The 61,520-nt window shown below is 40.4% G+C and overlaps 3 protein-coding genes across 10 annotated transcripts; 2 read left to right on the top strand and 1 right to left on the bottom strand.

Annotated features, from left to right (window-relative positions):
• Nucleotides 1–4,801: 4,801 nt before the first annotated feature.
• Nucleotides 4,802–13,204, top strand: LOC131229895 (tonoplast dicarboxylate transporter). The gene is made up of 6 exons (XM_058225959.1): nt 4,802–5,352; nt 6,151–6,628; nt 7,144–7,187; nt 7,291–7,386; nt 12,013–12,523; nt 13,054–13,204. The coding sequence occupies exons 1-6, from the start codon at nt 4,891–4,893 to the stop codon at nt 13,086–13,088; spliced, it is 1,626 nt and encodes a 541-aa protein (XP_058081942.1). The 5' UTR covers nt 4,802–4,890; the 3' UTR covers nt 13,089–13,204.
• Nucleotides 13,205–13,679: 475 nt separating this feature from the next.
• On the bottom strand, nt 13,680–46,923 carry LOC131229894 (threonine--tRNA ligase, chloroplastic/mitochondrial 2). Of its 8 annotated transcripts, XR_009163641.1 has the most exons (11): nt 46,470–46,923; nt 38,185–38,331; nt 37,901–38,048; nt 34,471–34,724; nt 26,301–26,678; nt 23,733–24,041; nt 21,909–22,109; nt 19,311–19,617; nt 19,075–19,095; nt 17,236–17,463; nt 13,680–14,321 (listed from the first exon to the last, which is right to left on the bottom strand). XR_009163641.1 is itself a non-coding variant. In XM_058225957.1 (9 exons), exons 1-8 carry the CDS (start codon nt 46,833–46,835, stop codon nt 19,357–19,359), a joined length of 2,064 nt encoding a protein of 687 aa, XP_058081940.1. In that variant the 5' UTR covers nt 46,836–46,923; the 3' UTR covers nt 13,680–14,321; nt 19,311–19,356. The 8 variants fall into 8 exon arrangements, 4 of the variants coding, with proteins under 4 accessions (XP_058081940.1, XP_058081941.1, XP_058081939.1 ...); XR_009163644.1 differs by lacking the exon at nt 17,236–17,463; XR_009163640.1 differs by lacking the exon at nt 19,075–19,095.
• Nucleotides 14,577–15,808, top strand: LOC131229826 (uncharacterized). The gene is made up of 2 exons (XM_058225864.1): nt 14,577–14,655; nt 15,372–15,808. The coding sequence occupies exons 1-2, from the start codon at nt 14,577–14,579 to the stop codon at nt 15,806–15,808; spliced, it is 516 nt and encodes a 171-aa protein (XP_058081847.1).
• Nucleotides 46,924–61,520: the final 14,597 nt, after the last annotated feature.

Raw genomic sequence — 61,520 nt, 5'->3', positions numbered from 1 at the left:
GGACTGGTCATGCAGGCTACAGGACTGGTTGAGCACTGTTCACTCAACTGGTCGAGCCGACCCTCAACTGGTCGAGCACTGTTCACAGAGCTCACTGGACTTTGAGTCGAGTGACCCAGGATTGGTTGAGCACTGTTCACTCGACCAGTCGAGCAGGCTGCAGGACTGGTCGAGCAGCGCGGAAATTTCACTGTTTGTAGCATCCGAACCGCATCCCATCTCCTCTGACTTGAGGAGGAAAACCCCATCATCAATAATGTCATGTAGTGCTTGCATCTGTAAAGAATCGTACCTACAAAGCAATCCTATACATCCCATCCTTGCATTGGAAAATGAAAGGCTATAAAAGAAAGTCCAACTTATAGCTAGATTGAAGAATCGGGTCCAGAGTATTATTTGCCTGCTACCCATGTCTAACCCACTTATAAGTAATCTAATTTGATATGTGATTTAAATTTAAATCAGTAAAAAATTATATATCTAAATTCAATTTTTAATTTATTATCAAATGCAAGCAATTGATTAAATAGATGCTCATTACCATCCACACACACACACATATATATATGGAAATGGTTTTGTCCGTCGAGCTGTGTGGGCCCGGCTGTGATGCGTGTCGAACATCTACCCCATTAGTCAGATGCATCATTCCATGGTGGGCCTTAGGCTTAAAAATAAAGTCAATCCATGACTTGTGCGGGCCACACCACATACAAAAGTTGAGAGGGGTTACCCTCCCATTAAAACATTCATAATTATTCGTTGGGCCCATCAAGATGTGGTTCACAAATCCAGCCCATCCATTATGTGTCCCACTTGGATGAGGGGTCAGATTGAGTTTTAGACACATCCAAATTTTAGGTGGGCCCCACCAAGTACTTTTATATGTTTTATGCATGTCTTCACGTGATTTTAAATGGCATAGCCCACCTGAGTTCCCGCTGATTTTTGGGATATCCCATAATTTAAAGGGGACCCATCAAATGCACGGTGTTGATGTTTAATACGCATTATGGTGGGCATATATATATATATATATATATATATATATATATATATATATATATATATTATGTATATATAAAAACATAATTATTACTTTTTGCACCTTTGCATACGTGTCATAGGAGTCGAATCTGAACAGTCCATAAGATGCAGAATCCCATGAAACCTTGGGGGTGAATTTTCACCCTAATCTAAGATTCTGGTGGGCCATAGCAAAGAGAAATACAAATTAAGGGAAGAAACTGTTTGCATTTTTCATGGCCCACTGAAGTTTTGGTTCAAATTAAAAATTGGTACTAAGGGGTTTAATGAGGCCTTGCTTCATGTGGACCGTTCAGATTTTCGAGACTCATCGCGTATGATGAGTTCTCAAAAAAGTTCGTAGGTAGTCCTTGCGAACTGGTTCGTAGGCGAGCGTTCCGCTATATATATATATATATATAAACTAATTGTACATCCAACTAGTTTGTGTGTGGGGACAATTACAGTGTTTATACGACATCTTGTCTGTCTAGGGAAGTTGTTCCACTATTAATATTGGATGTGCCAAAAATTAAGATAGTGTAACTATGAAAATGTGATGCTCCATGTGCATGTGGAATTTAGGTATTGTTTTGTAGTTTTATATATTGCAAAACACCTAATAGTTAGGTTAACTAGATTTTTGGGGCATCTCATTTTCTTGATGGGATAATCTCAATGGGTGGGCACAAGATGTCTTATAAATGCCATGGTGGGTCCCATGTGCCAACTAGTGTGAGCATTACTCACACACACACACACACACACACACACACACACACACATATATATATATATATATATATATATAGAGAGAGAGAGAGAGAGAGAGAGAGAGAGAGAGAGAGAGAGAGAGAGAGGAATGCTCACATACCTACGCACTCGTTCTCATGGACTCATCTCTCATGATATGATTGCAAAATTTGAACAGTCGATGTAGCACCCCATGACACCTCTTAGGCTGAACTGTCCATGTGATGCAGCACCCCATGACACTCCTTTGGCTGAATTGTTACCCTGATCCAAAACTTTAGTCGGCCATGAAAAAATAAAACAATTTCCTTCCTTGATTTACCTCACACTTTTGCCATGGCCTACCAAGTTTTGGAATGGGATAAAAGTTGGGCCTTGTTGGTTTCAGGGGTGCAGCATCACATGGACAGTTAAGATTTTGCCATTATATTATCGGAGATGAATTCTAAGAAAGTTCTAAGAACCAATGCAATACTGAGCATTCCTTTATATAGGGTAGAGCTCATGGGAACTTCCCATGAAGTGGAGCTGTGTGGGCTCCACCGTGATGCATGTCGAATATCTACCCCATCAGTCAGACAATGGTGGGCCGCGGGCTTAAAAATCAAGTCAATCGATGACTTTCGTGGGCTGCACCACATACAAAAGTTGAGAGGGGTTACCCTCCCATTAAAACATTCACAGTTGGGCCCACCGAGGCGTGGTTCACAAATCCAGCCCATACATTATGTGTGTACCACTTGGATGTGGGGTTAGACCAAGTTTCAGTTGCATCCAAATTTTAGGTGGGCCCCACCAAGTGCTTTTATATGTTTTAGGCATGTCTTCACATGATTTTAGATGGTATGACTCACCTGAGTTCTGTATACGGCTGATTTTTGGGATATCCCATCATTTAAAGGGGACCCATCAAATACATGGTACTATGAGGTCGATCTCATGAGAACTTCCCATGAGGTCGAGCTGTGTGGGCCCCACCATGATGTGTGTCGAACATTAGCATCGTGAGTCAGATGCAGCATTCCAAGGTGGCCCACGTGCTTAAAAATCAAGTCAATCCATGACTTGGGTGGGCCATACCATATACAATAGTTGAGAGGGGTTATCCTCTCATTAAAATATTCATAATCATTTATTGGACCTCCTCCCATTAGAAAATTCATAATCATTTATTGGACCCACCGGGATGTGGTTCACAAATCCAGCCCATCAATTGTGTGTGTCCCATTAGGATGAGGGCTCATAACAAGTTTCAGTCCCATCCAAAAATCATGTGCCAACCTTTTATATATTTTAGCATAGTACCATTACCCATAATATATATATATATATATATATCTGTGTGTGTGTGTGTGTGTGTACACACACACAACAATTTCACCTTATAAATAAATTTTAGGGTTCTATACAAAATGGGGTCAAAAACATTGTCGACCAGAATTCGTCGCGCACGCTTGCCACGAAGTTGGTCTCCTTTGGGCGGCTTATAATGACTCCATCCAAGATGGTGGGCCCCACTTTAGATATAATATGGGCAAGACACTTTCCAGGTTTGCTGATTCTAGGAATCTGATCCGCCGCATCTATTATTTAATATTTTAGTTAAAAATATTATTAGTTGAATAAATTATTAAAATAAATAAAATAAAATATTATTAATTGAATAAATTATGAAAAATGCCCTGGGATAATTGGGTAAACTTTTGAAGGCGGTAAGAAAAAAAAATCTTATATTTGGATTGGACCAGATTATTGGGCAAGCAAATATCCATTATTTTTGGATGGTTTCCCAAAAAATGCTTGATGGACCTGATGGACAGTTCGGATTTATCGATGAGATTGTTCAGATGTTCAGATGCGAAGTACACCACTGACTTTGAAAATAAAAGTAAAACATGTTACATTTCGTGACCGAATTGCATTTGGAATGTGATAAACATGCCTTTAATGTTAAACTAAAAATACATATCATACGATGCTCTGGCAGGGTACGTTGGTTCATGCTCATTCTCGCATCTGGCCCGTCCAAATTCTGGTCCACGTTGTGGATTGGTCTATATAGCCCTCACGACACTGATCGGATATTCCTAACCATTCAAACATTTCCTCATTGAGTTTGAACCGTTTGTCATTTCTCTTACCATTGATTGACTGTTAGATATCATGTGATCAAAGCAACTTCCTAATCAAAGTGGGTCCCATCGTTTTGACCGTCTGGATTAAGTAAGAGAATGCATGGATGAGTATAATCCAAGATACTCTGCAAGAGTATCATATAAGTAACCATTTTACGTGACGGGATTGCATACCGTTACCAGCTTGCTAACCCAACCCTCGATTAATTATAATGGTGAGCCCCACCAAACGAACCGTCTTTTTGACCGTTCAATTGCATTTTTAGGGGCCTCGATGTGGTGATCCATGCCGTTGATCTGATGTGATCCACTGTGGATGGGGGAATACTCCAGAAATATCCTAGATCGGAGTATCCCAACGCTTGAACGGTGGCCAACCAATGGACAGCCAAGAAAAGATCCACCAACGTAGACCAAAGATCCAACCGTTGAAACCTTTCTCTCTGTGAGATTTCCTCACCTGCGGTGGGGCCCATCAGATTAACAATATTCAGGACTCAGAACCGTGGGCCCCACACGTAATAACCTGAAACCAGATCTATCCTCTGAGTGGGGCCCAGGGATCCAGACCGTTGCTACGAAAATATCCTTGATTCACAGAACCCAATTGCCAATCTTAGCCCACTATATTTCTATTATTAAAAACCAAAAACTTAGGATTTTCCTATATAGGATATATTCAAGGAACAGTCCATCCTAATGGAGACCCAATCATCCAATGGTCACGATCAATGAAAAAAATGTCCCAATTGCTAAAAAAAATAAAACCCGAGTACACAAAGTATATACTCGGGTCTAAGATCCAATAATTCAGCTCATACCTTGAATGAAAATGCATGTGTCATCGTCCACGTCAGACAAAAAGAAAAGTTGTATACTCCTTCTATTTCAACATGAATATAAAGGTCCACCTTCAAACCTAACCAGCATTTCATCTCCCATCTCCCAAAGGATTCCAAAACTCCTCCCACACACCATGGGTGATCACAGCCATCCATCCAACCCTTCAAATTCAGATGACCCAAAAAGCCCACTTCTACTACCCATCCAAAGCCCAAGCCCAAGTCTAAGCCCAAGCTCACAAACATCCCTCCATTGTATACTCAAGTCCATCTTCAATATCAACACCCTCTCCATAGCCATGGGCCCACTTGCATGCCTGATCATATGCCTAACCGTCCATCTCGACGGCAACCGGACGGTGGCCGGCAACATGCTGGCCATTCTGACGTGGGTCTTCGTTTGGTGGATCACCGAAGCGGTCCCGATGCCGATCACGTCGATGACCCCTCTCTTTCTCTTCCCCATGTTCGGCATCGCCACCGCCGATGCGGTGGCCAAGACTTACATGGATGACGTTATATCGCTCGTGCTCGGTACCTTCATTCTCGCGCTCGCCGTTGAGCACTACAACATGCATAGGAGGCTGGCATTGAATGTGAGTGTTCATCATTCATTCAATTTCTCTGTCCAAACACCAAATCAAAGAGGAATTCACACCATTGTTCAGTGTATAGAGTGGGCCACAATTCCCTCACCCATTCTTACTGCATGGAAAACTATATACTGAAGAATGGTGTATATACTTCTTACCACCTTAATTCTCTACAATCTCTTCTTTTACATATAGGAGCTGCAACCATGCCTCCAAAACTCGCCCAACTCGGCTTGACTCAGTGAGTTGACTCAGTCAACCCGGACCCTTTAAGAGTATATGCTTATTTTGGGCTGTTTTGTTATTATGGCTGTTGGTATGCAATGTTTGTACAATAAGTTTATTCTACAACGTGGTGCGTGGGGCCCGCCGCGATGTTCATCATATGTTCTCCTAGAACCCAAAATACAGGTGGGCTACTTCATGTAAAATCATGCCCAGAGCTTTTAAAATCACCTGGTATGGCCCACCTGAGTTTTTTGAATGGCTTGATTTTTTTAGGAGCATCCATTCATTCAGGTGTGGCTCTTCTACTTAATTGGTGGTCTCCCTATCACAAATGTTCCTTTGATGTGACCCACATATGTTTGGGTGGGGTTGATTTTTGGGATATAGGATGGACATGAAGAAGCAAACCTTATGGATGGATTGGTGGGGCCCACATAATTCACTATAGGATAATATTGTGACGATGTTATACTATTAAATACCGAGTTGAGTCGAATTGAGTCAAGACTCAGTATGGACATCCGAGTCGAGTCGAGTTTTTATTTTGAAGTATGGTGTGCATTGCCCATGCAGATCACGCTGATCTTCTGCGGTGAGCCGTTGAAGCCTCGAATCCTTCTCCTAGGGATCTGTGCCACGACGACGTTCGTCAGCATGTGGATGCACAACACGGCGGCGGCGATGCTGATGGTCCCGGTGGCGACGGGGATCCTTCAACGGTTCCCGACGTCCACCGGGGAGCAATCAGACGTCACTCGGTTCTGCAAGGCGGTGGTCCTCGGCGTGATCTATTCGGCGGCCATCGGAGGGATGATGACGCTGACCGGGACAGGTGTCAACCTCATATTGGTGGGGATGTGGCAGAGCTACTTCCCACAGGAAGATCCAATAAGCTTCAGTACTTGGTTTTTCTTTGGATTTCCATTAGCTTTGGTGATTTTCTTTGCTTTGTGGGGGATTCTTTGCTTCTTCTATTGTTCCAAAACTTCAGGACAAGCACTTGCTCCTTATTTGGATAGGGCCCACTTGAAAAGAGAGCTTGAAATGCTAGGTAATTTCCTTCTTTCCTATAAAGATATACACCATTCTACGGTGTATAATCGATCATTGATAATGGGCCCCACCTAGTTATTTTGATACAGGAACTCAGTAAATTAAACTGACCAAATTGTGAAACTTACTGTCATTGAGTTAAATCCAAGAGATGGCCATTCTAATGGATGGCCTTGATGGAGAGTTAAATCCAAGAGGTGGTGGCCATTCTAATGGATGGCCTTGATGGAGGTGCACCTTTGTTCATGTGGCAAGACCTATTATATTGAGGGTGTGTTTGGATGGACTCTAATTGATTTGCAATCAGTGTAACAAAGTGGAAATATTGCTTTCACAAAAGAAACATAGTTTGCAATTCAATTCACTTGGGTATCCAAACATGGCATGAATTCCAAACTATATGCATTTGGGTCTGTTTCCTGACAACCCAATTTCATAAAAATGAGAATCTCAAATTTAGTGATTTTTTCTAATTTTCTAATTTTTTTTATTTTTTATTTTTGTATTATGTAGGTCCCATGGCATTTGCTGAAAAGATGGTGTTGGCTGTGTTTACGGTATATAATCTCAAAACCATTAAATATTGCTGAAAATATAGTTTTCCTTGATTATTTTTTTTTAAATTTAAAATTTTTAATTTTTTAATTTTTTGCTGTGCAGACGCTTGTAGTTTTGTGGATGACAAGAAGCATAACGGATGATATTCCTGGATGGGGGACCCTCTTTGATGGACGTGTGGGAGATGGAACCGTTAGTGTAAGTGTCCATGCACATATGGTACCTTTAAATAGTAGCATACACTGGAATTCGGTGTAATCACTCTTATCTTGATTGGATGGTGGGATGGGCCCCATGTATGGACCAAGATATAAGGACTGGGGCCAGGATGGTCTACCCCATTATGAAAGTCCCGGGTTCAAAAAAGATGGGTGGGGCCATCCTCTCAAGCTTTTAGGTGAAATAGGTCCAGGCCTGTCCCCATGATGCGGATTTTGCATTGCCCCACCACATTATGGCGTGATTTGATGGGTTATATCTGACAGTGACGTGCAGCCCAATCAAATCTTGCCACTTCTTAATATAGCCATTATTAATTTCAGTACTCAACCGTTTTGAAATAATTTCAACACTTGGCGGCTCCGAAAAAGCTGTGGAACCTATCATAATGCATGCATTGCATCCACACATTTTATATATTTTCCACCTTATATTAAGGCATGAGCTAAAAAATGAGGCAGATCCAAATCTCAAGTGGACTACACCAGGGGAAAACTAGGGCCATTGAATGCCCACCATTAAGAACTTATTAAGCCTAGTCTAAAGTTCATTGACTGTCCAACCTATTGATTAGGTCACACAAGACCTGAATATGTGAAAACACAAATATCAGCTTGATTCAAAATTTGTGTGCTCCCAAGAAAGTTTTTGATGGTTAATATTCAATCATTACTGTTTCTTATGGTATGGTCCACCTGAGATTTGGATATAGTCCAACTGAGATTGGATCCGCTTCATTTTGGACTCATGCCTTAAAATGATATGAAAAAATGGATGGATGACACGGATAAAACATATATAAATCATGGTGGGCCCACGTAGCTTTTTCATGCAGTAATACGCATCCAATATCATAATAAGATTGAATCAGGGCTTATTTGATTGCGTCGACTGGGCTCCACTCGGTTGGATGGAATTCAAAGAAACTCGGTTCGACCCTAAGATGCGTTTGGCTAGGCCCATTCCCACGGGATTAGATTGTAGTAGGGTGGATTGCATTCAATGATGACTGTGTCAGTGGATTGCAGGCAATCGCATGGGATTGCTAAATCCAGGGAATCTACCACCAAGTATGTTTGGCCCGCCTGGTCAATCCCGGGCTTACTCCGATTGGATCTGCTTCATTTTGGACTCATGCCTTAAAATGATATGAAAAAATTGATGGATGATATGGATAAAACATATATAAATCATGGTGGGCCCACGTAGCTTTTTCATGCAGTAATACGCATCCCATATCATAATAAGATTGAATCAGGGCTTATTTGATTGCGTCGACTGGGCTCCACTCGGTTGGATGGAATTCAAAGAAACTCGGTTCGACCCTAAGATTCCTCAATGATGGTTTGGGATTTTTATATAAACCATCTTTTAAAAACCTGAATTTAGAAAAAAGCCCTTGATCGTTTTGAATTTTCAAAAGGATCTTTTAACCGGAAGCTGATTGCAAGATGACCCTGCGACGTGGAGGGATTTAATTGGGCCAGGCTTTGGGATGGCACACTCAAAGCTGATACTGACTTCATGGGAGAGGCTTTCTTGGAAGGATAGGGAAGCTAGGTGGGGTCCATCTTGATATTTATGATAAATCCACTCCGTCCATCTGTTTTTTCAGCTCATTTTTAAACCAGAGGTAATATATGAGGTGATCCAAAACTCAAGTGGATGATATCAGAGGAAACAGTAAGGATTGAAAAACCACCGTTGGAACATTCATATGGCCACGAAAGTTTTGTATCAAGATAAGCTTTTTATATTTTTAAGTTCATCCAATGTCATTTGAATGACATTGGATCACATATAAACATCAACATGGGCCCCACTTAGCTTAACTTGGTGGGAAAGCTTTTGGCTGGAAATATGAGTCCAGAAAGTTGTTACGTGTGGGGTACATCTACAATGGAAGCGGATTGAATACTGCCCTTGATGGACTAGGTCAAGGCAGGTGCTCCATCGGGCCCACCTTGATGTATGTATTTTATCTACGCTATCCATTCATTTTGCTAGATCATATTAGGCTATGACCGTAAAATCGAGACAGATTTAAAACTTAAGTGGACCACACTATAAAAAGCAATGGTGATGATGATGCCTACCATTGAAAACTTATTAGGTCCACTTAAATGTTTATTTCAGATCTAATTTGTCCATTAGGTCATACAAACTTGGATGAAGGGAACAAATATCAGCTTATTTAAAACTTATGGCACGCACACGAAGTTTTTTTACCTGAGACTTGGGTCTACCTCATTTTTAGGCTCGTATTTTAAAATGATCTGGAAATGGATGGACCGCGTAGTAAAACCTATATACATCATGGTGGGGCTGTAGAGCCCCTTATGCAATCCACTTTCATTTCTGCAGAGTTTATCTCTGATAATGGCACGTGGCCCAATTAAATCCTCGTCACTTCCTAACTAATGCTAGGTCCCACCTAACTTCCTGACGTGGATTTCTAACAAACATTAATTATAGTGGGCCCCACCTAACTTCAGAGGGAGGAAACTTCTGCGCCAGGCTGTGGCAGGAAATCCATGTTCCAGATGTCACAATGTCTACAATGCCCTTCACCTGTGGTGAAGCATTGTCAGCCTACATGGTTTGTGTATGACATCCAGTCCGTCCAAAAGGTGCACAGCACTGTGATGATCAAATGCCCCTAAAAATTAGGTTGATCCAATTATCAGGTGGGCCACATATGGAACTTGAGTTTTTTCTTTTCTTTTCTTTTGGGAGATTTATGTTATTTGCTATGATATGGCTCACTTGATGATTGGGTTCGGCATCATTTTCTTTTTGTTGTACCATAACCATGGTGGGGTCCACCTGTTTGACAGGTTGGATGTCATAAGCAAATCACATGATCCCATTGCTTGGCTCTGACACTTTTCTTTTACAATAATAATGGTGGGGTCCACCTGTTTGGCAAGTTGGATGTGATAAACAACTCACTGATTCCATAATTCTCGGCACTGCCCACTTTTCTTTTCTTTTTCTTTATATATATATATATATATATAAAATAAAAAGCAATGTTTGCCGCAAAATCATCAAAGAAATCTACTATTAAAATTTGAGAGATGAAATTACAAAAATATCCTTATTTCAATTTTTTTTCTTTAGCAAACTAAGAAACTCGAAACTTATTTCTTAGGGATTGGCCCACCTTATAATTGAATCTGTCATTTTTTAAAAAAATTATGTTTGTCTAATAGTAATGTTGGTGTGCATTAGGTGGACAGTTTTATATTGCCGGCTTTATTATAAAGGGAAAGCAAAGGAGGGTAATAATGTATTTTTTTTTCTTAAAATGTACAGTAAAACTCAAATCCTTGATGAATTTTGAGATAAAAATTGTAAGAAAATAAATAAAGATTATTTTTGTCAATTCACTCTCAGTTTAATTTTAAAATAAAGGTTTTTTAGCACAAAATTCCTCAGAAATTTGTGTTTTAAAAAATAATGCCTCGAAGAATAAAAAGTATGGTAGGACTCCTTTTGAGTAATGAAATTATAAAATAGCCCTCATAATTATTTTATTTTATTTTTTAAAAGTGATATAGTTGAAAATTATGGGACTTACAATGTGGCTGTATGGCATCTAACCCATCTAACAAATGAATCCTATCATATAAATCAGGCAAATAAAGGCGAATTGCACCATAAAAATAATATGCACCACTGGAAAACATTTAAAATCATGTGTAGCTTATTTAATGATTTGATTGCCTAAACTTTTTATCAAGTGATTATTATAGTGGGGTGCATATGGCAGACAAGTTAGACTTCATGCACATGCCATGTGGATCCTACGCAATTCCCAACTTTATCACTTTTTAAAGAATATATATATATATATATATATATATATATATATATATATATATATATATATATATATATAATTCTTTTTCCCTACATCACCATCTTGTAAATTCCAAACATAGAGGCATTATTTGGTACAATTGAAAATTTGGAGGAATTTTGCAGTAAACATCTCTTAAGGGGCACTTGGATTGTAAGTTACTTAAAATAAGCTACTTATTCCACAAGTAGCTTATCTTAATTTATAATTATTAAGAAGATAATAATGTTTGGCAACCAGCATACTTTTCTGCTTCTCCTCTCTTTTGTCTCTCTGCAGCAACCAATAAAAAATAATAATAATAAACTTTTTTTAAAAATTAACTAAAATGATTAAATAATTTTAAGTGAAAAGTTACTTATAACTAATCATTAATCAAACTTATATGAAATAAGTTACTTATCTACTGTTGTTAGTAACAAAACTAACTTATTTGGTGGTATCCAAATGGGCCTTTAAAATAATCAATGCATTTTTTCATAAATTTAGTCTTTTGACAACCTTTTTCATAAAAATCAAACATTTTTAGCGTATTAAATATTGCCGAGTGTTGGTGTTCAAGAGGTGGAAAAAAAAAAAACCCGACTCGACTGAGTTGACTCGGAAGACGTTTGAGTCGAGTCGAGTTCACTCCACAGGCCTATCTCAACCCAATTCCAGTTGCAAGAACTTAAAAGAGTGGGCCATCTCTAACAAGAATAAACCAAGTTGAAGTAATCAAACTGCTCTCATTCATGTAGGTGTTGATGGCCACATTGCTATTCATAATCCCCAACAAGAAGAAAGAAGGAGAGAAGCTGATGGATTGGAACAAATGCAAGAAGCTGCCATGGAACATTGTACTGTTACTAGGGGCCGGATTCGCCATCGCCGATGGAGTCCGAACAAGCGGACTCGCCGACATTCTGTCCACGGGCCTCGATTTCCTGGAGGGCGTGCCATACCTTGTGATCGCACCCGCAGTCTGCCTCATCAGCAGCTGCATCACTGAGTTCACCTCCAACAATTCCACCACCACCCTTGTAGTTCCACTCCTCATCCAATTAGCACGCCCCATGCACGTGCATCCTCTCTTCCTCATGGTTCCTGGGGCCATTGGGGCCCAGTTCTCATTCTTACTCCCCACCAGCACCCCTTCCAACGTCGTTGGATTTGCGACCGGACACATCGAAATCAAAGATATGATCAAGACTGGGTTCCCGCTTAAGATCGCCGGGATCATCACGCTCTCCGTTTTGATGCCTACATTAGGTGGGTATTCTAATCCTACAGCTTACATAGACTCTCAACTATTCAGGACATCTTAGCCATGTATCAGGTAGGACACACTCATGACTCGGATCGCCTCGTTCGGCCCTGAGTCGTGACTCGCTTGAGTTGGGAGCTGAAATGGCCTGACCCACCTGAGTCGGGGTATTGAACCATCTGAGATGGGTGAATGTGAGTCGACTCGTCCGAGTTGCACCCAACTCGAACAAGCCTTAAAACCATGAAGACACTGGTTGATCATTGGGGCTAAGACCTTAGGCCGCATATGCATGGAAACGACTGACAGTTTAGACCCATCCATTGCTTCCTTGCATGTGTGGCTCACTGATGGTTGAACAGCCCTTGATTGTGGTCAGATAATGAACAGAGTGGGTTAGACTTGATGCACGGCTGGGATGTCCTACACCTTGTGCATGTGGGGCTGGAAGTGTCTCTTTTCTTAAACAACTCTAGAATTTAGATTTGGGTTTTGAGTTTCAGCTTCTCTTCTAATTGGCTTTCGATACTTGCAGGAGCTGCGGTCTTCGGAACAAATCGACAGATATGACACCTGTCAAATACCCGTTTGATGGGATTTACCATTCTTAAATGTTCTTTTGTCAAAAATATATATTTATATTTATTAAAAAGAAAAAAGAAAAAGAAATCCATTGATTCTCAGCACTGATGGATTCTATCCTCCAGCGTCTTCAAGTGCCAAATGCAAACACGCCTGTGCGTTTTCAGGATGTCACTTTCAATGGGGTAGGCCCCACAAGTGGATGTACCTTAGCCTAAAAATACTGCCGGTCCATTTATCAGCTGAGCCACACATGCATGAAGAAATAGTGCATTTGTAAAAATGATAACCATATGGTTTTTATATGACATCTCACCTGTCCAATAAGGTTGTCCCACCATGAAAATGGGTACCTCAAAAATCAGGTTGATCCAACCATTGATGTGGAATTTTTTTGGATGATTATTGTTCATTGTTTTCTATGGTGTGCTCCACCTGATGGAGTTGGATCAACCTGATATTTGAGGCACCCATTTTCATGGTGGGCCCCACATGCAAACGACTAGTGGGTGAGCAGTTCTCATTTTATATTTATGGCTTTATTATTTATCTATTTACACAGTGATAACCATTTATACATCTATAAAACACAGAAGCTCCAGTGTCTCCACCTTCATTAGGTCCAATATACATTTCATTGGCCACCGTGAAAAAATCACACTAATCCGACAATTATTAACCATTCGATCAAATGACCTTAAACACGGACGGCCAAGATCATATATACAAAAATGAGTCAAAACAACACGTCAATCTATCTATCTGTTAGGAACCATCTTGATTTGCTTAGGATTCTAAAGACCCACTTTCATAACACAATCTTAACCATCCCATCCATGGCTTGGAATAAGGGTGCCTATAGAAAATAAGACCAAATCAAGGAGGGAATTGGATCATCAGATCATTATGTTTTTTGCATGGTAGCCCATGATGTATTCTCAATTTATTGGACGGTTCAGATCGACCAATTGGACTGTCCAAGTCAATCAATGCAGCTAGGAGAATTAGAGCATCTCTCTATAATGTTTTGAATTAAATATCCAATCAAGAAGAGTAAGAAGTAGGCCGGGTCTTCAAGTCAACCAGACGAAGCTGCGTATGGAGCCCGGTTCAGCAGGCTGGGATTTCTCATGACGCTTTCCTGCCCTTAAAAAAGGCGCTTTCCTGCCCTAGAACGGGGGATATCATCACTCAGTTCTGTCAGACCCTAGAAGATTTTTCCTGATGAAATGAAACATTTGATTAATGTAACAGGGGAAAGATTTCCCATTCCTTAGCCAACAATTCACATAGCATCATCAAATGATATGAGTATTGGATAAGAATCTACAATGCACTAGAACGCACTTGTTGATGATCTTTACTCCGACAGCATTTAGGGTTTCTCAATCAATGTGGTATCTCACACCCTGGTTGAGTCTAATTTTTGGGTTTTAAACTATGCTCAAAACCATCATGAAAATTACCAAGCCTAAAATGGAAGAAGCCGAAGCATTGAGCATCAACAAGGACTTTGTCAATGTCATCGTCAGCAATTTCAATGCGTCATCCAAGGGTATGGCATTGCAAGTTTTCGCTCAAAGTGTGATGGTGAATGGGGTCCGTGGAGAAGGGAAATCTGGTGTAAGCAAGGCAACCTGGAATTTGATTCTCTTTCTTCCGTAGATGCTAAGGCATTGGAAAAGGTGATATTGGAGGGCGACATATGTAAAGCAATTCAAGAGTTGGGTGGGGACAAAGTGCCAAATCCGGATGGCTTCCTGATTGCATTCTTTCATATATTTTTGGGGTTTGATTAAAAACAATTTTATAAGATTTGTCAAAGAGTTCTCAGTGTTTAGCAAGCTTCCTTCAGAGTTGAGCACTACATTTATAACTTTGATTCCTAAGAAAGAAGGTGCAGAATTCTTTAAAGAGTTCCACCCTATCAGTTTAATTGGCACTATATACACAATCATTGCCAAAGTCATAGCCTCAATATTTCAGTCTTCTTTAGGCTGTCTTATCTCTAAAGTTCAAGGAGCCTCTATGACAGGTAGGTAAATTCTGGGAAGCTCGTTGATAGTGAATGAGGTTTATCAGTTCATACCATAAAGAAAAAAGGTTTGGTTTGTAAATCGAATTTGGAGAAAGCATATGATCACGTTGATTAGGGTTTCTTAGACTACTTGCTTCAGCGTATGGGGTGCATTTCAAAGTGGAGAGGCTGGATTGCAGAATGTTTTAGTTTGGCTCACTTTTCCGTGCTAGTTAATGGATCTCTTGCTATAGGTTTCTTCAAATCTGGTGGGGGCTTAACGCAAGGGGATCCCCCTTTCGCCTTTCTTGTTTGTTGTTGTAGCAGAAGCATTGGTAGAATGCTTTCAAGAGGCATCAATGTAGGTCACTCTAATGTCCGCAAGGTGGATAAGGGAGATTTTCAAGTGATATGTCTTCAATTTGCAGACGACACTCTTTTTCTATGTGACCCTCATCCTTCTCAAGCTGAGAACCTTCTTATAGCTGTCGCGTGGTTCGACGTAGTTTCGAGACTATCAGTCGATCTTCACAAGTCAGAGGTATTGGATATAGGCTTAGACTTTAAGGAGTTGGGTCTTCTAGCGTTGACATATGGGTGCAGGGAGGGTTCATTCCCCACTACATGCTTGGGCCTCCCTCTTTGCATAGGGAAGGTTAAAAGGCAGCTTTGGGAGCCAGTTACTGATTGATTTGAAAAGAAACTTTCAATATGGAAGAGCAAAGCTTTTATCTTTGAGGGAAGGATATCTCTCATAAAAACAGCACTTTCAAATCTTCCGTTATACCATTTGTCACTTTTCAAATGTCTAGAAGGGGTGTTAGAGAAGCTAGAGAAACTTAGAAGGAATTTCCTTTGGTAAGGTGGGAATGTTAAAAAGATATTTCTTTTGATGAAATGGGATGATGTGTGTAGGTCAAAGGAGGAGGGGGAGTGGGAATTAGAAGTTTGGCTCTCATGAATGAGGCTCTCTTGGGTTAGTAGATTTGGAGATTTAGAAGGAGGTGATTGGTAGAAAATTTGAGGTGGAGAAAGAGGATTGGTGGCCTAAGAAAATCTCATCATATAGGGGGTCAGTAGTATGGAGGGCCATTATGTCTTTACAAAATGGGGCGTTAAATGAAGGACATGTGGTTAAGTGGTCCCAAGTCTTCAACATCTCTTCCAAAGGCTTGCTTAAGTAGCGACAAACCCAGATATTTTGGTAAAGGACTGCATTTCAAATCGAGTGGTGTGGATTCCTTGTAGGAGAAACCTTCTCGATGATGAAATTTGCAAACTAAGAGTGTTTCTAGAACTCTCGTAGGGCATCTCTCTTTAATGAAGCCAATTCCCTGTGTTGGTTGAAGGATAAATCAGGAAAGTTTACAGTTAGATCTCTATTCCTCATGCGTTTGCGGGGTTCCGGCATAGGTACTAAAGCACATACATTTCATCTTTGGTCCTATGGAGCCCCATCTAAAGTGGAGCCTTTGTGTGGCTTCCTGGGTGGAACAGAATCTTGACAATCGATAACCTAAAAAAAGAGTCGGGTCATTGTGAATCAATGAGGGAGCCTTTGTGTTGGATCGACGAGGCATCAGTGAATCATCTCTTCTTACATTGCTCCTTTTCTAGGGAGGTATGGGGCAGATTCTTCAAACTCTTCGGGGTTTTTTTGGGTCAATCCGGGCTCGATTGAGGACTTCTTTTCACAGTGGCGTGCAAGCAGTTCTTCCTCCTTTGGAATTGAAGTTTGGAGGATCACTCTCCTAGCCGGCTTATGGGGGATTTGGAAGGAGCGAAACAGTTTGTGTTTTTGGATAAATCAAGCTATCCAAGGGGAGTGTTTCTTCAAGCCAAATCATATGTGATAGAATGGGCAGCAGTTTCCCCTAATTTCATGGATTCTTCGCAGTCAGGGTTGTAGCTTTTTGGGTTTTGTGCTAGTTTTATTGCTGGCGGGTGTTTTTTCTTCTTCTTTTTTTCAGTTCTTTTCTTTCAGCTTCACCGCTTTTCAATAAATTGTCGTCCTTCAAATAAATAATAATAATAATAATAAAAGATACAAAGAAGGGCAGAAATGCATGCTTTCAAGTTCCATGTAAAAGATGAAAGATGGAGAAACAAAAACACTACCCCTCAAAATTCCAAAATAAAGAAGTCAATGAGTTCCGACTACAACCTCAAATTCAATGCTGCCTGGGTTGAGCTTTTGACCAACTTCAACAATGGCTAAATCAACAGCACCACTGGTCCCTTCAAACTTTCTCTAGAATCCTACTTGTGGGCACGCATGAGCTCTAGGCAATTCATCAGGCGGGCACCAACACGTGCATGCCCTGGCCCAACTGATAGATTTAGGAACTACATTGGAAAAAGTTCAATATCCACTGAGATGGAACCGTATATATACACAATAGATGAGGAATTGCATGCATATCTACAAGATACAAAATATCTAACATTATTCTAATTGATGATCATACTAATTTAATCAAAGATTTTACTAATATACTCCAACAACAAAGAACAGGCCAGTGCATCAGAATGCCATGCGCGTGAAAAAATAAGGTTGGTCAAAAAGATTTATTAGCTTGAATTCAATGCACGACGGAGTAGCCTGATTTAGTATGAAAAAATAAGGTTGGTTGAAAAGATTTATTAGCTTGAATTCAATGCACAACCGAGTAGCCTGATTTAGTCCAGAACGAAGATATTGTGCTGGTTAGCCAAACTCCATTTTAAACTACATATTTTTAAAAAAAAAAAATCATAAAATTGTCCAAATGTTTAAAAACCTGTATATTTCACAACAAAAAAAAAAAGGGGCAAATCAAATTAAACACATTTTTTTTTTCTTTTTTTTTCCAAAAACAAGTTTTATTACCAATAAAAATAAAATAAAATAAACTTTTTGGGGCAAGCTAATAAATTGTGATTGGCAGTTGCCACCCACCAATAAAATTAAGTGGAAGGTGAAATTTTTTAATAGAGACGGTTTAATTAATATGAGGATCACTTGAAAAAAAAAAGGATTTAAGAGTCAAAGAACACCATTCGGTTATCTATATACATTATTATAGCATTATTGTTCACACAGACATTCTGACTATTTTAATTAAAGTTTTTTTAATCTTATTTATATATGATACATACACATGCTGATGCAGGACAATTAACCATTTGCTCTAAAAGCTCGAACTGTTAGAGTATGACGAATTAATCCCTTCATCTCATAGCCCAGGCCCCACATCGCATGAGTTAGGACCTCGGCCGAACCCCCTTTATGGGCCCCAAATCACATGGGTCGCCCACCCCGAGCGTGTCCCCGCATCCCACAGGCTACCCCACTCGAGCCCGGTTTAAAATGCGCATTAATCACCCCTAGTGAGGAGTCTCGAACACGAGATCTCCCCCGTGGGCCCCAAATCACATGGGTCACCCACGCCGAGTGTGTCCCGCATCCCACAGGCTACTCCACTCAAGCCCAGTGTGAAAATGCCCCTGCATTAATCACCTCCAGTGATGAGTCTTGAACACGAGACCTCTTGCTCTGATACCAATTTGATGCAAGACAATTAACTATTTGCTCTAAAAGCTCGAACTGTTAGAGTATGGCGAATTAATCCCTTTATCTCATAGCCCAGGCCCCACATCGCATGGGTTAGGACCTCAGCCGAACCCCCTTGGTGAGCCCCAAATCACATGGGCCACCCACCCCAAGCGTGTCCCCGCATCCCACGGGCTACCCCACTCGAGCATAATGTGAAAATGCCCCTGCATTACATGCACATATGTAGCTGTCTTTCACTCCATCCTTTTTTAGTCCAAACCGTATTAAACCTGAACTTTTCGTTCTCCAAACTTTTGGTGTTTGCATTTTTTAAAACCGTAGGTCAAAACTGAATAAAACACATACACGTCCCTTACAGTTCTCTCTTTTTCTATTTGCTGTTTTGATAACTGTGGACCCACCTGATGAATGGCCTGGATCACCTGTTAGAAAAATAAAAAGAGGCATGGATCATATTCGTGACTGTAATCAGGATTCAAATCCCATTCATTAGAGCATTCTTTGCATTTATCTTCAATATAAACATCCCCCAACTAGTAGCTGGACAAAACTGATACAAACAAATTATTCCAATCATAAATATGGAAATCGTTTGATTTCTATCTGTATACATCCTTTAAAAATTATCAGAATGTACCTGCCAATTTACAGGATCACCACCCATTGAAATGCAGAGATGCTTCCTAGAATGAAGTTCTGTTCTCGACAGCAAACTGGATTTTGTGAATAAAATCATCAACGGCCACGGTTCCAAGCTCCCTGCCAAACCTTGATCTAACCGTAACTGTTTGGCTCTCAACTTCCTTCGGACCCACAACTGCCATCAATGGCACCTTCTGCTTCTCAGCAGTTCGTATGAGCTTGGGTAGGCGCTCGCCATGGCAAACCTCAGCTCGGATGCCATTAGCTTTCAATCGCGTTGCCACCTCATTGCAGTATTTTAGCTGAAAATGCATACATGCCAAAGCAATCTCAAAATGTCAATGGAATTAGCTTTCAAGAAGTTTGCCTCTGGAAAGAAAGGGGGGAAAAAGCTGAAAAAGGAGATTGACCACATTTTCATAAGTAGCCAAGGAAGCATGATGCATAACAGAGGCACACATAAGAGGAACGTACTTCTCTATTAGGGCTGCAACTTGGGTTCAGGTCAGTTGTCAAGGTCCTCAGGTTGGAAAATGCCAGCCTCGATTTGAATTAGGATTGGGTTCAGGTTGAGCAAATTCGGGTAGGGTTAGGTCTGTAGGGAATAATGACATGTATTTGGGTCAGGTTGAGGTTGGTCAGGTTGGATTCGGGTTGGGCACCTCGGGTTGGAATCTGAGTCAGCTCGGGTTACATCTTGGATCCTCTTGAGGTTGGGTTGGGCTCAGGTTGACCCTCAACCTCACCCAACCAGCCCGAGTTGCACGTTGGGAAATGTGAAGAAATTATGTCATTTACTCAACAGCGAGAAGCAATTAAAGCTCAAAGAGGGCTTAATAGTTGGAAGATCAAAGACGTAGGGAAAGCATGCACAGAAACAATATGTAAGGTGCTGATGGAACAATATCTTTCAGCAGGACTAGGACATGAGGCTTTAAACGCTATACTCAGGTTTTTAGTTCTGACAAGTCAGGCCCATGGCCCACAAACTCCCAGTCAACTGGTCTGTTGTGGCCACCATGGATGGAACCTGCCCCAAACATCTCCCAGATTAGAAGATTCTAGATTTTCTCAGATGAATGTGGCCCTTTGCCATATTTCTCTTTTTTATTGTCAATCAGCAGGCCAGAACTCAAGTTCAGGATTGTCCTATCCAGGAGATTTTTGGACATAGACCATCCATTTTGGGGCGCCAACCAGGTGCCCACTTGTTAGAGCTGAAACCTGAGTTTACTGTGACAACCTCTGTTGGGCAAAGCAAACACAGGATGTCCGAAGTCAACCAACACAACCTCCAAAATCAACCAAAACAACTAGGACATCTAGAGAGGAATTCAGGATTAGTCCTACCATGAAGATGGACTGGGAATGATCCATGGATTTTTATTTTTATTTTACAACAAAGGGTGTCCCCACCTGTTTCTTGAGGCGAGAATATTCCCTGCGGGTGCACGCAATCACCCGTAACCACGTGCATCGGGTAATGCCGAGAAGGGGAGATCAGGGAACTAGATCATGCCACTGATACTGACGACAGCATGGTATGGAAATTAAAAGAAAAGAAAAGAAAAGAAAAAATCCTAATCATTATAGGAAAAATTCTAAATGGAATCGGGTTCTTATCCAAAGGCATGCTGTCAAACTGGAGATGGCCAAAAGAACTCACCAGTTATGTAGGGTTAGCAGAATTTATTTTAAGTGATAGCACACTAGTAAAGCCAACCACAAATGGCGGGTCAAGGCTATGATGACGATGATGAAGTTATAGCTATTCATTTCAAGTCTACTAGGCATGAATAGAGTAACAAATTTGAGCCAGTTTGATGGGAAGGTGATAGCCTAAGACATGGCAAAGAAACTTCTTCTGGACTAGATCTGGGAACAATCGGCCGTTTTGTTTTTTTTTATCACTCTTCTGAGTGACAAGGTTCCCTCCGACATGTGCAATACCCCAAGTCATTCTCCCATGTCGAGAGTTAAAATGCTAACTCTCTTAAAACAAACCAACACTCCAGATTTATTGACCATTTTCTCAAGAATATAGGATCACCTAAAGGGAGATGAATGGATGAGGTAGTTAAAATGACAGCACCCAGAAAGATTTTAAAGCAGAAAGACAAAACAAAAGAGCTTAGCGGTTTATTACCAAAAAGAAAGAGACCAGCATTGATTTTTATGCATTCAGTGCATGAAATTTTAGTGCCCTCAGAATCAGCTTTTCTCTCTTTACAGGTTTTCCCCTATTTATAATTGGTTTTGGGCCTTGGCAGTTTTGTGTTCTATTTTGTACTATTTCACAAAATCCTTTGCTTTGAAATCAGAACAAAAAAAAAAATGTGAAAACAATGAAAAAGTTAGAAAAAGAACAAAACAGAAAAGGCTAGGCAACTGAATGTTAGAATCAGTATTTTTTTTCCCCTTTTCTGGGTTTCCTCCTATTTATAACAAGTTTGGGGGTTTTGTGTTCTATTTTTTCATAGAATCCTTTTTCGAAATCAGAACAGAAAAGTGTGAACAATGATAAAGTTAGAAAAAGAACAAAATAGAGAAGGCTAGGTAACTGAATGTTAGAAATCAGAACGAATGTACCCACCTCAGTATCGGTGACAGGCAGGATACGAGCTTGGACTGGTGAAATCCATAATGGAAAATCACCTGCATAGTGCTCTATGAGTACCCCAAAAAAGCGTTCTAAGGATCCAAGCACAGCTCTGTGGATCATGATCGGTCGTCTCTTCTCGGAGTTTGAGTCGACATAAGAAATGTCAAAGCGCTGTGGCAAATTGAAATCAACCTGTGAACAACATTAAGGAGCATTATTAGCCTATCACATGGTAAACCAGCACATACGTGCATGCAAAACCAGCACATACGTGCATGCATGCACATGCACTCAAAGCCCAAATACCTGTCTAACAATCCAAGTGCCGCCTATGTCAAAAAGAAGTTTAACACATCTGCACAACCCCGCCGAAATAACTTACCATTTACTAACCCACAGTGAAGTGAAATAAGAGCCAACTAGATTTCCATCAAGTATTTTATTGCCCAGTAGAGTCGGCTGATTAGAACCAGATTGGGAAGGAGAACATGAACTAAGATGATCTTGATAAATTTGGGAAGGATTCCCCAACTTGCATTGAATTTTGTTTTAGTTGAGCATGCATAATAGAATTGACAATTTGAGATATCTGACCACAGAGTGGGAGCGCTCCAGTGGTACTGATTCCACCACAAGCTTACAGTGGTAGTAACGGGCAGATGTGGGGTCCAGTGATGCGTTCACAGAATCCAACCCATCCATAAGATGCATCGCGTCAGAACACCTTCAGGCCCCAAAATCAGACCAATCCAAAACTCAGATGGGCCACAGCACAGGGAACATATTGAGAGGGAATACCTACCATTAATCAGCTTTGGGCCCCACCTTGTTGTGTATATATGATTGAGGCTGTCCAAACTCTTCAAACAGCCCAGTCGATCATGCCAAGATTCAGGCTGTTTTGCGACTCAGGTGAGCCCCTGTGGAATTAAAGGCTGGGTGTTCCCTCATAGTGCGTTCCCTTTGCTATGGCTCCCATAACTTTTGGACCAGGCTGAGTTTTGGGTACTAGGTAGGGGTGCACATCGAACCGGTAGAACCGTGGAACCGATCAAACGTTCCGGTTTGGTCCGGTTCTAGAGTGCACCGGTTCCGGTTCCAAAAAACAAAGAACCGTTTAGTACGGTTTGGTTCCGGTTTAGGGGTATGTAGAACCAAACCGAACCATGAACCGAACCGTGGATCGAACCAGGAACCAAACCTAAGTTTAAAACAAACAAAAAAAAAACCCTAAGTCTACCCAACCCAACCCTGCTGTGTGCGTGCAACTGCCCCTGCCCTCTCTCTCTCTCTCTCTCTCTCTCTCTCTCTCTCTCTCGATCTTTGTTTTCCACATAGGCCATTTGGGCTGGATTTTAAAAAGCCCAGAACCATGGAACCGATCCAAAACCGAACCGGTTTTCACAATCCGATTCCGGTTCGGTTCTAGAGTTCTAACAGTCCGGTTCCGGTTCCGAAATTCCTAGAACCGTATGGAACGGTTCAATTCCGGTTTCACCCCAAAACCGGACCCAACTGACCCATGTGCACCCCTAGTGCTAGGGATTTTCGGAGGTGACACATCTGATAGATGGGTTTGATGGTGAAAGTACATCACATGCACCCCACATCTGCTCAGTACCACTGTAGCATACCCCAGGGTAGTAAATCAAAAGTTCCTTTTCCCATGCTTTAGATGGAAATCCAAGACTTGAAGAGAGGTTGCCTAAGCTGTTTGAGGCTCAAAGCAGACAACAAGAACAGTTCAACTCATACATTTGGTTGGCAACTTTTAGCACATGGCCCTGTATTTTGATATCTGGGTTAAAAACTTGCCTGCACAGTTGAACATTGCCACTTTCTTCCAAGAGCATCTTCAATCTTGAGATCAATCTTTGGACCATAAAAGGCACCTCCACCTTCATCAATTTGGTAGTCCCAACCCTTAGTATCCAAAGCATCTCGAAGGGCAGCGGTCGCTTTTTCCCAAATATCATCACTACCCACTGCTTTCTCTGGCCTAGTGGAAAGGTTTACCTCATACCTTCTAAAACCAAATTGCCGAAGTATTTCTTCAGTTAGATCCAAGACACCTCTGATTTCATCTTTGATTTGATCATCTAGACAGAATATGTGTGCATCATCCTGCAAAAAAGAACATGTGTGCATCATCCTGCAGGGAGTAGAAAGGTTTGGTTTCTCATAACCACATGTACATTTAGCATAACCATATTTCAACAACTTTGGGTGCACCCCAATTTGCAAGCACAAGAATACATTGGCAGAATGGATGGTTATCCATATCACCATGCATTTGGTGTGGTGGCATGAAAAACAAGAACTACATTATGCTGAATAGCATTGCTTTGCCTTTTCTACCCCAAATTAATACTCAGAACATTTCAGGTCCTACCTAAAACATGGTGGATATTAATTTGAGCAGGACAGCATCCCACACACCCCCAACCTTTCTAGGCATATCCAAGTGTATCATGAAGTTATTCAGCAGAAATTAATTTGAAAGCTTATAACCTCCTTAAGTTGCATGCATAAAGCAGCCTTCTCATGGAAAAATAGAATAACAGAAGCATGATAAATAGAAAAGCTTTTTACCAAAAAATAATAAATAGAGAAGCTCTCACAATCAACTAGTTGGATGATAGTGTCAACGTCCAACTAGCATGAGACAACAAATCAAGTGTATGCAACATCCAAGATGTTCAAAAGGTTAGTATGACTGGAAAGAAATAGCAGGATTTTCAAAGGAAAAGCAAGTTCAGTGAGTGCTATTTTGACGAAATTTTCAGGAAGCTATTGGAATGGGACAAGTTAGATAAGAGGATGAGCAGCTATACAATGGACCTTCTGACGTCTATTTGACCTGAGTTGATTTTGGGTGGCTCAGAACCAGAAAAAGTTCTACAAAAATGGCATCCCCCTCCCTTGCTCAAGGAGTTTTCAAACTTAAGCATGATAAATAGAGAGGCTTTTTACCAAAAAATAATAAATGGAGAAGCTTTCACACACTACTGGTTGGACAGTGTTAGTGTCCAACTAGCATATAATTTCCAACATATCAAGTGTATACAACATCCAAGCTGTTCAAAAGGTTAGTATAAATGGAGAAGCTTTCACACACTCTTTTCCATGGGATTAGAATAGTGGTCAATTGCAAACACAGCCCCATAATCATAAGAGGAGACTCCAGTTATGCAATCAGATGAATGAATCCCTAAGGATTTGCGAATCTCATAGAGGAAGCTTTGGACTCGTGCTCTTCAGTTGCCAAGTCTTTCTCACATGTGTACTGATCAGCTAACTCGGCGGCTGATATCATAGAAAAGGAGTGTGTAAATAAGAAGCAGCTTCAGGTAGTGAAGAGATGTTCAGGTGCCCCACAGATGCACTCGTGAATCTTTTAAGCGTACATAATTTAGAATTTTTGGGCATTTACATAGGTTGCTTTGCTTGGCTGATCTTAGTACTGTATTTTCTTTTATTTATTTATTTATTTTTTTGTCATTTCCTTTTCCAATATATTTTTTTTGTTTATAAAAAAGGGGGTCAGTACCACCATGAAGAACACCTGATGCGAAAATCAGGCCAGTCCATTATGATGTGGGTCCAACCAAAGAAAACAGTCGACAACTGCATACTTGACACAAAGTACACTCGTGGCCAACCTGATTGGTAGATCAGCCTGATTTTAGGTGATCTTCATGGTAGATTGGATGTCATACACAAATAACACATTGGCCATTATATGCTAGTTGGACAATAACACTATCATCCAACTAGTTGGGAATGAGACCTCTAACAAATATGATTAATCATCTCAGGAACCGGTCCGTAAATAAAGTGATAACTCATACCACGTGATGTGTGCATGACATCCAACACGTCCATCAGATGAGTCACCTCATGATACCCCTTAGGCCCAGAAATCAGCCCAATCCAAAACTCAGGTAGACCACAGCAAAGGTGACAAAGTGGGAGGGGACGCCCACCCTTTATTTTCTCCAGGCCCACCTGAGTAGCAAAACAGCCTACTTTTTTGCATGACCCTTCATCCAAGCCAGATGAAGGGTCCGTATGGCCTGGATTGCATACACACAGCAGGGGGGATAGGTTCTTAAAGGATTTTCAAGGGTTCTCATGAGAATGGTTCCTAGGAGACAATTTGCCAATAAATATATTGGAAACACATTAGAGGGAAAATAGAATCTCTCAAAGATATCGAACATGTGTGCATCAACATTTTTTTTTCTTTCTCAAAATACAACACAAATAATTCCACAAATGAGACATCATCAATGCATTTTGTATTTAAAGATCAAAAGATTCAAACCATCTAATATTAGGCTATTAGATTAAGGAATACAGAGTGGAAGGAAGCAAACGTACCTGAGTGAAACCTCTAACACGGAATAGGCCATGTAAGCTTCCAGATAACTCGTATCTATACACCGTTCCTAACTCCGCAACTCTAATTGGAAAATCTCTATAAGAATGCAGCTTCCGTTTATAAAGTAAAATGTGGTAAGGGCAGTTCATGGGTCGAAGTTGATAGAGCTCATCCTCAATTTTCATTTGATCATACATATTTTCCTTGTAGAAGTCCAGGTGACCACTGATCTTCCACAGATCTGCCTTTGCGACATGTGGAGTGTACAGCAGATCATAGCCATGTTGAACATGTATTTTTTTCCATGAATCTTCAATAAGGTGCCTAACGATGGCACCTTTTGGATGCCAAAACACTAACCCTCCACCTGCTTCATCCTGCAAAGGGTTCACAAGAAGCTTCAAAGTTTAAATAAGAAGCTCCTCTTCCCAGATTCAATGAAAAGCCATAACAATGATTTCTGCATGCAGTGTGTATGAGAAGCAGCAGAGAAGCAGTATCGAATAAAAAATATAACTATACTGAGGACCTGTTTGGATGCGACCCATTTTCATTTCTTTTCATATTCGTAGAATTGACAGGAATAGCAGTAAATAGACCTGTTAGCCAATGTTGCACAAAAACCGTTTGGGGGAGGCAGTGACTTATCGTCTCTGCCAACGTGTGAATGCATGGCACGTGTGCCAGATCCAAATCATCCACAGGCGCCACAGATGAACACATGGGCCAAAGCAGTGGACACTACAGAAATTCCAACAGGACACCACAAAAACTCGCTAGAATTATTTTTTCCGGTGCCCCAAGGGTACACTGGGATGCACCATCAAATTGAATTGCAATTGTTAGTCTAATAAAGCAGAAATAATCAAATTGCCGTTTAGTTCCTTAGCACTTATGTGCATGGTGTGGGCACCAATTTGCAATTTCATTCGTTCAAGTTGAGAGTTGAAAGAAAAGTAACTGCAAGTTAAGGGCTATTTCCTCGATTTGAATTCAAGAAAACATTGATATTTCTTGTCATTTTCTCTTCATTATCCTGAATGTTTCAAGTACAAGGGAATTGATTGGACAGTTCTCACATCCAATAGAAACACACCAGAGCACATGCTAATGTTTCACACGTCCACAAGATCAGCACAGCCCCATCAGTGGGATCACACTCCATAAATTTCCTAGCTGAAAAATGTGGAAGGTTTACTTACCTGGCATGCTGCATTGTTTAAAATAAAAGGACAGCTAGAAAAATAAAGCTTGTTTTAGCCATCCATTTATTTAATACACCGTGGCTCACCTGATGAGTGGACTAGCATGATTTTTTAACCAGGTTACCTACACAGTGAGGCGCACCTGATGGCCTGCTCAGATCTTGCACACGTTTGCCATGTTGGCTCATGCAATAGTGTAAGATAAGCATGGCTTTAAATGCACGTGGGCTTAGCAAACCTCATAAATCTATGTATCCCTGCATGTGCATGCAAGTATGCATGTGCAATTCTGTATGCATGTTAATCCTATAGTTGCACAAAGCGTGAAGTGAAGCAGCAACAGATTCGGAAGCAAGTGCGGGTGTGGGGAAGGGTCTGTTTGGAAATATTATCAAGCATGAATGGCTTGGAAGGGGGATCAGGACCGCGAATCCGAATTGCAATTCAAAGCAGGAGCCACACCTACTTAGAAGGATCCTGCGACTGAGGTTAGTCCATGTAAAACCTGGACATGATGCAGTTGTCAATGGCATACAAGGGTATAAAGGAGACAGTCAAATGACAAAACTGGGATAATTACAATCATGAATACACCCACAAAATATTTTAACATTTAATGAGTTTTGCAAGTATTATTGATAGTGAAATAAGACATTTTCATGGAAACTCTCTTTTAGACTCTTAGGGGGCGTTTGGTGCAGGGTATTAGATGGAATTAGGTGGGATAGAATTGCATTTGGTCCCGTGCAAATTCCATCCACCATTTGGGGAGGATGAGAAAGGTTGGGATTAGCTGGGATGGAATTGCATTTGGTACCATGCGGGATTTCCGTGGATTTTGAAATCCACTACACATGTGGGCCCCACATTGATGCATGCGTTTATCCATGCCATCCATCCATATACACCGTTTACACGTAACATTTTGGTTATATATGTGTACAAGTGAACGACATCTGTTGTAAATTTGGTCCGTTGATTACAATTCCATGGTCCACCAAACAGGATTTTGCTTAATCCAGTGTTTTCCCGTAGCAAGAATTTTATCCCAAACATGGGATTGGATGGCTAAAATACCATGTATTTCCAGACATGCAATCATTGTGCAATAACAATGTTAATCCCATCCAATACAATTCAATACCATTTTATTCCACCGACCAAACATGCCCTTAGTTTTAGTTTCCCTTTGCTTAGTAATAAAAATGTCTGTAAATTATAAGCTGAGACTTTAATAAGATCACAAGGCAAATTGTAACCAGAATGTTTCAAAGGAACAGAGAACTTGCTGCAATAGGGTCATCTATCAGGTACTGTCGGAAGGTGATTCAACAACACTACTACACCAACGAATACCATAAGTGTAACAGCTACATTTGCTGTAAGAATCAGAAATCGTGAAAGTGGTTATACAAACTTGGGCGCATGCAAACATACGACTCGTGGAACCTAGCAGACATTTGGACATACCGTAGGGTAATATCTTCACTAATTAGTTTAGAATGTGGGATTGAATTTCGAGGACGAAATTCTTGTAAGGGTGGTAGAATGTAATATCCTGGAAATTTCCGTGCACGAGTAGGTACTCGAGTGCACACTCACACACATACACCTTCACAAGTGTAAGTTACATACTATGCATTAACCTAGAAAGACCCATTTTGAAAATTTTAGACAATGCACAAACAATCCGATTAGACCATAAATCTTCAATTTCGAGACCTAACTCACAAGATCCACCGTCCATCAGATCCTAAACCTCCCCTGCCTTCTGAAATTCAAAAATATTATGTTAGTACTATGTGCATTCTCTCCTGTGCATCTTTGCATCCAAAGGACGCAATCCAACCATCGGTTTAGCAGCTCATCCATACAAAAACCCCTACACAGCCTCAGAAAATTTGGAAGCCACTTAAAATGTGATTTAAGAGCAATCCAGCCGCCCGATTTGAATGAAAGCTTATCTACATTAATCGATATAAGAATATTATTGAATGGAAGGATTCAAAACTTGTGATTTTTGTGGGCCAGAGGACAACAACAATTTCGGTTGAAGATCAGTGATATCCAGTCCTTATTGACTGAACACATGTGATGAGAGATCACTGCACAAGTGCATGAGTGCATGCATGTACGCCACAACCGGAAAACCAGAAGGAACTAGAGCGTGAAAACTGCATTTGAAGTAGTTCCTCCGATTCCATCATCCGAAAACAATTTCAGTCCAAGATTCGGTTGATTTGAACCGTTCATTGGTGAGATTTCAACAGATCCAAACTGTCCAAAGATCCTGACCGTTAACTACAGCACATCATGTAACTGTGTAAGCTGAAACCGGATGCTCTGGTTGTGCATGCTAACGAGTCCAGAAATGGAAACTGTGGTTTCCTCTCTCGTTCGAACAGTGATTGATTCCTGATCCAAGTGAAGGACCTCTCCTCCAATCACGTCCTTTGGTGCGAGATGATCCCAGCCGTTGGTCTAGATCACACAAATCCATGTTCAGCAACAATCGCCGCCGCGACAACAACTGTTTTCACGGCTTATAGGATGTGTCGAATGAAGGTTGTGAATGGCAGGGATTCAAATGATCTAAGCCATCCATTAAGAGTTGTTGGAGCGCAAGAAATGGCAAAAATGCATGAATGTGATGTACCAAAAAATCTGCGGCTCCTAATGGAATAGGTAACAAAGTGACCTTTCTGCCTACTGCTACTCAATCACTACCCCCCCAAGTCAAGCTGGTGCCTGTTGTTGCACCAGCAGCTGTTGCACCAGGTGGAGTTCAAAATAAAACTAGGTAGAACTTATTTACAACTCCTCCATAATAGTGGTTACATCGAACATCCTAGTTTTTTTTTTCTCTCCATCTAGGATCCTAGATGCGCATTAGAGTTATTCAATTTTCTCTCAAACTAGGACCGTAGGTGCGCATTAGATATGCATTCGAATTGAACCAAGAACTTATAGGCAAGGTGTCCCGTATCGGTATCGGTTGGCGTAACGGTGCCCTCCGAAACCGATACGGATACGGGGGCGTAACGGCGATACGGAGGCGTAACGGCCCGTAACGGCGCAAATTATTTTTTTTGCCAAAAAAATATGAAAAAATATTGATTAAATCCGGAATATTCTAAGCATTCCAAATATGCATTCATTTATAAATTGGAACATGTTTATGGTGGTGTAACGGTCCACTATTTGGTGAGAAGTTGTATCAGACTGTCTGATTAATTTTTTAACCAGGTAACTTGAATTTGACTACAAAATTCATATATTTAATTTTTTTTAAATATGTAATTTATATACTTAACAACTTGATATTATTTCTCCCTATAGTTCTTTAAAAAAAAATGAAATTAAATTCAGGTAGATGGCGTTACCAATTTGGGGCTGACTTGGAGGACCAATCTATTCTCCAAATCAGCCTCAAATTCATGTCATTTATTGTCATTATCCCACTTATAAATTAGTGGACATTTATTGGATAGTGAATCATAAAAAATAAAATAAAATCAAAAGGCCCTATTTTAAAAAATAAAAACTCACAAATTAATAATTAAAACTATTTAAGTAATTTGATTTTGGCATTGTGAGTTAGCAATTGCAGTCCATAATTTAATTGTCAAATTTTAAGTTAATATATGTCTCGTGTACAATTTTTTAATGCTTGAATTAGGAGGGACTCAGATGTAAAGTGCAACACATGTCAAAGTTTTTTGGGCCCCACCCGTGATGAATGTGTTATATCCATAACGTCCATTCATTTTGCCAAATAATTTTAGGGCATGAGCCCAAAAATGAGGCACATCCAAAGCTCAGGTGGATTGCACCATAAAAAACAACAATAATTAAATGTTCACCGTTAAAAATTTATTGAGGGCTAGAAAAGTTTTAGATCAAGCTGACATGTGTGTTTTCCCTTTATCCACGTCAATGTGACCCACTTAATAAGTTAGATTGAAAATAAACGTTACAGTGGACTTTAAGAAAATTTTAATAGTGAGCATTCTATAACCATTTTTTCCTATGGTGTGGTCCACCTAAGATTTGAATATTACTAATTTTTTGAATCCTAACATAAAATGATGTGGCAAAATGGATGGACGATATGGATAGAAAATATACATCATAGTGGGCCCACTCGGGTCTGATCACATTGGATGGAAAATAAACGTTACCGTGCGCGTACGAATTATTTAACGTGAAAATCATTATCTTTGTAGCTATTTTTGGTGTGGTCTAGATGATCTCTGGATATAAGTCATTTTTCGGGCGGTGCTCTAAAATGATCTCTGAAAATAGACGAACGGTGATTGATTCCTGATCCAAGTGAAGGACCTCTCCTCCAATCACGTCCTTTGGTGCGAGATGATCCCAGCCGTTGGTCTAGATCACACGAATCCATGTTCAGCAACAATCGCCGCCGCAACAACAGCTGTTTTCACGGCTTATAGGATGTGTCGAATGAAGGTTGTGAATGGCAGGGATTCAAATGATCTAAGCCATCCATTAAGAGTTGTTGGAGCGCAAGAAATGGCAAAAATGCATGAATGTGATGTACCAAAAAATCTGCAGCTCCTAATGGAATAGGTAAACTCAATCACTACCCTCCCAAGTCAAGCTGGTGCCTGTTGTTGCACCAGGAGCTGTTGCACCAGGTGGAGTTCAAAATAAAACTAGCTAGAACTTATTTACAACTCCTCCATAATAGTGGTTACGTCAAACATCCTAGTTTTTTTTTTCTCTCCATCTAGGATGCTAGATGCACATTAGAGTTATTCAATTTTCTCTCAAACTAGGACCGTAGGTGCACATTAGATATGCATCCAAATTGAACCAAGAACTTATAGGAGAACTAGAGCATTATAATGCTTACTGACCTAGTTCCCATGTACGATAACCACCATAGAACTTACACGTGAAACCCTCTTACTTGAGACATTATTTACATGGCATGCTTGGGTGAAATTTGTGAATGCATTATGTGCTTGGATTATGCTCTCATATTCATTACATTCATACGCATCCTTTTATTTCTATTTTGAATTGGACGACAGAATGATAGTGCATGGTTGATTTGCTTACCAGCGTGCATGGTTGAATTGCCGCCTCGCTATACCGGTTAGGTGAGCACAGTTGAATTGTGACAAGTTCCTAACATCTAGAGGCAGCGAGATCTGGTCGTTGAGCATGGTTGATTTGCTTGGTTGGGATGATGGAGCATGGATGATTTGCTCGGTTGGAATGATGGAGCATGGTTGATTTGCTCAGTTAGCTCGGTTAGAATGGTGATGCATGCTTGACTTGCTCGGTTGGAACGACGATGCATGGTTGATTTGCTCACCAGGAGGGCATGGTTGATGATGCGGATATCAGTGGTGTACCCTTTAAAGTGTACCAGGGGTGGAGGCGTCGTCAACAAAGTACCGAAGCGGAGAAGTTGATGTGGATGGACGCTTGGTCCATTGGACCCATTTTCTGACGCGCTACGAGTGCAGGAGCGGCATGACCGCACCCTGACCATAAATCCATGGTTCGGATTTCACACTCTACCACACGGGTATTTTAGTTTTAGGCATTTTTGTTTTTTTTCCTTGTTTCAGGAGCTTTATTACACTTTTTTATTTTTTTCGTCTTTTTTGTTTTTTTTCTTGTTTTCAGGGACTTTAGTGCACTTTTACTTTTTTCCATAGCTTATATATACGCTGTAAGAAACCTTATTTTCATTATTGTTGAATGAATAAATGTTCGTATTTTTCTTCCTCTTTATTTAAGATATTAGGGTTTCAGGATTGGCCCTTGGGTGTTGAGGATTTCACCCCGATTTCAGGTTTCCTTCTTTCTAGATCTTCGAGGTGCAGGAAAATGTAAGAATCATCCTCATTTTCTTTTAACGACAAAAGGACATGTACTTTCTTCATCTCGAACCCTTCATTCTTCACCCCCTTTCGTTCCTCTCTGGATATCCCTTTTTCTAGTTTGAACGGAAAAGAGGGATGGTTAGTCAGTAGAATCAGATCCAAACTTGACTGTGGACTAACTTATCCTATATCTGGGATATCCTCATATCCCTAGGTCCTCCCTTTTTACTGTTTTCACGATTTTATGCTAAGGGGCATGATCCTGACAGAATGACCTCATCTTTATTTTGAAATTTACCTAATCCCTTTGACTGGAAACGGTTAGTTAATTGGTGTATTTATTTGAACATTCTTTAACCTAATTATACATGCATTTAGGATTACGTCATCACATGTCCCTGCATCAATTGATTTGCTGACATGTATTTAATTTCATCATGCATTGAACATGTGCATACATGACATCATGTTCATCATCATTAAATTACGCTAAATTGTGGAAAACATTACCGAGAACATCATTTCATGAAAACCTTACACGCTTTATTCAATGTTGAGTAAGATTGTATTGAAAAATCCCATGGAACTCCAATGGGGTTGAACATGATTTCACTGGGCTTTTAGCCCACCAAAATCACCACAATTCTTGCAGGTTTTTAGGAAGAAAAAGACACAGGCAAAGTAGAGTACCCGAACAGTCACATTCTACTAGAAGAGCCACCCGTAGTATATGTTGAATTATTTTTATTTCGTTGAAATTGATGTAATAATACATTAGTGGAGTTTTTCTTTGTAGGGAATCTAGTGCAAGTAATTTTGACTTTGAAATTTTAGGTTGCAATTCAATTATAGCTTAACAGAGTTTATTTGGATTTTGTTTCAACATGCAATGTGTGGAATGAAATCTCAAAGAATCTATGCTCGAATTTTAATTCAGACCCTGAAACACAGGATTTGGGTCACTATACTCGCGTTCTGAATTTCGGGGCGTGACAGTTGCGCGCAAACACGCGCATACACTAAAAACAGAAATAAGATTTAACTTGGGCAATGATAGACCAGTTCTAAAAAGTCAGACAATTTCAGTAGCATTACAGTACCTGTATAGAAAACAGATCAAGATCTTGACCCAGGCGCCTATGATCACGGCGTTTTGCCTCCTCTTTGAAATGAAGATAAGCCTTCAACTGTTCTTCAGTCTCCCATGCTGTACCATATATCCTCTGCAGCATTGGCTTATTTTCATCTCCTCTCCAGTATGCCCCAGCAACTGATTCTAATTCAACAGCTTTCTTGTTTATAGTTCCAGTCGAATCGACATGGGGTCCAGCACAGAGGTCCCACCATTCATTTCCTGTGATGAATACATGGAGTTTAGTGAGAAAAGTTGAAATAAAATAAATAAAAATCAAATGCATGCCTCCTACTAGTGCAGCATGAAAACAGCTAGGGTCATGGTTTGGTTTTTTCCATTTTTTCCATTCTTTCTTTTGTTTTTTTGTTTTTTTCTTTTCTTTTCTTCTATTTTTGGCTGTTTGCCCAATAAAATATCATCTTTCAATATATATATATATATATATATATATATATATATATATATATATATATATATATATATATATATATATATATATATATATATAAAATTTTGTTTGTATATGAGCCGTGTCCATATGAACTGAGCACACAAACACAGATATTTGTTGACACAACGCAATTTAAATAAGCGTTGCAAACTTGTTACAAACGATGACCATCCGGTTTGAAAGGATACCTGCACAATGTAAGTAGGTAGAAAGGAAGACCTTTTTCGTAATGGGATCGTTGGGAACTTTGGATGCATGGAACTTAAGTTCCAAGGTCTTTAGAGTTTCTTGCATTTGGATGCCCTGGCCCACTACAGAACTCAAGGTACCATGGAACTCATTTCCACAAAAATTGCCTAAATGAGTTCTTTCAAAAAAGGAAAGATGCCTCTTCCAAGTAATTCTTTTCATAAAAGTCCCATCCAATGTTCGAAATATTGGTATCGCGTTCCGTATCGCACCCTTGGGATACGGATACATATTGGTTATCGCATGGGATATGTCGGTTGTATCGCATAACGTATCGCTGTTGTTGGAAACATGGGGAAATATTGGGAAATTGGTCGTATTTTTCAATGAAACTTCAACGATTGTTTAAAAAGACATCAATGCACACTTATAAATCAAAACGTTACAAAAAACAAGTACGCATAATAGGTTTTCTTCGTGTGGGGTCCTAATCTATGTGTTGTCTAACTGAATTGATGTAAGTATATTCAAAGTCTATTCATATCATTTATAAATGTAAGACGACGTGTGGAAACACAAGCAATACATTCAAAAGAAAAAGAAGAATCACTAGATCAGGTTACATATATGTTTAATTTTATGTTTGGACATAATGATTGCAACTGATTTGCACGAAACTGGGAATTATTTTTATTTTATTTTATTTTCAATTTTCTACAACTGGGCCCATGTCCTCCAAATCTCGAAAGTGAAGCTTCCAATCTTTTTCATGCAAAACATGAAAAATCATGGATTTGTAACAATTGGACACTGATTTAACATAATTTACAAAAGAAAAAAAAATGATCAAAAATAAAAAATGCTCACTGGATCGAACATGTGGGATATATCCCACTACTTGTGCGTATCGTATCGCACAGGTGGGATACAAGATATATCGTGGGATACATCGGCCGATATCGTTGATATTTAAAAAACCAGTCCCATCCATGTTCAAGATCCACACATCTAAATGACCCCTACTCGTTACTTTTTCCAAGGATAATAGTAGATCTAAATGCATCCTTGATTGCATTTTAAAGTATTGCCTACTTCTATTATGTGTCATTAAGGTGTGGTGTGAGCCAGATATGTTGAAGGCTTTTTTCTTTTCCTTTTTCTGAGAGAATAACAAGATTCATTAAACAAAGAGACGAAGGATTCCCAGTACAAAGAAACGGGCATAAGGCCCCTGAAAATGCAAAATCAAGCACCAAAGGATTTGAGCTATTAACCAGGGGTTTAAATGAAATATTTACCCCCCAGCTATTAACCAGGGGTTTAAATGAAATATTTACCCCCCAGCTAAGGAATCAATTTCACGGCACAAAAGGTTTACAAACCTTGGACTACAACCTATCCCATTGGCCCAGCACTGAACAGAATTGTGCTCACTCTTGAGAGAAAACTGCTGCTGCCTGAACTGGTTGTGAATGAGCTGAGCAGCTTTCCAAAGAGCCACCACAATAGCTATGAGGTGGGAACCCCCCCATTAGCAGAGCCAGAAAAAGTCCAGATCTCCCCAAACATCCGGGAAGAGACCAATACCAAAAGCTTGAGCATTAGGTCAGTACGCTGCATCAAAAATCAATCTCCAGCCAGGGTCTGTTTTGGCAGGGCTCAGAGGAGGGCCCTGTCACTTCGACCAGATCATGATCTCCTCTTGCTGAGGATATATTCCAAAATTCCTTCAAAGGTTTCAACATTAATCACCCAAGAACAGAGATTGGACCTGATGTTTGGAAAGATTGATCACCGTGGATTCCGCGCCTTTAAAAATGTACCTGTTTCTTTTCAGCCAGACTTCCCAACACAGGGCAAGGGAGATGAGATTCCACAGGATGTGAAACTAGCTTTGAAAGGGTCGAATCCCCAATTATTGATCAAATCTTTTAAGCATCTCTCTGGCTGACCAAGCTAAATCGAAAAGCAATGAAAAAAAAAAAACTATCCCAAAGAGAGGACGCAAAATGAGCAGCGAATGGAAAGATGGACAGTTTGGCATTGCATTTGCACATAAGGCATAATGATTAGAGCTGCACCTGCAAACAGGCACATGTGAGCATGCATAGGAGCACAAACCCATACATGCATTAGCATGTACACAGGTACCTATAATTGTAAGCACACAATCTACATGCATTTGCACACGGAGATGCATGTAATTCTCACACTACCAGCAAGCAGGATGCCTACAACCGATATTAATCTCAACACCTTGGATCCAGTAAGAATAGAAATTAAAGGAATGGTCTGCATCCATGTATGTGAATCTTCCGCTATAATTATGGCCCCTGTGATCTTGGTAGTTTTACTTTAGACACATTTTCTCATTGCCTTTCATAGGTAAACAGATCAATTAGACAGGAATACAGATTGCAGAGTATTTTTAACAAGAAAAGTATTTGTAAATTTTGGAAAACAAAGGGTGGAATTCTATGCAAGGAGAACAAAACAATAAAACGTTAGAATTGTCAATTGCAAATACACCAACAAGTTCCACATGATCCAATTATATGTGAGAATGTCTGGCAACTACATGATACAATTGGAGTTCCACCTGCAATCTAGGGTAGAACTTAGAACTTATCATTGACATTTTAATGTTTGCAGATAGATTTAGAAAGACGATATTCAACAACAGATTTGAACACAAGTCAATATGGGCTGAAGACCTATGACAACACAGGAAGTTAACAAGAGTAATGAGACTGACCAATATGATAGATGGTGATAGGATCCTCCTTGATACTTTCCAAAATCTCCAATTTGTATGGTTCATTTAGTTCCATTATCCTTTTTTGAGCTTCGTCACGAGAAACTTCTTCTCGTATTAATGGCAGATTTCGGCTAATGATACGATCCTACAGATGATGTAAGAAATAAATTCCGTACCCTGGAAGCATAAGCTAATGAATAATTACCCAAGCTATGCATAACATTTGACCTGTCTTCATAATTAAAGGATGAAAAAGATTTTAAGGTTCATGTGTTGCTTACCATTTCCTTTTTAATCCTCTTCAGATCTTTGTCAGTTAAAGGTTCCATATCAAAATCATAGTAAAATCCATTGTCTATCCATGGACCTATTGTCACTTTAGAATCTGGGAAGAGCTTCTGGACAGCCATAGCCATTACATGGGCACACTGCAGTCATACACAAAATCTGCTAGTCAAAACACACGTTTTATGAGATAATGAAGTGAACCCTGCAATGGATCGGTATTAAAAAATCTACAGATGCCAGTGGATTAAAAAAAGAAAGAAAGAAAGAAAAGGTAAAAGAGAAACGGTCCATGCTTCTACCGATGACTCTCAATGTGTGCATCTCCCTTGAAGATTAAATTAAGATAACGAGTCATAAAAGATTGTAAATACAAAAAATAAAAATAAAAAATAATGTGTGTCAGAAATGGACTCATCTGGTTGACAGATTACCTTCTTCTTCTTTTTGAAGTGATTAACAGATTATCTAGAAAGATGTTATAAATTGCGATCACATTATCAGCAGTAAACATGATGCATGACTGATAATTTTCACAATAGAATTACAACGGAGAAAAGAGAAGTTACTGATCATATAGACTTGAGCCAATGGTAACCAAACAATGACATAAGCAGAGCTCATTGGAATTTAGTAGTTATCACAGGAAATAGGAATACACCAATTTTAGTCATTCATTTCAACAATTGCAACATAGCATATAAATAAATAGATGCAAGGATTGCCAAAACTCTGCAGACCAGAAGGCATAGACATGGAAAGGTGAGTCAATATCACCTGGTTGTGCACATGGCTATTTAAAGTTCTTAATAAACTCAAGATGCGTCTTTGATACATTCAGTCATTCACACAGTGATATTATAATACTAAAAATAATATTATTATATGAATGTTTAAAAAATGTAGAAAATTGTATGATATATAAATATATAAAGAAGGATGATATAGAAGTGTAATACAAATAATACCACTAAAGAGAGTTACTTTAGATTCTATCTTCATTTCTTCATTGTTACGTTGACCGTGCATTTCATTTGTGCGACACTAAGGCAGACGACATTCTTTAAAGTTTAAACATTGTCATGGCCCCCATCAAATTGGTTGGCATGACCACATTCAGTGCCTGTTGGCTGTGGCAACCCTTTCACACATGTTTCCGTCCAGGCTGCCACATTCAAGTCTGGCTAGAAAAGATAGAACATGTAAAAGTGGCAATGCACAGCAAAGAAATTATGTAAAAGTGGCAATACAGCAAAGAAATTCTTTCTCAGGATCGTAAACGATAACTTGTGTGAAGGAATTGAACAAAAGAACAAACTAGATCTTTCTTTTTTCCTGATAAGTCCGCTTAAAATGATATTATAAGCCAAAGGAACCTTAAGAACTAGGACAAAAGGTTGACAAATAAACATGGTAAGTAACGGGAATTTCAATTGGAAGGGACCTTGCTCATACATGCTTCACTTCCAGATATTTGTAATATTACTAGTAACACTTTGTAACTTCAGTGTGATGACCCAACTAAAAAACAAAACTTTCAAGAAGCAAGATGTTGCATGAATGTTGGCTGACAGTTGGAACTTAAATGGGTCCTTTTCCATGTCATCGCTGGGTGGAAGGTTGGTCCTTTCTAATCCCAGGTTTAATGTGGGGGCCATGGAGAGAAATTCTAAGATTGTTGACAGAAGGATCTTATAAATTGGATCCCTAATTTGCTCAATTTCTTTCAATAATCTTTGGGTGGGGCCTTCGAAAGGCAGAGTTTAGGGTATAGTTGCACTGAAGCATGAAGCAGAGCAGCAACGGATTCAGGTGTTGGAGCACGGAGCATCTGTTTCAAAATGTTATCAAGTATAAAGAGCTAGGAAGTGGGCACAGGAGCATGAGTATAAAGCGTGGTTCAAATCGGGAGCAGCACCTAGTTGGAAACAGTGTTCGAGTTGTCGGTATCGCTACAAGTTTCACTGGCCAGAGATAAAGATATAATATCGTTATCGCCGATAACCGGAAATGTGGGGAAAAATGCGAAAACATGGGGATAACGGTGAAATTTTTCAATGAAACTTCAGAACATGCCTAAATACACATATTTGCATATTTAGGAATTAAAATTTTGTAATAAAAAAAAATGTATTAAATAATAAGTTTTCATTTAATGGAGCCCAAAAAAGCATACATTGCCGTAAGAAATTACTCCAATAATAACCAAAATGAGTTTATATAATGCAACTAGCATATAATAAGTAATATATGTAAAAGTAAATGAATTAAAAATTTAAATGTATTTTTCTTAACGGTAATGTAGAATGTTGATCCTACTTGGGAGTTGGGACAAACATTAGATCCACCCCATCCATCAAGTGGGCCGTCACATTTTCACTATATATCATTGAATTATATCAAATAAAACACTTAATTAGGCTAAATAAAGGTGTAAAATTATCTTAAAACTCAAAATTCAAGTGTTGTAGCCCACATGAGTATTGAGTGTTGTAAGCTTGTAGCCCACTCCAAATTATCCTAAAATGATCTACAAAAATGAATGAACGGCATAGATAAAATACAAACATGATAGTGGGGCTCAAAGAGCACCGTCCAATAGCCATTGGCTACGCACCGTCGGTAGCCATCTAAGTTGGGAATGGATTAGGTGTTATGCAGTTAACAGCTTAGTGGGAGTTACCCCTACCGTGGGGCCCACCTTGATAATTTGTTGGATATCCATGCCGTTCAACTGTTTCAACAGTCCATTTTAGGACCGGGTGCCAAAAAATTATGCATATCTAAATCTCAAGTGGCCCACACCATAGGAAATAATGGTGATCGAGTGCCACACCATCAAAAATTCGAAAGGGCCCACCGTAAAGTTTTCATAATGTTTATTTGCAATCCAACTTCTTGATAAAGTAAAGAAGATCCGGATGATGAGAAAGTAGAAAGATTAGATTGATTCAAAAATATTGTGGACTAAGGATAGGTTTTAATAATTATTCATCACTTTTTCCATTGGTATAGTCCATGTGAGATTTGGATCTTCTTATGATTTGGGATCGCCACCTAAAATGAGATGTAAAAATAGATGGACAACATGGATGCACAGAAAATACATCAAGGTGGGCCCAACACGGTTAGAGTAACACCCACAGAGCTGTTACCGGGTAACAACTAATCTGCTCCCATCCATGTCCAGGCAAATGTAAGTAGTATATCATACCGAGTAAACTCTGTTGGGCCCATTCCGAATGTGATTAGTTTATCCATGTCGTCCATCTGTTTTTCCATCTTATTTTATGACTTGAGCCAAATTAAAGTATATCTAAGTCTCAAGTTGACCACACATGAAACAGTGGGAATAATGATTTCCACCATTGAAATCTTCTTAGGGCCCAGTGATGTTTCTTTGTCATCCAAGCTGTTCATAAGATCACACGGACATGGATGAATAAAAAACAGAAATATCAGGTTGATACAAAACTTTTGTGGCCCCCAAGAATTTTTCAATGGTAAACATTCAATTCACACAGTTTCATGTGGTGTGGTCCACCTAAGCTTTGGATATGCTTCATTTTTTTGGCTCATGCCTTAAAATTATCTAATAAAATGGATGGACAGAGTGGATCAAATACGTAAATTACAATGGGCCCCACAGAGTTTACTCAGTACGCAATCCGCTTCAATTCTGGCACGGTTTGGGTGGATCCCAAAATCTACTGAGGTCGGTGGATCCCTAACTGTGGGACCCATTGTGAAGTATGTGCCTTACATCTGCACCGTCCATCATATATGACGGCTCATTTTAGTGCGTGATCCGAAAAATGAACCAGATTCAAATCTTCAGTGGACCACACCCCAGGAAACTGTGTGAATTGAAAACATATCATTAAAAACTTCTTGGGGGCCACAAAAATTTTGAATCAAGCTGATATTTGTTTTAACCCTTCATCCATGCCTTTTTATATTTACAAAAAGGTTTGATGACAAATAAACATCACTGTGGGCCCTAAGAAGGTTTCAACAGTGAAAATCATTATTCTCATTGTTTCCTGTGGTGTGGTCCGCTGGAGCTGTGGATATGCTTTAATTTTGGGATTTACCCCTAAAATGAACTAGAAAAATGAATGGACGGCGTGGATAAATCGCATACATTCACGGTGGGCCCAGAGAGTTTACTCAGTATGCTGAAGCGCACATGCAGTCTACTTCCATAATTCCGAAGCATAAAAGAAAAAAATAAATAAATAAATAAAAGTGGGGATTTCGTCTGCGAAGAGGAGTTTTCGGCGAAGAAAGGGGGGTTTTCGATCGAGGGTTTTAAAATCCTATATCCAACAAAATAAGAAGGTAATCTCCCAAAATCCTCGATTTTTCACCAAAATCATGTATTTGCGACATCAATCTTCTTTTTTTCGAATTTTTTCACTTTTTACCTATTTTGTTGCAAAGAATCCAAATTTATCGACGATATCGCCCATATTTTGCCGATAATCCAGAGAGAAGCGAAAAATTGGGGTTGACTAGCGACACCGATATTATCGACATTTCGTCGACAATGCGAACACTGGTTGGAAAGATCATGCAGCTAAGGCTTAGAGGGATTTGCATGGCAATGTTATTCAGGGACTAGGATTCAATTCATCATCATCTAAGCCTATATCCCAATTGGGGTTAGTAGGGACTAGGATTAAATTATTTTTGGAAATTTTGAGGTAAAGGACTATTCTTCCGGAACATCCCTAGAGGCAGGGCCTTACTTTATTAGCTCTGTTGATGTTTTGGCTTTTGTTCCTTTTCTTCTTTCTTTCTTTTCTCTTGTATCTTGGTCTTTCCTAGGGTTGAGTGATGAGAGGATGCTTGCCGTCCACGCTCTTTGTTGTTCTGCTCTTTGGACTTCTCTCTCTTTTAATAATATTTAGTAATCTTCTCAGGAAATTTAAATGTAAATATATATATATAAGTTACTTCAACATTAATAAAATTTAAATGGTAGCTTGAATGAGAGCATGAAACAATCGTCCCACATCCCATACGTGCACGCTCCGCACGTGTTTACAAGAAAAGGACCACTTTCCCTTTTCCCATCACTACTTTGCTTTTCTTTCAAATTTCTACATTAGGAAAATTCTTTTTTCTTTCATATCTTTATATTAGCTTTATATTAGGCAAGAAATAATTTTGAAATTTCTTATTTAAGTACTTTCTTAATTATAGTGTGTTCCTATTTAAGTAATTTCCTATTTTTTAGATCTTGGTTAGTTAGGAATTTTATTTTTAGATTCCATAGCTTTTATTGCATATTGTAAGGACTGATTCTAAATAAGGCCTAGACCTATTAAATAAGATAAGTTGAATGATATCCTCTTTTATGAAAATTCTTTTATTTTCTCTATGGTAGTTGTTGAAGGGGAAGTAATTTGTAGTTCAGGATTAGATGACTGTTGAGCTTGCTCACAGTCTTCCATTCTTGATCTCTAGCATTTGGCTAGATGATTGTTGGGTCCTTTCCCACAATTTCTTTCTTCTTTTCTTTGATCTATTTGCTTTCCCTTTCCGAGTTTGCATTAGGGCAACAAATGGAATGAGGCAGATCATAATCAGTGAAGTGTTCGTTTTGTGCATGAAGAACTTATCCTTCAGCTTCCTTATGTACACGATGCTGGAACAAAAAGGAATGGTTTCCAGCTAAGAAATTGACTTTTTATTATTATTATTAGAGGCAATGAGAAAAATTTTATTAAAATAAAGGAGAAGAAAGACAAACAAGCAGCGAAAGCAGAAAAGGGAGCACACTAATCTGCTGAGGAAGCAGACGAGAAGCTATCATCCTAACAGAAATCCTAGCCTATCAAGCCATTAATGTTAACAGCCCATTCCGCCATCATGCGCTTGGCCTTGGCCCCAACAGCGGGGGAGGACAAAGACGTGTCATTGAAGCATCTTTCATTTCTTTCCAGCCAGACCGACCATCAGATGGCCATGATGGCCATTCTCCAAATCACAGTTCTAGGTCTACTGATCTTGCACCCGTGCCAGGACGAAAGGAAGGTATGAGCCGTAGGGGGGTTACACCAGGAGATGTTGAACCGGGACAAGAAGCCATTCCAGATTTGACGGATAAACGGGCAGTGGACGAAGAGATGATCCACCGATTCCGCGTCCTACATACAACAGAGGCAACCATTGACCAGCTGCATACCACGTTTCCAAGGTTGTCGATAGTGAGAATTTTGTTGCAGTCCACCAGCCAGGCAAAACACTTGATCTTAGGAGGGATCGGGTACTTCCAGATGAAAGGGGAGGCCAAGATCGGAGGGTTCGAGGGGGGAGAGAGGTAGGAATAAAAGGACCTGACTGTGAAGCGACTAGACTTCTCAATTTTCCAGATGAGCTTATCTGGCTAAGAAATTGACTTTGATGAGGTACTGAAGATTGATATGGGTGACTTTACAGTACATTGCAAGTATTGTATGCCGTAACAGCCATTACATAATAGTAACGGTGGTAGCCATCACACATCATGGGGTCGTAACAAATGTTACAGAAAAAAGACCCGTAACGGCCCCATAACAAACAGGGCCAATACATGTTCTTTATCAGGTTTTTTTGTTTTTTTTTTTTTTTTGGGGGGGGGGGGGGGTTTAGGGACCATAGGTCCGTAACAGAATTGGTGGTGGCTGTTACGGTCAACTTGATTGCTTGCTCATAAAAGACTGAGTTCCTAAGATGCCAAAATCATCGCAACTGGGGCAGTTTACGAAAGGCGAACATGTAATCTTCATGAAGACAAGAATGGGTATCGATATATGAGATGCTAATACTTGGATTTCTAATTATTATAATTAGTATCATTAATAATAATAAAACAGTATTATCTCATGGATACTCCTCAAATGTCTCATTAATCCTGATGTGATGTTTTAAGCCTGTGCTAGGGCATTTGGATAAGGTCCTTGATATAGTGGAATGGTAGAACAGTATTTGTGTAGCTGACACAATTACTTCGGATAAGGCTTAGATGATGACAATGATTTGGTTAGTAAGTTGGGCTTGAACCCAATACCTGAAGGTCGAAGTGGTGAATATGAGACATACCTAAGACCATTATCAAATTGATTAGATGATACGAACTGTTTGATGAGTGGACATTTGCATGTAGAAGTCAAAGCATTAATCAATTTTCTTTCAAAACATCCATTTGATGGCTACTAATTGGATGGTCAAATTATCCAATTACTGTGATTTTGGGTCACATTCCATACACAATGGAGCCCACAATTTGGCAACAGAGTTGACCACGTGTATGCCACCCAACCTGTACTGTGAATGTGAGCGACTGTCAGTCTGTCATAGTGTGAGTACAATGCACCATGCTTTGACAGGCTATCACCATGCTCTCACACTCACATTCCTTGCCAGTGAGAGTGCCCTAGTAATATTGGGTATTCTTGAAGAATTATACTATATGTTACTTGCATCTTTGCAGTTTGCACTGTACACTTGGGTTTTCAATTCTAACAAGTGGGACCTTGGTACAGCAATCAAGATCATCGGTCAATTGCATCCCACTGAGGATGGACCACACTGCAAACTTCTCCCTGATATGAACATCCAAACAAACAATCTGGAGACCTTTTCCAGTTGAATGTGGATCACTATTGTATTTCTCTTCTTAAACACTTCGTCTGCAGGTTGCAAATCGAATGGTTCAGATTGTCTGATTGAGGAGATTTTAGGGAAACAATCCAATCATGGTGTTATGCCAAAGACCAATGGTCTTGATTACCAAACCATGAGACCCATGCATTAGAATTGCAAACCTGTTTGTACACTTCACAAAGACGTGGGTCGTGTATCATAAAGGCCCAACATCCTTAGCAGCTCTCAAGAAGGAAGAAGAAGAGAACCAAAAGAGGAATTATACAATACATGGTGGCCCACATCTTTGCATGGTGTACATGAGTTTTGAATTCTAACGAACGGTGCCCATTTCTTCAGTAGCCCAGACCACTGATCATTTACATCCAACCAAATTCTCCCATATCGGAAGATCCCAGAGACCAATATCAGGACCTTTCTTCTATTTCTCTTCCTAACCGTCTATCCATAGGCCCAAATCGAATGGTCAAGATCGACCCATCAAGCAAATTTTCATAACATAGTCCATCCAAGGAGGCACACAACACGCCAACGGTCCAGATCACCAAACCCATGGTCCCCACTTGTCAGAATTGAGAACTAGCTCAAACTCTACAAAAGAATGACGAGAAGAAGGGGGAGGTCTTACCGTGTGGCGAATCCGCAGCAATTTCTCGGAAGAATCGTTGGTGGGAAGAACGACTCTCTCCACTTCCGCCTCCGAATCTCCTCCCTTCTGCGGAGGAGGAACCTTCTCCTCGACTGCGGCGACAGCAGCAGCGGAGGAGGAAGGAGAAGAGACGGTGGTTGTGGTGGAGATCCCATGTACGGAAACCCTAACCCTAGCTCTCGCGTATGAAAAGGAGATGAGTGTTCTGAGAGAAGGAGGAGAAGAGAATAAGGGTTTTGTAATGACGAGAGAGGATTGGTGGAGGTTTGGCGGGAGTTTGAAACAGGCGGAGGAAGATGAGATGAAGATGGACGGACAGGATGCGATTCTGTGGAGAACGTTCATCTCTCCCTCTCTCTTATCCTACGCACCTTCTCTTATCCTACGCACTCTCTCTTCTATATCTCTCTCTCTCTCTCTCTCTCTCTCTCTCTCTCTGCTGCGTGTTTGAAGATGCGTGGCGGATGTTTTTGCTTTATCTGATCTAAGAATCACTACCCATTTTGAAAGGAACCGCGCGAGGGTACCTCGCATTAGGTACCTACAAGGGTTACTTACAAAAATCTAGAACATGTGCATGTATCTTGAACGAGATCTACACCGTCCATCAGATAATATTACCTATTTTAACCATTGAAAATAAAAAACATGATCACAGAAAGAAATTAGCTAGCTACGAGATAGGAAATGGTTGGGATGGAATACCCACCATTTGTTTTTTGTAGGACCCATCGTGGTTTTTATATACCATCCAAACCATTCATCAATCTGAATATATAGGATGATATAAGTATCCAAAATTAAAAGTGTCCCAAACCTCAGGTAGACCAAAAAAGATGAATTTAGAGATAATATTATAGTGTTTTTGGGATGGACAAAATATGTGATAAATCATCTTGATTTTTGGTGTTAAGAAAGATGGACGGCATGGATTCTATTCATGCTAAGTAGTTTCTCCCATGCTAGTGAAATTAACCCGGGTACGTACCAGCGCGAGATACCAAGTGTTTTCGTTTTTGAAGGGCAGCTATTTCATGGACAGTTTTTCCTGAAATTTGGATGTATTCGTTTCTAACCGTCTAATAAATATCTGGATGTCTAATGTTGTGGCTAATGCGATACTTCGATGGTTTGATTTGGACCCAGGAATTCCTGCCAAAGCCTTTTGCGGGAAGTTAGGTGGGGCCCACCGTGATATTTGTTAGAAATCCATTTCACACATCCGTTTTTTAGTATCAGTTTCCAACATGGGACAAAAAATGAGGCACATCTAGGACTCAAGTGGCCTCACTACAGTAAACAATGGGTAGGGAAATGCCTATTGTCGGAAATTCCCTCGGTCCACCGTGATGTTTATATGCCATCCTTACCATTCATGATGTCATTTTTATAGTAATTAAATGAAAACACAAAAATATTAGCCATTTCTAAAATTTCTTGTCCTACAAATGTTTCAACAGTGGAGGTTCAATCCTCATTGTTTCTTATGATGCGGCCCACTGAGTTTTGGCTCTGCTTCAGTTTTTTGTCCTGTCTTAAAATGATATGGAAAAACATATCTATGGGGTGGATTTGGCATAAACATAGCTTCCCGTCACATGAACTTCACGTGGTAGAGTATCAAAGATAAATTTCACTTTTGACTAACTAGCCTAATTAAATCTCTAAAACTTTATTTTCCATTTCTAAACCTGTATTGAACGTGCTGTGCTGGCTTTACTTGGACAAAAATACGGTTAATTTTTTAGTTGAATCTCGAATTATTATCATTTTACATCTGAAATATGTATTAGGGTTCTATTCATTACTTCATATCAGTTAAATTGGTAAACTTGCAATCTTTCAAGTTTTATTCATAAAATGTTTTCTATTTTAAAATCGTGTTTCACTTCACCGCTCTCCTCCTTCTTATCGAACTCGTGCTCAATTGGAATGATGGCTGAGGGATGTAAGAATGAAGAATGAATGTATTTTTTCGCAGTAAAATTGACCAAGTTCTCATTTAATATTACTGTCTCCGCGAAATTGACTAAGTACAGAGGATTTAAGTATAAGTGAATTTCACTTAGTATAGGTAAAAACCATTGGTAATTGAGATTTGATACAATTTTCAATTGTCATTCTTTCACAGGTGAAATTTCATTGAGTACGGGTGTTGAGACGGGTGAAAATTCACCTAGTACATAAAAATTGGCCGTGTACCGGTGAAAATTCACTAAGAACAAGTTGAGATGGTTTTCAACCGTCGTAAATTCACTGAACATGACTGTTTGTTTTTTCGCAGGTGAAAATTCATGAGTGTAGGTGTTAATATAATTGAAAATTCAACTAGTGTAGGTTTTTTAATGGTTTTAAACTGTTATAAATTCACTGAGTACAAGTGCTGAGACGGTTTTCAGCCGTCGTTTTCTCATGACTAAAAATTCACCGAGTACCTATAAAAATTCACCAAATACATATGGAAATTCACCAAGTACAAGTGAAAGTTCACTAAGTACATGGGAAAATTGATCATGTAAAGTTGATAATTCGCGAAGTGCAGGTAAAAATTGACCAAGTACATGTGAAAATTAACCAAGTGTTGAGATGGTTTTCAACCGTTATAAATTCTTCAATACAGGTGTTGAGACGATTCTCAACCGTCGCCTTTTTTCATAGGTGAAAATTCACCAAGTACATGTATTGAGATGGGTGAAAATTACTAAATATAAGTGAAAATTCATTCAGTACAGGTTTTAAGACAAGTTCAAACCAGCATATATTCACCACGTACATGTTGAGACAATTTCAACAATCATTTTTTCACATGTGAAAATTCATCTTGTACAGGTAAAAAGTCATTGAGTACAGGTGAAAGTTTATCAAGTACATGTGAAAGTTGATCGTGTAAAGGTGAAAATTCATTAAGTACAGGATTCACCAAGTACAGGTGAGATTTTACTTAGTACATATTTTGTGACGGTTTTCAACCGTCGTAAATTCACCAAGTATTGAAATTGTTTTCAATTTTTGTTTTTTTACGGGTGCAAACTATGCAGCTATTGAGGTGAAAATTATCTGAGTACATGTTTTAAGATGGTTTTCAACCTTGTAATTTTACCAAATACAAGTGTTGAGATGGTTTTCAACCGTCGTTTTTTTCACAGGTGAAAATTCAAGTATATATGAATGTTCAGTGTACAAGTGAAAATTGACCGAGTACAATTGAAATTTCACTGAGTACAAGTGTTGAGACAATTTTCAACTATTGTAAATTCACCGAGTATAGGTGTTGAGACGGTTTTCAACCATCAATTTTTCACATGTGAAATTTTCACCGAGTACATGTGTAACACTCCGAATTGACTTAGTTAAGGAACTTTCGGGCACCGTCTTGACTCAACATCCGCGATGGGTGTCACGCCCCAAACCCATAAATCGGATTCACAAGAATTCCGATCGCCGAATCCGATGCCGACAACCTCCGTAGTACCTCATTCTTAGCTCTCAGCGCCCATATGCCAGGTTTCAATCCTAAAATCCTACAAGGAAGATTTACCAATGCACATTTTACTCGATAGAAGCATAACCACAAGTATACCCAAATCACAAAGGTAACATCGTCATCACATATCTACTAATATAAACATTTGAATACAGTGCTGAAAGGGAAATACACATCAAAAATCAAAGCTCCAGAAGATAGCTACAGGCTCCAAGCTCGACGCTGCCATGACCTAACATTACCTGCACGCATCTATCGTGCATAAGCTCATAGAAAACTTAGAGGGTGGTGTAAGTGTGTGCACAAGGTAAGTGCCAAGAATTCAATACAATACCATAATCATACAATATCGGAAATACTGGTAAGATCATGAATCGTACGATATCAAAGTAAGCGAAAACGCTGACAAGTCCATGAGTCAATCGATATCAAAATACGCAATACAGATCAGTTGTGCAAATGAGGAATCATAATGAGCCAAATATCAGATGCCGATGATGCAAAGCAATATATAATTCTTGATGAGTTCACGAATAGCGTCAATCGTACTCAGACCACATAAATGCAGAAACATAGTAATCCAAAATGTCATATGTCACGGATGTAATGCAATATGCAGTGCGAATGGAATGACCATGCTGAAGTGTGAAGTTGAGATGATAGTACATAGTATCGCAGGCAATGGGGTCCATCGTAAGGGACTTCTATCCAAACCAGTCCCATACTTAAATTTGGAAACTCCTGATCTCAGGTTAGTCGCGCGCCCTAACCAAAATCAGGGTCATTACGAAGGTACACATAACAAATAGTTGCACACCACCAGCCCAAGTGGATAGTGAATGAATAAATGAATGAGTATGCAACTCTTGCTCAATAAGTCCACATATCAGTACAGTTCATCTTTGGGATCATCATTGGGGTCTAATATACTTTACATGCAACCGCCGCCCACTGACGCGCGACCATGCAAGTGGAAGAGACCTCACCATCCGCCTGGGCAGTAGTCAGCCAATATCTACCGGGCACGTCGATAGTGGACCCATTTATGAGTTGGTCAAACTCAGCCTAGTTATTCCCCTATCCTCGGGCGGGTAAGGCCACACCCCCTCCCAAATGACCATGACATAGTGGGAGACGCAGCCTCCTGGTATTCGGCACTCAGGCGCTTATGTATTCACTCGGTCTTGAAGTTGGGGCGTCCTCTGGTACCAAGAGGGTTTAGGAATTTTCACTCAGGGCCATTCATGGCAGCCCATGCTAGAACAGATTTTTGGTGTCCCATATGGCCATCCACGATATGCCTGTGGAGGCTACAGCCCTGATGTCACTAGAGTGTACAGTAATCACAATGCAAGATGCATGAATCATACAATCTAGTCATACATCAATCCTGTGCATACCGTGTGCTCATGTGAGATAACCTCCGCCTACCAAGGAGTCTTATAACAACCTGTCCAATGATATATGCAATGGTCAACCACATCTCATAACAAACATGTACATGATGCGTAATGGCATGTATCATAATGTTATGCTTTCACATAGTCAAAATCAGTATCAATAACTAATATCGACAATCGGCCTCGACAATGTGGACATTTAACCAACATTACCCCTAAGGAATAACCCACATAGAGCCTAACATATCATGGGCCCATGGCCCCAGACAAAGGCTTAATATACAACACAATAGGCCTTACTCAAGGGCCATATATACACAACAGGTGGGCCTTGCTCATGGTCCTCAAATACATGACATGTGGGCCTTACATATGGGTCTCGTATACATCAAATGGCTTATGCATCATGGGCCTAATACATATCACAATGAGCATTGCCCATAGGCCACGAATACATCACAATGGGCCTTGCCCATGGGCCTTAAATACATCACAATGGGCCTTAACTACGGGTCGCATATACATTATATAGGTCTCGACAATCGTCCTTGGCAATTGGAATCGGCCTCAACAATCGAAATCGGCCTCAACAGTCGGAATAGACACTCAGAATCGGCCTCGATACTCTGCCTCGACAAATTGGAATCGATAATCAGCACCAACGATCAACATCGATAATCGGCACTAACAACCAGCATATGTAAACAAGGCGGGGTCCATAGATGGACAACCAATCAACCATAATGTAAAGATCGGCTTTCGGTCGTGGTTATATCAAATCCGTCTATAGCGAATGGGGCCCACTTATCTGGGTTAACCTACAAGAGAATGATGAGAATGAGTCTAACAAGGCCTAAGGGAAGGTCACAATGTGGACATCCAACTATCATTGCCCATCAATGTGGACATCTAACCAACATTGCTCCTAAGGAGTGGCCTACATAGGGCGAAACATATAATGAGCCCATGGCCTCACATATAATCATGGTGGGCCTCATTTACATCACATCAGCCTCGTTATATGGGCCAATATACATCATATCGAGCCTCAAATACACAACAGGTGGGCCTTGCACCTGAGCCTCAAATATATCATATGAGCCTCATCGCATGGGCCTCAATACTAGACCTCATATATTGAGTGAGCCTCATTACATGGGCTTAACAATACAAACAAGTGGGTCCCGCCCATGGGCCAAAATATATCATGATGGGTCGCACCAATGGGCTTCATGTATATCCAAGCGGGATGCACCAATGGGCCTCGTCTATATCAAATCAGGTTGCGCCAATAGGCCTCATGTATATCAAATCAGGCCGTGCCAATGGGCCTCATGTATATCAAGGTGGGCCTTAGTGGATCGGCCACAACTACATCAAGACGGGCCTCATGGATGGGCCACACCAATGCGCCACAAATACATCATAATGGGTCTCACAATCTGGGCTTTAAATACACCACAATGGGCCACACAGCAGGGCCTCAAGTACGATCTCAACGGCCACAAAAGATGGACAGTTAATAAATACATCACAATGGGCCACAACATATGGGCCGAGTATACATTTCACTGGGCTACAACCCATGGGCCGAGTACACATCAGAAGGGCCACGCGTCATGGGTCTAATACATATCACAATGGGCCAATATGCATCAAGTGGCTACATCAATGGGCCGCACAAGTGGGCCATATACACATCAAGTGGGCTACACCAATGGGCCGCACAAGTGGGCCATATACAGATTAGGTGGGCTACACCAATGGGCTGCACTAATGGATGGTCATGGATGTAAAATAGATGAGTGGCGTGGAATACACCACATAAATCAAGTGCTTGCTGACATCAATACCTCAGCTATCAAGCTGGTGTGAGGTACTCCAGTTAATCCGCATCCACTGTCCATGGATCGGACGGTGTGGATGCAATACATTAAATCAAGGTGGGCCCCACATGTTGCCATGGTGGGGCCACTTCCAATGAATGGACGGGGTGGAGAAACGCATACATCATGGTGGAATCCCATCGTCCTTACACTGGACGGTGAGGATACAACACATACCTCATATGTGGGCCCCACAGAAACTTGTTGACGTTATACAGTGGGACCCACAAAGCTTACTGGACGGACGGTGTTGATAAAACACATATCAAGGTGGCTGCCACCATCCAGCACATCTAGACGGTGCAGATCAGATACATAAATCAAGGTGGAATCCACGTGGTGGCTCACAAGATATATACCAACAATATATATTATATAATAATATAATATGTTATTATATTATAAACAACATCAATATAGTTGGTGTAAACATACACCAGCCAAGCCTCTTTCACAAAGGTGGGTCTCACCGTTAATGGGTGGTGTGGATCATATACATGCAGCAAAGGTGGGTCCCACGTGGGCGGTCCTGGTGAAACCCATACACCACTCATCCCATGATCTAAAAATGGACGGACAAAGGATAAAATACATCACGGGGGGGTCTTTCAACAGATGGACGGCGTGGGTGACGTAGACAAAAAACACTTTCATCACGGTGGATTTCCACTGGTGGGCCATCCCACTGGTGCACATGCTGACAGTGCGGGTGAAACAGAGCTCACGTGAGTCCCACTGTCACACATGTCACATGTGTATAAAACACATAACGCAAGGTGGGGTCCCACGTCAGTTTGGATGGAGGTGTATACAAAACATACTTCAAAGTGGGCCCCCATGTACGGACAGCATGTCCACGTGGCGTCATGGTGCATCCCACAGCATTGTCCAAGGAATGGACGGTGAGGATGCTAAACACATACATCGTTGTGGGTCTTACTGAGATGGACGATTGGGATAAAACCCACACGTGAGGTGGATCTTCCACCGTCCAGATAGTGGACGATGTGGATATGTAATTCAAGGCAGGCCCCACGTGCAGGGTGCACACATCACCAAGGATTGAATTAAAGGAGAAAACAATTTCATACTGGTCTAGACCTTCTGCACTCCCAAAAAGGGTTTCAATGGCAGACGTTCAATCACACTGTTTCTAGTGACATGGGCCACCTGAGCTTCACATAAGGCTGATTTTCAGGGGGGCCATTGTCCCAAAGGGGACCTACTAAATGCACGAAGTGGATGTTCTACACACATCATGGTGGGGCCCACGACTGGGACCCAACAGTCCCTGCCCATTCACACCTAGCGCAGCAGGACGTTGCTGTCGTCCTCTGGACGTTAGTAGCAGCACCTGCTGCATCTCTTTTTTTAAAAAAATCATTTTTCTGTGCTTTTTCCCATGTGGGGCCCGCATTAGGTGGATCCACTCCACTCATTGCATTCTACATCTCATAACAGATCCAAAAAGCCCAATATTGAGCATGTTTCAGTGTATAGAAATATCATAGTGGATTTCAACGGTAAAACCACTATCTTCTATGGTATAGCCCACCAGATGATCTGATTGGTTTCATATTTTGGCTCAACACCTAAAATGAGTTGGAGAATGGAATGAACGGCGTGGATTGGACCCATACATCAAGGTGAGGCCTGCATGAGCGGCCCACCCAAAAACCTTGCTGCTAGTACACCCCACTGTCTATTCACGTTCACCAAACACATCCAGCATCTAGGGACGTTGGACGGACGACGTGAATACATAAATCAAGATGGGTCCCACATGAACGTGGCCACCCCACACAACATGGATGAAATACATCAATCATGGTGGGTTCCACACGGACCAAGCTGATATTTGTTATTTCCCTCCATCCTAGCTGGCCCAAAACAGGCTGCAAGGCGGGCCCCATTCGCTGGACGTTCAGAAAACCTGGATAGTCCAAATTGTCGATCAGGTGGGCCATACACACATCCTCATATCATAAAAAGAAAATAAAGAGATGATGGAGAGAGAGAGAAAGAGGGATCTAACCATAGAAGACACCCACCCTTGATCTCCACTTCCTTCTTCTGCCAACACGATCTAGAGCTCCAAGTGGTGGATTTTAACGGTTGAGATGGACTTTGAATGGTGGGGATGGGAGATAGGAAGTGGGTCATACTAGCTTCTCTCCCATGGAAGCCATGGACGTGGGTTGCTTGGAGAAAGTGAGGGAGAGAGAGATGAGAGAGAGATCGTTGTAAGAGAGAGAGGGAGATGGGAGATGTGAGTGATGGAGTGATGTGTACTTGACATGTAAGGGAGAGAGTTGACTTTAGGGATGAGTCTTGGTACTTGGGGATTGGATGTTGTACTTGACATATAAGGTGATTGATGGGATTGATTGATGGGACATTCGTATAGATTCTCTCATAATTGAATTGCGCGGTATTTTTCTCGAACTGAACACAGGCCCACATCTTCTGGCCAAGGTATCGCCTTGGCGGCGAGACGTGGCATCGGAACCGCGGCGACGGCACGGTTGTAAGGGTACAAGTCTCGGGTCGAGCCGACTCAGATATATGGGATACAACTCAGGATCGTGCACAAACATCGATAACAGATCGCGGGTCGCCGGAATTCTATCGGGAGGACCGTGGAAGCCTACAGAACGGTACAGTATAGGATACAGGCCTCATAATGGGCGTCAAGCCCACCAAGGTGAATGCATTCCTAGAATTTCAGGCCCTGTAGGCCAATAACGCGCAATCCATAACCAAAACGGTAAATTGAGCCACCCCCAAGAGGATTTAGTCCTTGGTGCCAATTTCAATCCATGGCTGGCATTTGGGGTTAGCCACGCTCGCAGCTTTACTCGCTCATGATTTGGGCGAGGGCAGTCATTAGGCCCCATGCATCCTAAGTCTGCTAATCCCAACAAGTCGGTCAAATTTAATTTGACTAGTACGAAAAATTTTCAAACGTACATGTGAAAATTAACTGAGCACATGTGAAATTTTACCAAGTATAGGTAAAATTCACCAAGTACATGGGAAAATTGATCGAGTACAAGTGAAAATTCACCAAATACATGTGAAAATTCACTTTTAAGGGCCATGATAAGTTTTTAATAGTAGCCATTTGATTCTCGCCGTTTCTTGTGGTGTGGTCCACTTGAGCTTTGGATCTTCTTCATTTTTTTGCTCATGCCTTAAATTCAACTAGCATAAACAAATGAGCGGTGTAGATAAGTCACATACATCACGGTGGGCCTCACATTGATTTTGTAAAATTCTCGATTTAAGTGTTAAATGGTAAGTTGTTACATATTCATTGGGAAAGATGTGGTAATTACCTGCGTAAATAATTATTACCCATTTACACGGTAATTACAGTTGAGCTAAAAAATCAAACAGGCCCTAAATGAAGAGAAAACACAACTATTAACTTGATCAGAGCCACATGTAGAGTTAGGCGGGACCCGACTCGATCTGGCGGATCCGGCTGGATCGACTCGGTCGGATCTAACTCGACCCAGACCTAATGCCAGGGTCGGGTTCGAATTGAGTAGACCCACCCTGATTCGAATCTCGACTGAGTCGAGTTCGGGTTACGTAATAATCCGATCCGACCCGATTCGAAACCCAACTTGGACTGGAATCGGGTACTATATATACAAAAAAAAAACCCATTCCCCTCTCTACCCCAACCCTAGCAGCCTGCCTGCACCCAACCCGATCTCGATGACCCTTACTCTGGCACCCGTCTGACTTCAAGCTCCTCCTATTCCTCCTCCTCTCTCTCTCCTCCACTCGTCCGTACAGCAGCACCTGTCCGGCTTCAAGCTCCTCCTCCTCTCTCTCTCTTGCACTCGTCCGCACATCAGCACCCCGTCCAGCTTCAAGCTCCTCCTCCTCCTCTCTCTTTCTCCTCCACTCATCCATACAACAGCTGAGCAACACCCGTCCGGCTTCGAGCTCCTCCTCCTCCGCCTCTCTCTCTCCTCCACTTGTCCGCACAACAACACCGGCTCGGCCACCCCAACCCATTCTCGAGCTCGATTTTTCAGGTATTTATTTATTTATTATTTTAATTAAAATGGATGGCTCTGATCGGCCCAGCCTGCTGTGTTGCATTCGGGCTAATCCGAATCATACCTAACTCGATCCGACTTGGTTTCTCTAACCCAGTCGGACTCGGTCTGGGTCAGCTAGCCAAGAATCAGTTCGGATCAAGTCATGCCCGCTGGACTCGGTCTCAAGTCGAATCGAGTTCGGGTCAAGGTTTTCACAATACCGGATCGAGTCGAGTTAGACCTACCTTGGTCCGACTCAACTCAATGCCCACCTCTAGCCACATGTGGCCCTAAAAGGTTTTTAACAAACTTTGATCAGGACTGCCTCATTTTTGGTATCATGCTGAAAAAATGAACGGATGGTGTAGATTTAACACATACATCATAACCGAGTGCACGGAGCTCCACCTAAAGACACTTCTTTCTTTTCTTCTCTCTTCCTTAAATGTTTTTGTTGCACCCAGAGGTGTGAATTGGCTAGGTTGGCCCCGCTGGGCTTTTGGGTCAAGCTTAGACTCGAGTACGAGGCTTGAGGGCTGGGCTTGGTCTTACATGTTTATAAAATCATGCCGGGCTTGGACGCAGACATGTGAAAGTCTATAAAACAAGGATTGCTTGCCAAAGGCTTTGGCATAAAGTGGAAAACTAAGTTGGTGCCATTGTGATTTTTGTGATAAATCCACACCGTTTATCTGTTTTCACAGCTCATTTTAGAACATAAGACCGAAAATGAAAAGGATCTAAAAGTCAAGGACACCACACAATATGACAGCTCTACCCATGATCCAAGGACATGTGGCTTGGATAGGCCGTGGGTCCCACCATAATGTATGTGTTTCATCGATGCCATTCATCCATTTTTACAGATCATTATAGGAGTTCATCCCAAAAATAAGAGGGATATAAATCTCAGGTGGACCACACCACAGGAAAACAATAGTGATTAGATATCCACCATTAAAATCCTCCTAAGGCCCACCGTACTGTTTATTTCACATCCAATCCGTTGATTAGGTCATAAAGATCCAGATGAACGGAAAAAACAAAGATCATCTTGATCCAAAACTTTTATGGCCCCCAAAAAGTTTTTAATGGTTGACGTTCATTCAACACCATTTCCTGTAATGTGGTCCACTTGAGAGTGAGATATACTTCATTTTTGGTCTCATACCCTAAAATGATCAAGAAAAATAGATGGACGGCATGGATGAAACACATACATCATGGTGGGCCCACATAGCACCGTCCACTAACCATTGGCTGGTGGTAGGGAGAGTAGCCAATCCATTTCCCACCCGGTGAGCCCCACTATCGGTTGGCCATGGTTTTTTTTTTTTTCGATGTTTTCTGATACGGGATTCGAATTGTGGGCCACCTTATGGATGGAGCATATCTCTAAAACCGTACAAATCAAGCAATCATAACCATCCAATTTATAGATATCAAATGGATGATTTATCCAGACGAACATGGGCCACTAAAAATTCCTTTCAAAGGACCACACTCAGTTGCACACATCAATAGTAATAATCATCCATTCAGGAGTTATGTTGTCTTGTTTAAAGCAACTACAATAACATGGACGGTTTTGATCATCAGAATATCTCTTCATGTGGACCCCAGTGGGGTGACACATGAAAATGATCCCTCAGCCGCGGTGTAGGCAAAACTTACACTTCGTAGGGGAATCTCTCGGTGCGCACCGACAGCCCATGAAAGGGCAAAAATGTATGATTATCGGATGGACAGGATTGTAAAATCAAGCCTATAATTCATGCTATTATGGTGGGTAGGTAGGGGCGGCTCTAAGGGGTAGGTAGGTGAGGCAACGCTTAAGGCCCTCTAACTATGAAGGCCCTATATAATACCAAAATTAAAATTAGGAAGAAAAAAAAAAGGCTTAAATTTTTTAAAATAAAACTCATTGAAAGACTTACAAAATAAGAACATTTAAAAATTAGTTTACAAATTTGAAATTAAAAATAAAAAACAAATCCTACAAACTAGCACTATCAATAATAACAGTTTAACTCTATTATTTCTTTTCAAAATAATAATATCATTCCCAATAAATTCTTCTCCTAAAACCTAGGACCACAACTACCTATTTATTATTAATTAGGTTATTAAAAAATTAAATTTTAATGTCATTTTTTAAAATTAAATTCTAAACTTAATCTTCTAACGATATAGTAGTACACCAATGTCTAATTAGATTATTAGTAGTAGATTGATCTTTTTGCCAAATTGTAAAACAATCGCATAACATAATCGACTTTTTTTCAAAAAGAAGTTTTTCAAAATTAAAAATTATAAAAAATTATTTACAAACAATTATGTTTCAAGATGGATTAAACGGTTTAACAATTTTATCCATCGAAACTGGTTTATTGAATAAATTTGAATACAACAGTTTAATTAATAATTTTGCATCTAAAATGTCAAGAAGCAAGTTTATAGTTTAATTTTGAATTTATTAATTTTTTTAAAAAATTTTAAACTAAAAAGCTTCATTTTTATGACTTGCCTAGGGCCCCAAAAGTGTTGAGCCAGCCCTGTGGGTGGGGCCCACCAGATGGGTGCCGAGGCAGAAAGATGAGTATGACGTGAACCAAAATTCCGTGTTCTATCCAGTAAACCTATTCACTGGTCAAAGCTACTAGTGCGCTCGGGCGTACCCACCAAACCGTCATGATTTTGATAGCTACACGCGTGTACAAAGAAGCAAATCTGCACGCCACCACGTGGCAAGATGAGTTCAAGATCCAAGCCGTCCATTAGGTGGGTTGGAAGGTATGTCATGTTTCTCCTTTTCTTTTCTTTTTTTCGTTAACTGACGGCTCCTGATAATCTGGACATCCTTCTTTTTAAATCATACTATCTACACATGTGGAACCATCCGATGGACGGTTTGGATCTCGTGCGCCGTGTGCCAAGCTGGCCTATGTGGATGCGTGTAGAATTGTAGTTGGTATGTATTATACACGCGTTAGGACTGAGCTTTATTAATCTCGTCCAAATGGATAAGCGATTGACCAAATGATTGTTGACTTTGACTTTGAATGAGTTCTCTCTGACCGTCCAATCCAAAAAAATCTCTCCACAGCATAAATGGGCCCAACCTCAGCATCAGAACCATTCATCTGGTGGCCCACCATAGATAGTTCCTTGTGCAAAGCAAGTACCCAATTTGATTGATCAATCGGGCCGTACTGTAACCGGAAAATGGACGGTTAAAAAACACGGAAAACGATTTTTACTCAACAAGAGAAAAGGACATTATTTGGACGGTTGAGATTGTCGTATTAATGGAATTCTTGCACTATGGGTCATCCGTGATGGGCCCACAAAAAAACTGGAGTATGTTAGATCCATCTCCCCAAATGTTAGATGATTCGATCCATTGATTTCTTACATTCATCGTGCAATGAATGTTGCCTTTTGACCAATTTTATTTTGCAATGAATGTTGCCTTTTGACCAATTTTATTTTTTTACCATTCGTTTGAAGATGACGCAGGGATGAACGTGATGAAGATAACTACTCCGAATCCATGGAGCTTCTCTGGACTTCTCACAGAGACTTCTCAAATCCACGATGAAAGAAAGCAGAAAATAGAAATAAATTCTAATAAATTCGAAATTGATTAATTGATGAATAAAAACGAGTTCACAACCCTTTAAATAGGGGTACCAAGCAATGGGAAAGAAATCAGAATCAAACTACAACTCAAACTCCTAGAATCCGCGACTTACTATAATTAGTAAACTTACTATTTATAGACGATCGTGATGTCTACTAGTGCACAAGGTTTTCGGCCAAAAATAGGAAGTGTCCTATATGGCTTTACCAAGTCGTTCTCCTAATTATTCTAAGCTCTTTTCACGTTGGGCGCAACTCCTAAATCCCGACGGCTGAAGAGTTATAATCAAACTAAAACTTACTATTTATAGTAAAAACGAAATTAAAATAGGAAAACAACCATCAATCTAGGGGTTTTTCGTAATTCCGGGCTGCGTAACCTGACATTGCCGGGTTGGTTGGCTAAAGTAGCTCATTCTACCCCAAAATCATATATTTTACGTCAGATAACTCATTCTGGATTGCGAGATACGCCCGATCTAAGGTCCGATGGTCCGGATCACTTCTGTCATCGACCGGGCCTTTTCTGATCCATCTTGGCCATGAAACTGTCCGCAACC

Source organism: Magnolia sinica, chromosome 16 (genome assembly GCF_029962835.1).
Source record: "Magnolia sinica isolate HGM2019 chromosome 16, MsV1, whole genome shotgun sequence".
Classification (NCBI taxonomy): domain Eukaryota; kingdom Viridiplantae; phylum Streptophyta; class Magnoliopsida; order Magnoliales; family Magnoliaceae; genus Magnolia; species Magnolia sinica.
Note: the sequence above shows the minus strand (reverse complement) of the source record. Positions and strands in the feature narration are given on the sequence as shown.

Bases quoted from the DNA above. Each gene is read 5' to 3' on its own strand.
- LOC131229894 (XM_058225957.1), bottom strand. From the start codon at position 46,835: ATGAACGTTCTCCACAGAATCGCATCCTGTCCGTCCATCTTCATCTCA. The intron at 38,049-38,184 runs GTAAGCAACACA...CATCATCTGTAG, and splicing joins AGAGGATTAAAAAGGAAATG to GATCGTATCATTAGCCGAAA. The intron at 22,110-23,732 runs GCAAGTTTTTAA...TGTTGTTCACAG, and splicing joins GGCAATGTTCAACTGTGCAG to GTTGATTTCAATTTGCCACA.
- LOC131229826 (XM_058225864.1), top strand. From the start codon at position 14,577: ATGGAAGAAGCCGAAGCATTGAGCATCAACAAGGACTTTGTCAATGTC. The intron at 14,656-15,371 runs GTATGGCATTGC...CTCTTGCTATAG, and splicing joins TTTCAATGCGTCATCCAAGG to GTTTCTTCAAATCTGGTGGG.
- LOC131229895 (XM_058225959.1), top strand. From the start codon at position 4,891: ATGGGTGATCACAGCCATCCATCCAACCCTTCAAATTCAGATGACCCA. The intron at 5,353-6,150 runs GTGAGTGTTCAT...TTGCCCATGCAG, and splicing joins ATAGGAGGCTGGCATTGAAT to ATCACGCTGATCTTCTGCGG. The intron at 6,629-7,143 runs GTAATTTCCTTC...TGTATTATGTAG, and splicing joins AAGAGAGCTTGAAATGCTAG to GTCCCATGGCATTTGCTGAA.